This window comes from Peromyscus eremicus, unplaced genomic scaffold (assembly GCF_949786415.1).
Source record: "Peromyscus eremicus unplaced genomic scaffold, PerEre_H2_v1 PerEre#2#chrX_unloc_2, whole genome shotgun sequence".
NCBI classification, from domain to species: Eukaryota; Metazoa; Chordata; class Mammalia; order Rodentia; family Cricetidae; genus Peromyscus; species Peromyscus eremicus.
Genome location: NW_026734289.1, coordinates 22131 through 94219, shown reverse-complemented (window position 1 = coordinate 94219; position 72089 = coordinate 22131). Strand labels below are relative to the sequence as shown.

At 39.9% G+C, this 72089-nt stretch overlaps 1 long non-coding RNA gene across 1 annotated transcript; it reads left to right on the top strand.

Moving 5' to 3' along the window:
- The first annotated feature begins 44118 nt into the window (after nt 1-44118).
- On the top strand, nt 44119-53346 carry LOC131901087 (uncharacterized). Its single transcript, XR_009376346.1, has 3 exons — nt 44119-44172; nt 49805-49989; nt 52968-53346. It is a non-coding gene; the product is annotated as an uncharacterized LOC131901087 (long non-coding RNA).
- The last annotated feature ends 18743 nt before the right edge of the window (nt 53347-72089 follow it).

The following is a 72089-nucleotide window of genomic DNA, read 5'->3' as shown; positions in this document are numbered from 1 at the left end:
AGCATGACAGCACATGTGGCAAGCAAAATCTGTGCCAGACTGGCTTCTCTTCTGACATTAACCACCACTTGATTCATGTTGTTATTTAAGGTATTTTTGTTCATTAAACTTTTAGGTGTGTGGAAAAATTTATCCCTGGGACGGCATATTCTCTAAGAGCAGCACCTCCAGCCTTGTAGAAAAATAAATTCTGAGACAAACTTTCTTATGTTGGATCAGACAGCCATGAGCACAATCTATTTCACTGTGTTGTCCTTGTGATTGAACCACCTACAATTTTAGATTGAAGAACTCAGTTACCACAGAGCTTTTAAATTAAAAATTTTGGGTTATGTAGTCAACTGCCCATTTGAGTAACAGGAAAAGGATTTTTGTGTGCTTGGATAGTAGAATAGAAAGAATAATTTATTGTGTACTCTGCTGTGGGAAACAGGGTAGGCAAACAGCTGCAGAAGTCACCATTATGAAATGTACCTGATAGTGGCAGGATCAGTGATTTTGTAATTCCCCAGCATGTATTTGTCCATGTCATGTTAGTGAATGCAGGCTAGATTTTGGGTGAACAATTTAGGAAGGTTAGCTTGAGCCCATGAATATTGAATTTTGAACAAAAAATTATCCTATGTAGATATTTTCAATCCTGCTTGTCACGGTTGTTTCCATTAGCTGTAGCTGTGTGTGTCAGGTCACAGGTCTCAGCAGCTAACTTTGCACATAGGGGAATGGTGATCTTATTAATATCATTCCCTCTACCAGAGAATGGTGTTCTCTTTTTGAAAGTCAGTAGAGCCATGTGTTTTTTCAATTCTATTTATTTTTTTTAAAAAGAGAAATTTTGTTTCACTGTTAAGATTTAGTTTTGTTTAAATGCATCACTGCTTTAATCTCTTATTTGTTTCTATTCCACATTGTATTCAGATCATTAAGAATTTCTTTCCATTTTTCTCAAGTGAGTTGATTATTTACTTCTGTTTAGAGCAATGTCTCCTGTTGCTTAGGCTTGCCTCACACTATGCAGTTGAGAGTTGCTTTGAACACCTAATTCTTCTTCTGCTGCCCAGTAGGGGAAAGAAAGTTCTGCAAACTGCTACAAGACTGGACCTAAACTGGTCATTGTGAAGAAAATACAGAATGGTAAGTGAGTGTCCTCCAACTTCTCTTGATTTTATTGCAAACTTAGAAATGAAGAGGGACCTGTGTAAGAATTGAGTTCACTGACCAAATATAAGGCAGGTGTTCTCCCATTTCAGAAGTGGATTAGCAAGAAAGAACATAAAAGCTCTCTGCCTTTGACTGTAGTTCACATTAGAAATAAGTAGTGAGGTAATCAATTTTATGTATTTTAGATGATTATTAATTGTTCTGACTGGCCATTTGCATCCACACATCAGGGAACCAAGAATCTGGATAAAGAACTGAACTTATCACAAAACCAAACTACAGTAGTTACACTAGTTTGATCCAAATAGAACTGGATAATATGGTGTAACACTGCCTAAAAGAATTATTATTTTATGGGTTTAAGATGAACAACCTGAGAGAAAATGTGTGACTAATACTTGGTGTGTTCTAACACAAACCCCTAGTCTCTGAAGCACATGGCCATGTAGCCTGCTTCAATTTTTTTTTTTTTTTTTGGTTTTTGGAGACAGGGTTTCTCTGTGTAGCTTTGCGCCTTTCCTAGGACTCACTTGGTAGCCCAGGCTGGCCTCGAACTCACAGAGATCCACCTGGCTCTGGGATTAAAGGCGAGCGCCATCACTGCCCGGCCTGTTTCAATTTTTAAAAATAATTTTTGGGGATTATATTACATCATTTGCATTGTTGCTATTCTACTTCTAAGCCTTTCCATAGACACTTCAATGTTTTTTTTTTTTAATTCATGGTCTCCTTTTCTTTTAACAGCACTTACTGTTTAATGTGACATAAGTTTGGCTGCAGGATTTCTCAGGTATGAAGGAAATGGTAGGCTGCACTGGCCAGTGACTGTGTAATGGAATACACACCTCTTGGAAGAGGAACAGAAAGTGCTCCGAGAGACTGGAATAGTTTCCACTAAAATATATATGTCCCAGACTAGAGCCCTGTCTCTCCCTAGGGTAGAATCCAGAGCTGTGAAGCCCTGTGCTGCCTTAGTCATTTGACCTCTGCTCATCTAGTAAAGGAGCTGCTACTGTCCTGAGACCCTGTTGGAGACAAGCTGTTGAGCAACTTGGGCAAGCCTAGCAATCAGGAGCACCAGTGGAAGGTAGTTTATGAGTTTTTTCAAGGGTTCTCCTCTAATTAAGATATAGGGAACCATGAGGTAGACCATAAACCATGCCATGGTGAGTGGGGGTGCATTGCCTTCCATGGAGGAGGAGCAGTATGGCTGAGCTGTCAGATCTGCTGGGAGTTCAATGGATCATGTGACAGACTGCTTCTGATGGAGAAGCAAAGAAAGAAAGGAACTGTCACCATGAGGCAGTCTCAAAAAAAATGGAGTGTTGGCTGAATGAGAGCTTTCCTAGCATGTGTGCATCCTATATTCAAATTTATCATGAAAAGGTACAAACAAAAATTTTGGCTAGTGATATGCTTCAGTATGTGGGTAAAGGTGCTTGGCCCCCAATCCTGGATCTGCAGGGCCAGTGTGGTGGAGGGTGAGAACCAATTTCCGTAAGTTGTCCTCTGACAGCTCTTAAAACCTGTCCCTAATAAAGTAAAAATGTCATGTGTTACAATGTCACCACATAACTCAATATTTGCACAATCAATGCTAATCAAAATGTTTCAGCCAGGTGATGGTGGCACATGCCTTTAATTCCAGCTCAGGAGACAGAGACAGACAGATCTCTGAGTTTGCGGCCTGGTCTACTGTCCAAGTTCCAGGACAGTCAGGGATACTTACAGCTACTCTGTCTTAAAAAAAAAAAAAAAAAAAAAATTAAATAAATAAAAATAAATGTTTCCAAAGCATATCCTTAATAATTTCAGAGTGAAAATGCCATGTTTTGTAACCAGATAACTCCCTTAAATGTCATGCATGAAGCCTTGTAGGGAAATCGGAGAATAGCCACATGGTAAGGCAGGCCATGGTGTTCAGGGCCTTGATGACCCTCAACATCAGCACACCTTTGACACCAACTCATGATTCCACAAAGTCACTTTGAGCCGTCGACTCATGATTCCACAAAGTCACTTTGAGCCGTCACTCGGCAACCCTGAGGACCTGAGTCTGAATCCTCAGCACCTACATAAACACAAATCCTGGAATGTCATGAAAGCCTCTAAGCCCAGCAAGGGATGAAGGACATAAAAGTATCCTGAGAGCATGTAGCTCAGTGAAACCCTGTCACAAAATGAAGATACATGTTATTTCTCTCTGGTATCCATGTCTGCACATATGGTTGTACAATCTCATATGGTCACACCTGTCACACACACACACACACACACACACACACACACACACACATGACAAGCAATGGGTAGAGGGCAATTCCCACAATGCACTGATGTGGCGATTGAAATTAGAGGAGAAACTGGAGCACCTGACCAAGAGGACTGGCACAGTGTGCCTGAGAGAAATGGGAAATGGTGTGGCAGTTTGAATAACAACTGGGTTGGTTGTTATCCTTAAACTTCAGTTGGGCAACCAAGAAGTATTTGAAAGGCCTATGGAGTCAAAAAGGATCTGGAGATTGGCTTATAGACTAAAGAATCAGAAGACAACCTGGTGGCAGGAAAATCCTTAAAAACGGTGGGTGGATTTCTGTCTCACTTTTCCTGCATCAGATTCTCACCTATATGACCATGACAAGCTCTTCATACATTATTCCAACCACCCAGCTACTTCTAGCAACTATAGCAGCAACACTGTGACCTTCACATCTCTGGGTTTCATCATCAGCCTTGATTGACTCCTTGTCCAGCTAGATCCAGGGACAGGGGTTTCCAGGGAGTAGTTCCAGGGCTGCAAATGATCAGGCCAGGTGACACTCCATGATCACTTCCTTCAGCTCCACAGATATTTGAGATAGGCTAGAGAAGACCAGTGTTGGAGCACAAGGACTGTGAACTTTTGCAGCCCTGCATTCCTACTTCCCTGGGCCAAGCCCACAAATCACCTACTAAACACACCCTCTCCCTAAAGCAAACTCAACAGAAATTCCTCCAGTCCTCTCCTCACAAGCACTGCAATCTCCAGATGCATCCCCCAGGCAAGTCCCTCACAGACACACCCAAAAAATGTGCTCACAGACATTCCTCCTCCCTGGAAATAACCTTCCAGACACTATTTTTTGCCTGACTCAGAGGATATGGAAATCCTGAGGTGACATCAGTTTTTGGTAAGTAGCAGAATGGGGAGTGCTTGGCAGCTAAACTAGACAACTGCTCTAAGATCAAGGTCAGAGGAGACAGGAGAGCAGCCCATCCACTACAAACACAGGATTCTGGAAGAGGAGACCTACTCCATAGCTGCATTCATACAGGAGCTGGGAACCCAAAGCCACAGCTGACAAAGTAGACAGACCCTGAGCCCTGCAAAAAGATCTCATGTGGAAGAGAAAACTTGGCCAGTAGACATAGTAACATAGAAGGTTTGAAGGGATCTAATGAACCCTCTCCCTAGACTAAGAACTATGGGAAACTAATGACTATTGAGAGGCAGAATTGTTTTTCCCAGGGATGAGCCTCCTAGTTGGTTATCCAAAACAAAGTGGACTGTACTAAAATCATATAAATAGAAAAAATACCAAATGGACTCAGCAGCTTATATTTATTTATGTTCATAGACATATAAATATATATGCAATAGTAATATCAAAAGAGAAAACCCCTTTGAGACAGAGTGAGTGGGGGCATGTAGCAGGCTTTCATTTAGGCCACCAACCAGCTACCAAATCATGACACAAAGACCTCTTATTAGCTGTAAATGCTTCCTGGTCCCATGGATTATGGCACAAGATGTGGATTCTGCCCTATCCACCCACACAACACCGTGCACACCTGAGAAATTTCTGCTGATCAGAAACTGACTTTGTCCCCTGGAACTAAACTTTACCAAATCATACCACTATAGCTGGTTTTAGTAAAGTTAGAAGCATTCTAATGATATATTACTGAAAGATAATGCATAACACCATATTTCTATCAGTTTCTAAACTATTTGCAATATTTATAAGACAAACCTAAAAGTGGAGTGCAATGTTCAGAACTTCTAGACACCAGACTTTCAGTTTTCCAATCTGTCTTCTTGCTACACACCAAAAGTTTGGCCATGTGTGCACACTGGACAGTGATATTACAAGCATCATATCCTTCCATGCCAGGGTGGCAGGGTCTCCATATACCCAGGAAATCCGTACACAGGAAGGCTCAGAGGACAAGGACTACTGCCCAGGTAACCACATGGACCAACAAAACCACAGTCTGGATCATGGTCCATCCAAGTCACAGCAGAAATGATAGCTCAGCAGACCTTCTCTGAACATGCTACACTCACCACGGCATGGCTTGGACTTCCTTACAACTCCCTAGAGCAGAACAAGAGGAGAATCCTGGAAAGAACTTAGAAGCTCCCTCATCAGCTACATTAGCAGTTTCCCTACTGGGTGAGCAGAGTTCAAAGGACTCAGAGAGAAAAAAACCCTCTCAGGTGGGTCCTTCCACACTATGATTGGATAGGACACTAACCAGGAGATTTGGTAGTTTAGTAAAATTCTCCAATCTCCTAGAGCACTTAATGTGTTTTTCCAATGCACAGGGTCCTTTGCGTACACAGTTCTTTACATTCTTAATGTCCACTGCAACCAACCTCTTGCTTCATAGCTGAGAAATCCTGCAACCAAATAGAGGTCACATTCAAACAGTAACTGTTCTTAAACAAAAAGAAGCCATGGATTAGAACACAATGAAAGGTCTATGGGAGGGTACAAAATCAGGGAAAACATAGCGATAATATTGTAAATATAATTACAAAACATTCTGTTAAAAAGCTGAAACAGGCTTTATGGCCATGTGCTCCAGAACCAGCCATTTGTATTAGAGGACACCAAGTACTTCTCACACCATTTCTCCTGGGGTATACATCTTAAACCTGGAAAACACAGTCATGTTAGGCAGGGCCACACCATTCTATCCAGTTCTATTTCTTAGGTTCAAATGATGTAACTACTCTAATTTGGTTTCACAAAATATCAATTTTTATATCCAGATTTTTTGATTGCCTTGTCTGTGGACCCAAGAAATGGCCAGTCAGAACATTTATTGATCTTGTAACATTGATTACCTCACTACTCATTGCTAAGGTCAACTACTATCAATCACAGCAGGAAAGTTTTCACTCTCTTTCTTGCTCATCCCTCACTCTGCTGTGACCACACCTGCTTTATAGTTGGTCAGTGAACTCAATTCATACACAAGTACCACATCATTTGTAAATTCATGATAAAATCTAGAGAAGTTGGAGGATACTCCTTCACTGGTCTATTTTTCCTTCCCACAGACAAGTCAAGGCCCAGCCTGGAAGGAGTTGCAGGATTCTCTTTCCAGCACTGGAAGGTTCAAAGTAATTTTCAATTATATAGTGTGAGGCAAGCCTGGGTTACAAGAGACAATGACCTGAACCAATGGTTTACAACCTTCCTAATGCTGTGACTCTTTAATACAGGTTCTCATGATGTAGTCATACCCCAACTATAAAATTATTATCACTGCTACTTCATAACTGTAATTTTGTTCCTGCTATGAATTATAATATAAAATCTGCACTTTCTGACAGTCTTAGGTCAGTCCTGTGATAGGGTCATTTGATCCCCCAAAGGGAGCCATGATTTCTAAGGTTGAGAAGTGATGCTATAAACTGACATAAATAAATACTCAAGCAAACACCAGTTAAGAAAAAAAATGGAGAGCCGGGCAGTGTTGGTGCACACCTTTAATCCCAGCACTCGGGAGGCAGAGGCAGGTGGATCTCTGTGAGTTCAAGGCCAGCCTGGGCTACCAAGTGAGTTCCAGGAGAGGCACAAAGCTGCACAGAGAAACCCTGTCTCAAAAAACCAAAAAAAGAAAAAGAAAAAAAATGGAGTAAAATTCTTAAACTGCGAAAAATAAAAAAAATTATCAGTAGTGCATTAAAAAAATGAATATTAAAAAGGAAACCAATAATTGATGTTTTAAAGTGACAAAAACAATTGAAAGCATATGTAGCTATACTGACTTTGAATCAGATTAGGCACCTCCATGGTAGAGTGAATACCGTTAATAAAAGACTGTATGACTTTGTCCCACATAAAATGATAGCCACTGAGTGTTGTAAGCTAACACATGGAGTTACAGCCAGTGGCCTGTATCTCAAACCTCTCATCTGACTTCACTGTATCTATAAGGATTGCAAATATCTCCATAGGAGAATTCACTATTTGGAAACTGAATGCTTAGTAGTTCAAGCTATCCTCCATAAACTGTACACCACACAATAGTGTCAGTCTTCACTCACATAGGAGGAATTAATACATGCAGAAAAATTACAGAGAAAGTCACTCACCATGCCCCATCAGTCCTTCTTTGTAATGGAGACCCCTGCAGCTCACTGCACTCAACTTCAGTCTGTGATCAAGCTATTGCCTAGTCTAATGCCACCTGCAGTGTATGCAGTGGCCCATGCCCCTGTATGCAGGACCCAGCCCTGTCTGCATGTCAATTCCACTCTTCCTCCCCTTCTGGTCTGAAAGAAGAAGCCATTTTCCACACACATTTCCTTTCCCTGTTGTGCAATGGACAGTCTACTATGTGACTCAAAGTGGTAATTTTAGAACTCTGTGGAGGTGCAGACATGTAATACAGAATTTAGGGTGATTAGTTGGGGATAATAAAGGCAATGCTTTGTGGGGATACAGACAGGGTTCAAGTCCACCTCAACCAATGTAGGAGATCTTGACTTAAAACTGTTTTTCAAAAAGACTGGAGACTCCCTGTTCAAGAATTAATAAACCTCAATGGCATACCAGGACTTAATGTTAGTTGTGACCCTGTAACGGTCTCTTAAGCAGCATGTTAGAGGCCAGGATTTTAGTGGAAGGATGGGCCTTTCTACTGGTTGTAAATCAAGGTTGTCTCAATTGTTACGGAATGTAGCTTGTTAATCCTGGGGAACAAAGTTTTACATCTTATTATAGTAATTTCCAACCAGAATGGTTAGCATACTACTTATCTTTGGGGTATTTGGGATGCAGCCCTCTCTTACCTAAATTCTACTTTGTGAACTAATGTCTCCTAGAACTGGAAAGACCATGTACCATTAATTCTACTACCATCAATTCTACTCTTCTAAATCACAGTTTAGCAATGGAGTGCATCTTTACAGAGGAAATACTGTTTACAAGCTCCTAAAATTAATTCCAGTTAGATTTTAAATCTTAATGTTAAATGTTCAAAGTGTAGAACTTCTGGAAGATAAGGGAGGCACCAGGCCTCTTTGAGTTTGGAAATCTCTGTTCCAGAGAAACAACACACACATGGAGACGGAATTTCACAGTGATGTCAACAAGGACATTTCAAAGCACAGTCCTGCTCCCAATGTCTGCACAGGTGCAGCCAACAGAGTGAAGTTATTCGGAGGCTGCCAGTGGGCCCCAACAATTGCCGAGATTATGAGGGACCACATACTGGAGCATGCAGGATGAACAGGACCATGGTGGACAATACAGGACAAGGAAAGAACAAGCAGAACTCTGCTCCTGACCACTTTCTCCCACCCACCAAGGGGAGAAGCGGACACACTGACTCCCATGACTCAACTGAGCACTCCTCCCAGTCTGGGGACAGCAGCCCCGCACTCACCATATTGTAGTTTTCCAGCTGCGCCATGCTCTCTTCTCAGCTTGCAGCAACAACAGCAGCAACACTCACAGCATAGCACACAAAATGACAGGGACAGATTTTCGTCTTAGCCAATTCTGAAGCAGGAGGCCGGAAAGGCCCTGTAGAATTTCTGACTGTCAGGTCACCTGGAGTGCCTGATTGGCTCCTGAGGCCTGAGTGACAGGAGAAGCTCCCATAGGGTTACACTGGACTTAAAGACACAGCACAATGATTCTTGACCCTGCCTTTCACCCCAGACCCAGACCTTTTCTGAACCAGCACAAATTTGCAATTCAATAGCACTTGCCCCTGATTCTAGTAGCAGACAATGTGATCTTCCTGCTCTCCATAGGCACTCCCCTTCTTCCTCCTGGACACAATGTGGCTAACTAGCTTGTACAGCCCACTATACTATGTGGGGTGGAGATTCCCTGTCACACAGGTGAAAGAATACCCAGAATATTAACAACTAAAAGAGGTTTAAGAGACAAAGTGAAGCCGGGCGGTGGTGGCGCACGCCTTTAATCCCAGCACTCAGGAGGCAGAGGCAGGTGGATCTCTGTGTGTTTGAGACCAGCCTGGGCTACCAAGTGAGTTCTAGGAGAGGCTCAAAGCTACACAGAGAAACCCTGTCTCAAAAGAGAGAGAGAGAGAGAGAGAGAGAGAGAGAGAGAGAGAGAGAGAGACAAAGTGAAATGCTTTTTTTAGGTAGCTTCACAGGGAGGTCAGGTGAATTCAATGTACTTTTTACCTGCTTGTCACAGGGACTTCAGACAATAAGGACAAAAAGCCGGAACTAGATTACTAACAGGATAAATAGGTCTTTCACCATCAGAAAGCTGGATCATGGCTCTATTGCTTAAGAAGATTTATTCCTGAAATTCAGGGCAAAGTGTTGGAAAATTATATAACAATAAAGAGTAGTTTCATGCAAAGTTGAATACTTAGAGGATAATGGACCTAGGAAGAATGCTTTTATGTCCACCATTGTTAGCCAGCACATCTTCCTCAGTGGGGAGATGAAAAAAAAATCTGTATTATTGGATCTCTCCATGTATGTAGAAAGTTGATATTTTAGAATGTTTTACAAGCTGTGGTCCAGGTAGTCCAACAATGGCTGCCTACCAATAGAAATTTGAAGAAGCCAGTAGTTGTTCATTCCATGAGGCTGCATATCTTATCTGGTCTCCAGTATACACAAAAATACCAAGGAAGAAGGATTTAATGCTGGAAAAGTAATTTACTTGGTAGCCAGTGCTAGGGCAAAGAAGCAAAGAGAGAGAGCTTCCTCCTTCAAGATGCTTCATATATGCAGGCTGCCACCAGAGATGCAATCCAGATTAAAGGTGGATCTTAAACTTCATTTGATTTTTACTTTTTTTGGTTTTTTTGAGACAGGGTTTATCGGTGTAGCCTGGGAACTCTTTCTGTAGGCCAGGCCAGCCTCAAACTTGGGTAAATCCAACTGTTTCTACCTCCTGAGTGCTTTTGGTTAAAGAGTACATAAACACCAAGCAGCTGAACGTGGATTTCACCTCAAATGATCCAGATGAAAGATGGATCTTTTTTCAAAACATTTAAAAAAATCCATCACAGGTATACCCAACTCTTAGGGTTTTAGTTAATTCCACAAGGAATAGGTGTGACTACCAAGAATAGCCCTCACAACACCCTAAAAAGAAGAAATGAGAAAAGTTCTTACCTGCAGGAGGCAGGGAAAGCATGCTTTTCCTAAACAAAGGAAGTATGTGGATTTTACTTAGGAAAGCTGGACATATTCACGTAGAATTCTCCCTTTTCCTAAGCAGGCAAGTAAACAAATCCATTTCTGAACATGATAACAATGTAAAAGCAGAGACATGTAGGGGTATTCTTACTCCCATGTCATGCAAAAATGTATGTAAATTATAAAAATGATTGGAAAACCTTGTCTCTGGCATGCTGAAAAATCAATAAATCACATGGTAAATAAATATTGCTTTGAAGCTTATGCAACCTGTCAATCTTGATGTTCAATCTAGAAGATAACTGTACCAATGCTATTCCCACCAATAGTAAAGATAGAGAACACAAATAAAGGAAACTTCAAGAAAAAGACACTTAAAAGCACTGTACACTCTGCTGTTAGATGAATGGTTATGATGAACTATATTATCCTCAGAACGAAGCTGCTTTTGCCTCTGAGCAGGCTGGATCAGTGGAAGGCCACAGCTCCTTCCATGCAAGACCTTAGGGAAGTCATTTAACTAGCCCTGGCTGCTGCCTGTCTCAGGTCTGTGACATCCCTGTAGAAAATTCCATTGTTCACTTTTTGTAACTTTTAAAAAAATGAAATTTTATGAGTATTGTCCATGCATGTGTCAGTGCACAGTACTTAGAGAGGTCAGAAGTAGGCAGCAGATGCCTGGGACTAGAGTTACAGCAAATTGTTAGCTACCATGTAGGTTCTAGGAATGGAACCTGAGTCCTCTGTAATGACAGCTAGTGCTCTTAATTACTGAGCCATGTCTCTAGCCCCTCTTTTTATTTAGAATTTATTTTCATAAATTGTTTCTCAGAAAATTGGCAGTCAAAACCCTCAGGATCCAGCTATACCACTCTTGGGAATATACCCAAGGAATGCTCAATCTTGCCACAAGGACAAATGGTCAACTATGCTCATAACAGTATTATTTATAATAGCCAGAACCTAGAAACAACCTAGATGACCGTCAACTGAAGAAAATATGGCACATATACACAATGGAGAACTACTCAGTAGTAAAAAAAAATATCATTAAATTAGCAGGCAAATAGATGGAACTAGCAACTATCATCCTGAGTGAGGTAACCCAGACTCAGAAGGATAAACATGGTATGTACTTACTCATAAGTGTATACTAGATGTAAAGCAAAGGATAACTAGAGTGCAACCCATAGTTCCTGGGAGGCTAGCTAACAAGGAGGACCCTAAGAGGGACATATAGATAGCCCAACAAAGGAAAAATAGATGAGATCTACATGAGCAAACTGGGAGTAAGGGGCATGGGTGGAGGGCAAAGAATGGGAGATGAGGATATAGGGAAAGAGGAGGTTTGAGCTGGAAAGGGACAGAGTGGGAGAGCAAAGAAAGAGATACCATGATAAAAGAAGACATCATGGGAATAGGAAAAAACAGGGTGCTAGGAAAGTTCTCAGGTACCCACAAGGATAACTTCACCTTAGAATACTAGCAATAATGAAGAGGGTGCCTGAACTGGCCTATTCCAGTGTTCAGATGACTCAATACCCAAAATGTAATCATAGAGCCCTCATCAAAAGACTGATGGAAGCAGATACAGAGATCCATGGCAGGGTGCCAGGATGATCTCTGGGAATTCAATCAATGAGAGAGAGGAAGGATTCTGTGGGCAGGGGACATTAAGGTCATGATGAGAAAAGACATAGAGATGACCAACGACACTATTGGAAACCCATGAACTTAGTACCAATAACTGTGGAGCTCCCATAGGACTGGACTGGACCCTCTGGATATGAGAGACAGTTGTTTAGTTTAAACCATTTGTGGGACCCACAGGCAGGGAAATTGCATTCCATCCCTGGTACATGGGTGGGCTTTTTGGAGCTCAGTGCCTAGGGTGTGACACCTTTGCAGTCTTGGTGCAGTGAGGAGGGCCTTGGACCTGCCTCAGCTGAGTGGGGCCAGGATCTACTGACTCCCCATGGGAGATGTTGACTTGGAGGAGGTGGGAATACAGGGTATGTTGGGGAGGAATGCTAGGGAGCAGGAAAAGGGAGGGTCTGTAGCTGGTATGTGAAATGAATAGAAACTTTCTTAGTAATAAAAAAGAAGAAATTTGTTAATTAATAACATAACATTCCTTTTCCCTTTTATCTTTTCCATCACTCCCTTCCAAAATCCCTTCTGAATTCTTCCTTTTTAAATGTGAGTGAACAAGTATGCTGAAATACATGAATACAATCTGCTGCATTCATTTTTGTTAGTTGTACATATATGGATGTTTGGCTGACCATGTTGTATTGGCCAAATAATTAGGGATCTCATCCTCGCCCTATTCTCACAAATATAGGATAATTCTACTTTGTAATCCACATCAAGTATTTAACCCTGACTAGGCTGCCTTGTACTTGAAATATAAAGAAGAATATAAAACTTATGGTAGAAAATGCCTTATCATTTAAGAGCATCAAAGTTTCCTTCATAGCACCCAGGTTCGATTCCCAGTACATATAAAAGCTTACTACTGTCTGTAACTCTAGCATCAGGGGCTCTGTCACTATCTCATGGTCTTGCTGGCCACCATAAGAAGAAGACACTTAGACCATTACAACTATTTTTCAAGCCGTGTGTGGTAGTACATTATTTTAGTACCAGCCATCTGCACACAGAGGCAGAAAGATCTCTCTGAGGTTCACAGCCTGTGTTACATAGTCTACAAATGCACACATGTCACACACACACACACTCACACACATATACACAGTAAAAGAACAAAACTAAAAAAAAAACAAGAACAGGAAAATTGGAAAATTGGAACAATACAATACCTATTAAAATCAATTCAAGTGTCTGCCACTGGTGTCCATAGAACCATTTTCAAAAATAATTATGACCACACATACAATTACAGGCCATCAATCCTAGCCACTGAGAGAAACTGAATACTTGGTAGGCCACCATCATACTATGCTACCTGAACTGCCCATGATGAGCTGGGTGTTATCAGACCAAGCAAGTCATGAAGTAAGACACACTGCAGCAATCTCTTATCAAATGGAAGTGGTATATAAGTGATTGGGCCCAAGCAGGTCCTGATGGAACAAGCAAGCTCCATGAAGAAGTTGCCAAAATGCCTACGGTTTCTGTTGTGGATATTGCTCTGTATGTTGTGACTATGTTGCTCTGACTGGTTAATAAATAAAGTGCTGATTGTCTAGTAGCCAGGCAGGAAGTCTACACAGGACAAAAAAAGATAAGAATTCTGGAAACAGGAAGGCTGAGTCAGGAGTTGCCAAAAGCTGTCGCCATTAAAAGCAAGATGTAAAGGTACTGATAAGATATGAGCTGTGTGGCAAGGTATAGATTTAAAGAAATGGGTTAATTTAAGATATAAGATCTAGAGCCCGGCGGCGGTGGTGGCGCACACCTTTAATCCCAGCACTCAGGAGGCAGAGCCAGGTGGATCTCTGTGAGTTCAAGGCCAGCCTGGGCTACCAAGTGAGTTCCAGGAGAGGTGCAAAGCTACACGGAGAAACCCTGTCTCAAAAAACCAAAAAAAAAAAGATGTAAGATCTAGTTAGCAAGAAGCTTGAGCCATTAGGCCATACAGTTCTAATTAATATAAGCCTCTGTGTGTTTATTTGGTTCTGAGCAGCTGTGGGACCAGAGAAAAATCCAGTTACAGGTTTTTACTCCTGTTACAAGGCCTTGTGCTGCCAAGCATACACCTACAGTCTCACAGGGTATTCCCTATGACTGGCTGAAGTAAAAGAAGACTAGGGTCAGTTGATTGTCCTGTGTGGGGTGTTTACCCAACCACCCCCACAGTTCCCCAGAGTTTTCTTGAGTGCGAGCAGCAGGAAATATTAGATAGAAGGATTTATTGCGGAGAATATCGCGGAGATAAACAGATAGAAAATAAAGGATAGCCTCCAGAGGGCCTGGAACCTATTCCAATGGGCCCCGACTGCCTCTGCCCCAGGGTTTTTATAGAGATGCCAAGGGGTGGAGCAAAAGACCTCCTCCCCCAGCACAGCCAAGTGCAGACCATCTCAGACACCTGCACTCAGGCCCGTGGTCTTATCATCCTCTATGTGGACCTGCTGGGTAAAGCCATGAGGAACCCGAGAACGGGCTACCACAGGTCCCCCTTTTTTAATATATAAAAAAATAACTATTAATGGCTTACAGCAATCTCCATAGCTGTTATACCTCCCAATATGGGAGTAGAGGATGGTAAAGATGGCATTTCTCTTTTGAATTAGGTCCAAGGTGACTACAGCAGTCTAAGCTGCCTCAAGCCCTTTCTAAGCCAAAAACTCTTAAGGCGACTACAAACTTAAAGAATCCCTTAGCTTCATCATTACCATTAACAGATTAACATAAACATTGCTATACATAGCCACAATTCTCTCAGTCTTACAACTCAAAGCAAACTCTTAACAGAACCATTTGAATTAGCATATATGGTGCTAAATATAGTTAACAATTTTCTCCGTCTTACAACTTTAACTCAATCATTTAAATTTTCTTGCTAACAAAACATAGGAAAAACTTCTATGTATTCACATCAAACTTAAATATTCCTTAACTCCACAAAACCAGGGTGCATTAATATCAATAGGGTAAATATAATTTCTGCAAACATAATTCAACCTCATAACTCCTCCTTTTCTTTATAATTTTTTAAACAAAATCTAAAACCTAGTTAGAAGAACCCAAACTCATACAATTCCTACAAACCCATATTGAAATACAATCTTCTTAATCTAACCATTAACACTTTGAAAACTTAGCAAAGCATCCAAAAGCAGTTTCTTAATAAAACTCTTTACACTTTAAAAGTAGTCTCTTAATATACCCCATTTGCATTTCTTACTAACAAAAACATGACATTAATCCCTCAAACAACTTTTGAAATTAGACTAAGGAATATTAGCTCTTCCCCCTTTCTTTATAATTTAAGCAAAATCTCAAGCCTAGTTAGAAAACCCAAACTTTTCAATTTAAACAGTTCCGTTTGTAACACAAAACCAGTTCTGTATGTAATTCCATTTTTACATAAACAGTTCCACAAAACAATTGCATTTTTAACACAGAATACATGAATCATGTATATGCATACACATCTTGACTCTAGGTAGAAATAATAAATTTCTTCATTTAAACAGTTCCATTTTTAACCCAATTCCAGAAAACAGTTCCTAGGTCATTACTATAAGTAAACTCAAAATTGTCCCATTGCAATGAAATCTCTACTATTCATTTCATTTCTTAAGTCCCAAAATTCAAATGATAAATTCTGGTACGAGCCTTCCAAATATGAAGAAATCCATAACCAAAATCTTTTTGTAGTTTTATCTCATTTTAAGTTCAAAAAGTTCAAACAAATAAATTCTGGTATTAGGCTTTCACTTCAAAATATGAAGAGACATTTTTCAACCAAAACTTTTTGCAGTTAACAATTTTTGTTCAAACAAGCGTCTCTGAACTTACTCTTTTTTAGGTACAGTAAGTAGTATTCTAAACCGCACCATTTTTTATGTTAGCTCAGGTTTTTCTGTGTTGCGTCCATTTACCACGGATTTCAGCTGCAGATGCCTTGTGCTGGTTCTGGCATCTGCCATTCTTAGCTTCTTAGCGGCTTCTGGAGCTTTTGAAACCATTCAGACTACCTACTTTGCAGTCTGCTGGGACACTAACCTCCTGTGTCTCGGGTTCTTTCACCATATACATTAGGAATAGATTCATACTTAACATTTACACTTTTTTACAGACTCATATATAACATTAACATCTACTTATTTATACTCTTTAAGGGAACTATAGAACTACTTTAGCAAATATATTTCTTATTACTTCTTATATGCTTATCATATTTCTTATTTAAACTTACATTTACAACTAGTATCTTCACTTCTTACAAGCTTATTATTACATGTCTTAAGACTACCTTAGATATTTCTTGCAAGCTTATATTCTTAAAATGAACTCTATAGATCTATTTTACAAACTTATATAGGGCTACCATTAGCATATATTTAACTTAGCAAACACCCAAAGATTTCTTAACACAGATCTAACAAGACAGAATTTTTACAAACTCACATATCTTATTTTCATCTTTTTCTATTTCTTACTCTTAATTATTATTACTATCTCTATTAGAAAGATTTTCTTAACTAGACAGGAAGTACATACATCATTGTTAAAGTTTAGAGTTTATAGTCATCTTTGCTATAAAGCACTGGGATTTAGTGAGTGTTGTTGTTATAGAATTGTGATAGTTGTTGCTAGGGGACTATAACCTTCCCAAGATGATGCCACACTCCAAAGTTGCCAGTTCTCTCAGCCGTTCCGGTCCGGCAGAGATGCACTGTCATCGGTAGATGGTTTTTAACTAGAGGCTGTCCCTTCACCTAAATTCATAATAGTCCCCCCTAAATGCTTCAATTCAGACAAACGTTTCTATTACAGCAGTACTCGTGGTTTGTTCTACCGAAAAACTTCACTTCACGTTGAGGGTGAAATTACCATATTTAGCTGCTGTAAGGTCTTTGCCAAATACCGCACAGCTATAAGGTGATATAAAGTATTTTTCCAAAGGAGCTAGTAAAGCCAAAAGCAGCACAGCTCCGAACTCTGTTTCCTCACTGCCTGCATCAACCAGCTATTCTAACCTGAGAATAAGGCTTCTTTTGCCTACAAGTAAGCTGGCTCAGAAGACCACAAATGCTTCTATGAAGGACCAGAACAAGTTCATTTTAACTAAGCCCTGACTGCTAAACAACTCAAGTCTGTGACATTACTGTACAGAATATCATTTTTCTTTTGGTTTTTCTGTAGCTCCAGTGGCCCTCCTGGAACTCAGTCTGTAGACCAGGTTGCCTTGAACTCAGATATTCATCTGCCTTTGCCTCTTGGGTGCTGGGATTAAGGGCAAGCACTACCAGAACCTGGCTTTTAAGAATTACATTTTTTATGTTTTTTAGTTTTTCAAAACAAGTTTCTCTTTGTAGCCCTGGCTGTCCTAGAACTCACTCTGTAGACCATGCTGGCCTTGATCTCACAGTGCTCTGCCTTCCTCTGCCTTCCAATTTCTGGGATTAAATGTGTGCATCACCACCTTCCAACAAGAATTTCATTTTTTAAACTTTATTTTAAGTATATGGGTATTTACCTGTCTGTGTCTGTGTGCTCTACCTGCCGAGACCAGAAGATGGAATCAGAGCCCTTGCAACTGGAGTTATGAGCAACCATGGTTTCCAGCATATGGAGGTAGCTCACTCCCACAGAGGAGTGATTATTGAGTACAATTCATGCCAGCTTGTCCTCAGGTACACCTCAAGCATTGCTCTGGCATTTGAACCTTGGGCTTTCACACCCAAAGGTCCATCCTTAAAAATTCTTCAAAATGCCACAGCTCTTGGTAGATGCGTGATTGCCTTAGCCTTAGACAGACTTCAGTTCAAGCCTCAGGATCTCCTCATAACCTGGAGTCTTCTAGAGTCACCACCATTCAGAGCTCCAAACTGAATGTTTTGCAGGCATCAGGGAAGCAGAAATTGATTCCATACTAACAAGTGAGACTTTATGCCTGCAAGTTCCTTTTCTCTCCTTACAGGAGGAATAAACTCAAGAAGGGGAACACCTGACATGTGAGTTTCTGTGCTCCAATTGCTGCCTATTTACCACATTGTAGATAATCTCACTCTTGTGGCTTGGATTAAATGGTCAACCATCTTTCAAAGACTTTTAGTGTCAGTTCCTCTCCTCTTTGTATTCTTTGTATTTTCCACTCATTTTGTGGAGATTTGGGTTTAGAAAACTCTTGGATCAGTTCTCCCACTGCCCCTGTAGTTCAAGGGGTGGCACCTAAGGCAGTGCAGCACCATGACAGGTTCAACATCACATGTTCCTCCTACCCAGTGACACCACAATCATTGCCCAAGAGAAGGAGTGGTGAAGTCAGAGCCCAAGTCATGCTCGGTGAGACTGTTATCCAAGCCTGCCTCTGTCAAGGTGGATGCAACACTGGAAAAGGCCATGGGAAAGGATAAATGATCACACAGAAGAGTGCAAAAGAAAGGGAAGAGGAAAATAAAGGCAACAGGCTAAAGTGGCTGACCAACAATTACAGATCTGCCAGCAGAAAATGAAGACACTGAAAAACAGAGTCAAGTCTCTGAAGTAAAAGAGAAAAAAGCCAAGTCCGACTAACCATCCATCATGTCTGTTGGTATCCCAGCCTCGCTACTTGTACAATCCAGAGGAAAGTTTTAACCAACTATTTGAAAATGTGAGGTTTTTAGTAGCTCTATAAACATTTTTAAATGATGGGTAAAAATCCTATTTCATTCTATATTTTAAGTGTAAATGATTTTTTAAGAGGTTAAATCACTTGAGAGTTTTTATTTTTTTAAAACAACCAGAAAATAGCAGGATACTGAATGAGAAGAGGTTGTGAGTGTCTCAGGGGTCAGCATAACATTCAGTACAGGGGGCTAGTTTTATATCCTACAACACAAAGCATTCTAAATCGTAATTTGTAGTCTCTTGGTCATCCATTTCTATCCAGAATATTCTTAGTTATATCTGGTCTCATATTTCTAGTAGAAATATTTCCAAAAAACAACTCCTTGGGCCTTGCCTTGTCAGAACTGTCTCTGGTTAAGCAGTCCATTTTCCTAACATTTGTGATAATGTGCTGTAAAAAATGGAAATTTTGAAGATGAACTGTATGTGACATAAAACTGTGAGTCAATGGAATTGATAATTGCAAGCATTTGATTGTTATGTGAGGGCTTAGGGAAAACTTGCCTAGTTTAGCATGGATCATCACTGGAATAAGTTCAAAGAGAAACAACACATGGCCCTTTTGGATACATGAACACAATGTATGACTCTTAGAGGTTGGGTACATGTTTCAAAAATCGAAATGACTGTGTACTCTGCTCCTCAACCAATAATTTCTCATTTGGGGAAGAGTAAAAACAAATTTTTAGAGCACCAAGTGTGAAGTAGTTTCGGGTTCTATCAATCTTATATTTCTTCTGGGTAACCTGGACTGAGGTAAGGATGAACTTAATTCAGCCATCCACACCTTACTACTATGAATGACATGTTCATAGGCTTGAATGTAAGTCTCAGCACTGAGAACACTATTTCTTTATATACAAGACCTGACTCTCATTCCCTGCACTCACAAGACAGCTCACAACTGAATGTGCCTCCAGTCACAGAGGATCAGACATCATATTCTGGTTACCATTGTTATCTAGCATGAACATAGTATAATAATTTGCAAAACTTACACACTTAAATTAAATTCCATTCTTTTCTAAGATAACAGACACATGAATAAAGCCTTTTTTTACAATATGGAATCACATACATATCTGTCTTTTTACCATTTGTATATCTGGTTTCCTAACACACAAGGTGAATGCACTCAAGGACATGGAAATACAGGTAGATGTGACAAATCTGATGTAGGTGCTGGGAATCCAACTTGGGTAACCAAGAGGACCAGTACTACTGAGCCAACTCCTCAGGTCCCAAATATGTCATTATAATTTTGATGATGAAGATGTCCTACTACTCTTCCTGTCTCCTGTGACTTGAAGGTGAAGAAAGTCCCCTCTAGATGGTTGTCAAAGAATTCAATGAAGTTCTATACCTCTGTGAATGGACTCGCTATATTGTTTTTTTAATCTTCATTGTTAACACATCTCTTGTGATGTGAGTGAAGATAACAAAAACTTTTGTTAAACCAGTCACAGTCCAGCCAGATTATACTATGAAAAATTCCATAATTTGAGATATGCTTTTTCTTTGGGAATTTTTTTGAGACAGGATGTGTCTAAACAGGCTGCCCTGGAATTCACTACGGGGACCAAGGTGGCCTCAAACTCTCAGAGATTGGCCCAACATATTCTGCCAAGGGCTAGAATTACATTTGTGCACCTGTAAGTTCAGAAATATGGGTTTCTAAGTGACCTACAATGGAATCAGAAAATGAAAGGATAATACAATATTTAAAAAGAAACCATGTTTTAAAGAACAGAATTATTTCTTGAAATTCTATAATTTAACTGGGCAAATCATTTTATATATTCTCAATAATTGGGTTATTTTCTTTGCTGGTATTTTTATCCACTTAAAAAGATTGAACTGCATTTGTGTGTCTACACCAGTGCCAGGAAGTGTATATATCACTGAGAGGACAACTTACATTTGTCTTTTATCTACTTCCTCTATGTGAGATCTAATGATGAACCTTATGGAGTCATTAAGTTGCAAATGAACTCAATGGCACTTATACAGTTCTAAAAATAATTTATATATTTGCTGATGTAGGAGTGTGCATATGTCAATGCCCAAGTGTAGAAATAAAAAAAAAATGTAGGAATAGTATGGATCACACAAAGATAGAACTCAGGTCCTCAAGCTTAGCAGAAACAACTTTAGAGAATAAGGCAATTCTCTGGAATTCAATTGTGGTTCTGAGACAATGTTATAAACAAATGCTTAGCCCTCATAATCAATTTGAAAAATATACGATTGTATAAATATTTTAATATGCGAAGAAAATTTACTATTCAATTTGTCCTTTGTTCTAATATCCTGCTATGAAATTAAGTTTACAATCTGAAAATAAGACAATAATTTAATGTTGTAGTATTTCTACAAATCTTATTTGAGCACCTGTGAGATGGCTTATTGGTAGTCTTTCTGTGCAAAGCTGGTAACCAGACAATGACCACCCTATTAAGAGAACCACAAAGCTATCTTCTGGTCTTCACATATCTGCCAATAGCCTACAATCTATAATCATATCACATGCCTCATAAATTTTTCTTACAAGAGAAATCTTAGTGATATTACATTACCTGGCATCTCTGGATAATTCTCTTGGAAGGAAGTACTTGAAGATGAAATCCAAATATTTAACTCATGTGGATGGGACAAGAATGGAAGATCAAATTTATATATATATATATATATATGTATATACATATATAAACATAATATATATATATATATAACATAAATATATATATGTATATACATATATAAACATATATATATATATATATATACATATATAAACATAACAAGCTATGTTATGAGGTTCATGGTGGACTGCTGATTATCCTACTTTATTACAACTTTATCAGATAAATGAAAATACTGCTTTAAATAAACACATTAGGTATTTCATGTTTCTTATATTCTCTTCCATTAAGCATTATAACGTTAACATTGTTAAATTTGGTTGAAAAAAGTACACATGATGGGAGTAATCATCTACCTTTGGACTTGTGCTCAGGTGGTGGCTACATGAGGATCATGAGTTCAAATGTATCACTGAATCATTGCTAACATCCAAGCCAAAAAGGATTATAAGCACATATCTAAAGGGAATTAGTGAAAATATGAAAAACAAAGCCAGCATAAAAAATCCACTACCATTTTACAGACAACCTTACTTGAAAAGTATAATCACACACTGCCTGATATTTAAGTAAACAGTGGACCACTTAGTTGGTGGATATAACATTCTATACATTACAGCAGAAAAATACCTATCACTAAGAAAAGTACAATAGAAAATGAACAAAAGGCATAGGAGAAATATAAAGGCAACAAAATAAATATCACTAAATGTATTTTTCACACATATTGCACACTTAATATCTACCTCAAAAGTTTCAAGATAGAAATCACAATGCAGTGATCTCCACCATTAGTCCTAAGTGAACATGGTAAGTAATTTACTTCCTTCAAGTGTGTGAAGAAAAGCAAATGAAACATGATTTCTTTTTCTTGAACCTGAAGAAAACTGTGATATCTAAAGTCTTTACCAAATTGTTTACATGAATGGGGTTTTTCTCTTGTATGAGTTTGTCCTCATTACCACACTTCAAAATGATATAAATAGACTTTAAAAATTACAGCACTGGAGATATGACTGGGCAGTTGAGAAATGTTCATTCCCAGGACTAAGGTCTGATTTTTGACAGCTTCCTGTCATTCATCTCCAAGTTCCAATGGTGTAACATTTTCAGCAGATTGCATGATCACATAGCCACACAAACACAGAGACATCACATAATTACAGTTACAACAACTGTTTAAAGAAACAATTTTACATGAAAGTTTTTCTTCTTTTAAGCATTAATTACTGTAACAGATGTTGAGACATTTAACTGCTTTCAAAATTTTTCTTTATCATGAATTGGTTCATGTAACAGAAAACTAGCATGTAGGCTTGAAGCCAGGGTAGTCAATCCTTCTAAGTTGGTGGTATCCTTTTGGAATTTTTAGGAAATGCTGCCCTGCTGGAGTAAATATGTGACTGAAGGGAAGGCTTTAAGAAATTACATCCAAACACCATTTTCTGGTCCCATTCTCTGCTTCAGGCTGCAATCTAAAGATGTGAGTTCATAGCCTCCTGCTTTAGCTGCTATATCTCACACTTACTGTCATGCCACTTTCATGCTAATATTATATCCCTCTGGAACCAAGGGCCAAATTATACTCATTTATAAGTTGATCTGGACATTATATCTCAACAGAAAAGGAAAATAATACAAATACATAAAATTTTATACCTGAATTAGATATTTCATGTAATTTAAGAGAAGTAGAAAATCTAATACTGTTACATTACCATTTAAACCAGTAGTGCAAGTTCCAAAATTACACAAAGAAACCTTGTCCCAACAAATCAAAATAAATAAATAAATGAATAAACAATTGTGCAAGTTTTTACAGTTCTGGAGGGAAAGATACCCCAAATGACAGAAGTCAGCTTTTACCTAGAGCTATGAAGGGAAGATATCCTGGATGCCTATTACTGTGAGGGAAAAGGTAACCTGAATATTGAGAAGTCAGGCTACACCTGATGCTGTACTTCAGTGGGAAACAGTCTCCCTGCAAAAGGTATTAATCCTGCTCCTCTCCAAAAGTGAACCCTTACAGTTGGACTCTGCTCCACACTGCTAAGAGAGTTTTTCAAGAGAGATGTCCATTGCTGCTGTCTTCCACTCACCCTGAGGATGTTTCTCAGCATAGCTGTCAATTCATTTTCTGTTCTGCTCTATTAGAGTTTGTAGATGTCCATTTCTTCTCATCTAGAGCTCTAATTCTTAATTCTATGCTTCACTCAAAAAGGGGTGAAATGCTGCAGAAATGTAGCAGTCTCTGGTGAAAAGTTGTTATTTCTGCTCTGACGTTTTCAGGACGTTTGCCAGCAAAAGGGTCTGCTGCTTCTATAATCCAATCCTATAGTCAGATTCTCATCTACTCCAGTGAAAAGTCTTTACCTAAAATGCATTAAAGATATATATTTGGTAGGAAGTAATCTAGGAGTGTTACAGAATCTCCCAGGGAGGAAAAAGGCAGCTGCCAAAGGTACAGGCACAGGGCTTGAAAAAGCTGAAATATTGGGTGGATTTCATGCTCAAGAATTGGTTGATTTCAGGCTCAGGGAATCTTTGGATTTCTGCTTAGTTGGTCAAAGTTAGAGTGTATTTCTTTGTCTCTGGTTTCAGGTCCAAAGTGTGTTTGTTTTACTGTCTGCTTTTAAAATTTTGATCCTGGTTTCAGGATCAGGGTGTTTCTATAACTGGTTCTGGATTCAGGAAGAAAGTGTGTTTCTTTGACTCTGGTTTCAGGGTCAGGATGTTTTTCACTCTGATTTCAGGGCCAAAGGGTTGTCTTTCACTGGCCCTATGTTCAGGGTCAGTGTTTGTTTATGTGGCTTCCTCATTTACCCTATACAAAAGGTTCATAAATGCATAAATGTTTTTTCCATGAATGTGTTGCTGTAAACAAATAAAAGCAGACACCATAATGCTTCACCAATTTTGACGCTGTCAAATACTTTTCTATTAAAGACATACTCTTCTGTAACTGATTATGTGCGTATTGCCTAAAGATCTTACCAAACACTTTATAATCAGATGCCCACCGTAACTTTTTCATATAATTGCATATTGAAGTTTCATACTGAAGACAATTGAGTTGTGCAGAGGCTCTACAACACTGATTACATTCATATAGTTTCTCTACAGTATGTGTTCTTTTATGTGTTTGAAGATGTACTGGCATGCCAAGGCTTTACCACACTTATTACATTAATAGGGTTTGTCTCCAGTATGTGTTCTTTTATGCCTTTGAAGAGTACTATTATGTGCAAAGGCTTTACCACACTGATTACATTCATAGGGTTTCTCTCCAGTATGTGTTCTTTTATGCATTTGAAGATTACTATGACATGCAAAGGCTTTACCACAGTGATTACATTCATAGGGTTTCTCTCCAGTATGTGTTCTTTTATGCCTGTGAGGAGTACTATGACAGTCAAAGGCTTTACCACACTGACTACATTCATAGGGTTTCTCTTCAGTATGTCTTCTTTTATGCCTTTGAAGAGTACCATGATATGCAAAGGCTTTACAACACTGATTACATTCATAGGGTTTCTGTACAGTATGTGTTCTTGTATGTATTTGAAGACGACTGTGACTTACAAAGGCTTTACTACACTGATTACATTCATAGGGTTTCTCTCCAGTATGTGTTCTTTTATGCATTTGAAGATTACTATGACATGCAAAGGCTTTATCACACTGACTACATTCATAGGGTTTCTCTCCAGTATGTATCCTTTTATGTCTATTAAGATTGTTATGACTTGCAAAGGCTTTACCACACTGATTACATTCATAGGGTTTCTCTCCAGTATGTGTTCTTTTATGCATTCGAAGACTGTTTTGACATGAAAAGGCTTTACCACATTCTTTACGTTCATAGGGTTTCTCTCCAGAGTGGGTTCCTGTATGCCTTTGAAGATAACTGAATTGTGCACAAACTTTACCACACAAATTACATTGATAGGATTTCTTTCCAGTATGTGTTCTTTTATGCATTTGAAGACTACTGTGCCATGTAAAGGCTCTAACACAGTGGTTACATTCATAGAGTTTCTCTCCAGAATGGGTTCTTGTACGCCTTTGAAGACTACTCAATTGTATAAAGGCTTTATCACACAGGTTACATTCATAGGGTTTCTCTCCAGTATGTGTTCTTTTGTGCATTTGAAGACTACATTGACATGAAAAGGCTTTCCCACACTGATTAACTTTGCAGGGTTTCTCTCTGGTATGCTTTGTTTTAGGTTCTTGAAGACGGCTTTGAAATTAAAAGGCTTTACCACATTGATTATATTCATAGGGTTTCTCTCCAGTATGCGCTTTTTCATACATTTGAAGTGTACTGAGATATGCAAGATCTTTAACCCATTGAGTGTATATAATATGCTTCCTTCCAGTTTGATTTTGTTCATGACTTCAAATTAATGGGACATATAAAAGCATTATTACATTTAATACACTGTTTAATCTTTATATGTGTATGAATTAATTTTACAATTTGGCTCAATTGTAAAGAAGAACCAGATCTTAAAGTTTTATCATTGTTTACCCTCATGTTATTCCACTTTATTAAGAGTTGGTGTGCATCTGTGAAGACAATTGTGAAGGTAAGGTCCTTTATTAAATGGTTCACATATACAGAATATTTTTATATATGAGATTATTCATATATTTGAAGAGAACTGGAAAATGTCAGAGCTTTAATGTCTTCATTGCATTAATAAATTTTTCTATACAGTAAGTCATCGTACATTTACTAAATGAACTAGGACAAAAAGAACATTTTTCAAGTCCTAGTACTGATAGAAATTTTCTGCACAGTGATTTTGTTGATGCATCAAAAATATACTTGGAAAACTAATTATTTGTATACTTGAATCAAATTCAACAAGCATATTAAATATGAGGACTGCTATATATCTTCTAATGCTTCTAAGAAATGAGTATGTTATGTCTTTCCATATCCCTATTCTCATATGACTTGTATCCAGAGAGACATATGACATATCTAGTAAAGGAAGCTTAACCAATAAAAGTTTTTTACCATTCAATTCACAGTTTGACTTTCTGTACTCATGGACTTGTGGTATATAGATTAAGGTTTCTTCACAATAAGTGCCATTTGACTCTTGACTCTAACTGCGCCCTCTGTTAGCAGCACAGTCACAACAAGTATACAAAGTACACTGCCATTACTATTCACTATTTGCTTATTAGCAAGATTAAAAATATAATTATCACCTCTTCATTATGTATACTTTTGTAATATGAGTAGGATAAAATGAATTAATTGGCAGTTCTATAACATATTTCCCATGGTGCTATGATTCAAATGGTAATATCTGCTAAGTCACTGTTCCCTTGTCTTTTTTAAAAAGAATGCTTTGCAAATTTAACAATCATTGATGTACTTTAATCTGTGTTATTTACACTGTTGCTTTTGTTTAAAACTTCCAGGACACATTTTAATTTCTTCAGAGGCACATTTGTATCAACTAGCACAAGAAAATTACCTTTTATCTCCTCTAGAACTTTGAGGATGCTCTTCAGTATTATGGTTTTCCCAATTGTATCCTAAAACATAGTACCAGAAAATATATGTTATTTTCCTTAAAACTGTCCAAAATTTATGCTACTATCTTCAGTGAATCTTAGAATATGACTAATTTATTCATCTAATTTTATTTCTCAATCAAATGACAGAGCAGCATTCAAAACCTAAGGATAGTTGTCCTCTTATTTTAAAATGTGAAGGAAAATACACTATCTTACCTATAATAGTGAGGTTCCTGTAGGTCTCAATCATCACCTCTTTGTAGAGATTCTTCTGGGAAGGATCCAGTAAAGTCCACTCTTCTCAAGTGAAGTCAACATGCACATCATCATAGGTCACTGCATTCTAAAATATCCCATGCATGTGTACAAGAGAAAACATAATACTGACAACATTGTAAATATATACTTCTTTGAGAGTAGAGTCACATAATTCTGATGCTCCTCACATGTATTTCATGACATACAAATTTTAATGTAATCAACAAGTCACTTGAGAAAGAAACTGAATAGGAGGATCACTTCTGTCGTTCTGTACACTTTGAATAGAATAACACCTTGCAAGAGATATGCTTATTGACAAACATAGAAAGACAAATAAACAGATCAACAGTACAGAGTACACGTGAGAGAAATTGTATCAACAATTACTAACTATAGAGAAAAAAAGTAAGATGGATAAACTGGGTGTTTTGGGTCATGCCTTTAACTGTAGGACTCAGAAGAGAAAGGCAGGTATGTATATCTGCCTCTGAGTTGAATCCCAGCCTAGTGTATGCAATCAAGTCTAGGAAAGCCAATAGTACATGTTAAGACTCTGTCTACCAAGCAAAAGTCAGTAGAAAAAGAAAGAAAGAACTAAGAAGTTTTTACTGAAGTTACTACAAAGTGTTATGCATTTACTTTAGTTCTGTAGTCGTCAAGAATCCTGAAGTGCCCCAATTCAAACAAAGCATAAATATGAATTTACTAACAGGTACTGCATGTTTAAATAGTTATAAAAAAAAGATGAAAGCATCAGCCATATAAATGTTGATCACAAATAATCAACACATGACAAGAGAGATGGAAAGCTAGTAAAAAGCTCTTGCTGGTCTTGGATAGAGGTGGGCTCAATTTCCAGTACTTATATGAGGGAACAAAACTATCCATTATTCCAAGTTCAGGGTTACTGAGACCATCTTTTGATCACTATGAGGATCAGTACCCACATGATGCAAATCCATGCATTCAGATAAAATACTCATATTCATTTAAAAATTCAAAACAAATGTAACAGGCAGGAGGAAGTTCATGCACCTGCAATGCAATGATTCACATGGCTCAATCAATATTAATATCATGAATACATGCCAAATAGAGAAATGGAATGACAACCTGTGCCAAATTTTAAAATTCAAGGTATGTGTGAAGCTCAGTACAACAGCATATGCTTGACATGTACAAAAATCTACATCCCAGGACCATCACCCAATAATATAAGAACAAAACAGCAAGGAATGTTCACCCACTTTAATCCATTGAATTAGGAGCCAGAATCAGGGGAATTTCTGAATTCCATGCCAGCCTGGTGTACAGAACTCCTTTCAGGCCACAAAGCACTACACTGACAAACTTTGTATTCAAAAATAAGCAACATAATTAAAAGACCAGGTTAACAAACTCCCTTAGCACTGAATAGCAATTGCTTCTACTCTATCTTCTGTGATTTAGAGATAGATTCTCTAATGGTGAAGGCATGACAATATCAGGAAGCTGGCTGTTTAGTTTCAACCACAACTCAGTACACACAAAGAACAGGAAATCTGTTGAGGCTATAGAGATGCATATCACTCTCCTACTGAGGAGTTTGCTCCCAAAGGCTCCTCCTAGTAAAGAAGCAATCAAAAGAAAGTCACCAAGGAGAGACACATGTTCCCATATATAATTGTGTCTGGGAGGTTGCTACAGGCCACAGAAATATATCCTAAGAACTCAGCTGGTTAAAGCAAAGTCACTACCTGGAGGAATCAGGGAATTTCTCCAGAGGAAGCCAAATCCCAAGGAGTTTTTGGTGTTACTTGGCTTGTTATATATCAGCTGTATTCTGTTATGAAAATCATGTGTGCCTTCATAGTTTTCCCAATTGACTTTTCCCTAACAAGTGCTAACAATATGGAGTGATCACTCTCTGGACATACACATTCCAGGTATTTGGTGAACAGCCTCAGGAAAGGCTTTCTCTGGAATCAGATATCACCCTTGGCCCCTTTCAAGGACTAGCAGTAATTACAATCCACATGAAAGTCTCCTGATTTAAGGTAAATTCCACAAGGAGACACCACCAAGGTCAGGTGGACATTAAGTAATAGCTTTACACAATTCAGCTTGGACCCACCTTTCTTATGACCTTACTAACTTTATAGACCTTTAACTCCTATCCTAACCACTTCTAGGAATATTTAGATAACCTTCTGGGCTGACAGCTATGCTCAACCAGAACCTCACTTCAAGCCTCCCTGTAATTATCATCATTGGCAGCATCCGGCCAGGTCCATCCCCAGATGGAAGAAAGTACTTATTAGAGATACCTCTGTACTCTCTAAGAACAGACGTAAGCATCCCGACTACCTGTTTGAGAAGGCCTGGCAGATGTGCCAATTAAGCTTTACTTCCTCCTTTCCCAAATCTTACCTCTGGTTCCAGATCTCCCTTTATCACTAGAGGCATCTAGCTGTACACAGGTTGCCGAGCGACTAAGCACACTTTCCCCTACCCTGAAGAAAAAATGGCAGATAGCTTGGACAGATAGGAGCCAAAGGAAAAAAGAAGAGAGTTTTATTTTCTCCCATTGACCTAGCAACTTATAGATTCTTAGTATTTTCTACCAATCACATTTAAGATTATAGTTGAGCACATAAGATCCCTCTTCTTAAATATTACCTGAATTCATCCTTTAGTTAATTCATTTCCCCATTGGTCACTTCCCTTTGGGGTTGCAAATGATAATTAACAGTTATTGCCTCTCAATGTGATTCTTATCACCCCTCCATTTGACCCTGGAAGACTGGCTTTATAGACCAGGACTTCCAGGGCAAAGAGGAGAGAGAAGAGAAAAGAGAATGGAAGAACTAGATGGGTAAGAACTTGAGAGGAACAAACTGAGATGGGGAAGAAATAAATTGAAGGGCTAGAAGAGAGTACTAGAGGAACGAGATGGAAGATGAGGAAGAGCCAGATGGTGAAGAAGAAGATGGGAAAGAACAAGATGAGGAGAGAGAAGGAGATGGGAGAGGAGATGATATGGGAGGGAACAAGATGGATGAGAACCTAGAAGGGGCAGAACTAGATGAAGGAATTAAGATAGAACCTAGAGGGGAATGCAGACAAGTGTAGAGAGATATCAGACTAGAAATGAGCTAAATATGAGAGCAGAATATAAGCTTATAACTGACACAGAATAATAAAGTATATGGATAAAAAAGTTTTGTGTACATAGATTCATTTCTTCTCATCAAAGATTACTTATCAGCTGGTTGTAGATTCTTCCCGGACCCTGGGAGGGGACTATCGAGGGGCTGGGCCCCTTTAGTCCCCGGTAAGAGGTTTTTCATTCAATAAACTATGTTCTAAACCAGGTATCTCTAAGCTCATGATCATCTATGAATCTGGTTCCAGATCTCCCTTTAACTATCACCAGAGGCATCTAGCTGTACACAGGTTGCCTAGCAACTGAGCACACTTTCCCCCACCCTGCAGAAAAATGGCAGATAGCTTGGACAGATAGGAGCCACAGCACTGAATAGCAATTGCTTCTACTCTATCTTAGGGGATTTAGAGATAGAGTCTCTAATGGTGGTGAAGACATGACAATACAAAGAAGCTGGTTGATTAGTTTCAACCACAACTCAGTACACACAAAGAACAGGTAGTCAGTTGAGGCTATAGAGATGCATATCACACACCTAGTGAGGAGTTTGCTCCCAAAAGGTTTCTCATACTGAAGAAGCAATCAAAAGAAAGTCACCAAGGAGAGACACATGTTCCCATATATCATTGAGTCTGAGAGGTTTTTCATTCAATCAACTCTGTTCTAAACTAGGTACCCATAGGCTCATGATCATCTATGAAGAAAATGCACTTAGTCACTTCAATGATCCTCATAGTCTGCAACAGCCCCTACACTGTTTCACATGTTCGAGTCTCTTCTAACACTCAAGACGGTCTCTTGATGGTGACATTTGTAAAATCCGAAAATGGATTATAACTTTCCAACATAGAGTGGCAAAGAATACTATTCAAATTCTAAAATAGAGAAATGGAGACATAGCAAGGGAAGATTAGGCAAAGGCAAGACTGAAGTAGAGTAGGACAGACATCAATTCTCTTTCTCTGTCTCAGATGCATGAGGATTCAATATCAGCAGCCTCAGATGGCTCTATCAATGCAATTTCTCATACATTTCTTTATTTACTTCATCTCAGCCAGGGCTCTGTGGGAGATGTCTCATACTTTAGATATCCCAACATAATGTGGTCACAAAATGCAATCCAGGCTGTTGTGGAATATTATTGTAAGATGTGTTATATTTGTCTATTCTGTGGGAAAATTGTTTTAAAGATGCAAAGATATGTTGTATTCTTTTATGTTGTATATGTTTAACTCTGTGAGGCTGTGATACTTTGTCTGCCTAAAATTCCAATTGGTCTAATAAAGAATTGAACAGCCAATACCTTGGCAGAAAAAGTTAGACAGGGCTGGGAGTCAGAGAAAACAAATGGGAGGAGAAAACTGAAAAAAAAGAAAGGAGCAAGAAAAGGAGAGTACTCCAGGGGCCAGCAACACAGCTACACAGCAAAACATGGAATCAAAAGTGAAGAGAGGTACACAGAATAGAGAAAGATAAAAGCTCAGACATAAGAAAGATAAGATAAATTAAGTTAGGAAAAGATGGCTAGATAAAATCCAAACTAAATCCAGGCACTTATAAGAAAGAGTAAGCCTCCTAGTGTGTGATTTAGTTGCGAGCTGGGTGGCAGGCCCCAAAAGAGTAAAGAGTTAATAAACAAAAACCAGCAACACCAGGCTTCATCCTCACAGCTTCATGCAATGGACTCTCACAGTCTCCTAATTGGGTTTCTGACTATCAAACATGTAAGTCTACAACAATGCTGAACTGAACCGCCAGACTAAGAATCCATGACCTTAAATATTGATTCTTTCTTGTTTCCAGGACCAGTAGATGATGGGTGATCCTGCAAAGTTTGACTTCTTAATTCAGATGGACACTGACGTGCTGGACCACAGGTGCAGCAGGTTTTGTATGAAGTTGCTTTCTAGAGTAGGAATTACCTTGTTTAATCCTTCCATGACCTAAAGCCAAATAAAATTTTGTAGTCAAAATATCATACAAATGACCTCTAGCTTAATTTTTTTTTTGGTTTTTCAGGACAGGGTTTCTCTGTGTAGCTTTATGCCTTTCCTGCAGCTCACTTGGTAGCACAGGCTGGTCTAAAACTCACAGAGATCCACCTGACTCTGCCTCCTGAATGCTGAGATTAAAAGTGTGCACCTCCACAGCCTGGCTTAATAATTTATGGGTTTTATTTTTTGGTTTTTTGAGACAGTGTTTCTCTGTGTAGCTTTGGAGACTATCTTAGAACTCACTTTGTAGCTTAGGCTGGCCTCAAACTCAAAAAGACCCACTTGCCTCTGCATCCCAAGTGCTGTGCTTAAAGGTATATGCCACTACTGCCTGACTGCTTAATTTTTGATGAGTCTATTTCCTACTGAAATCCTATACTCTCAGTCTTTACTTTCTGCTATTACTTTTAACATTCCTATCTTCCTGGTCATACAAGACAGGTCAGTAAAGCTCTCTGTGAAACTTTCTATGATTTTTGCCACCTAAAGTCTTGACATCTTCCACATTCTTTCAAAAGACAACATTCTTAGGTTCTACCTACCAACAAAATTACCTTTGGTGCTCCATTATTTTGTCTAACTTGCTTTTATCCTGGTGTGATTAAATTTTGCATTCCACACATTCTATCAACCTTGGGACATTTAGGTTTAGGCTCCAGGTTGCACATTGAACAACTTAAACAGGGACAGAAGAATCCAAGTCTACCCCCTTGGACAGATGGAAAACTTACACAGTAAAGATCTTTCCAAAATTATTACTTAAGTACCTCAGTGATGTGAGACATCAGGACCTTCTGAGATGTCATGTCCCTGAGGTGAAGCTCACAAGAAATTAGGAAGAGAGGAAAAGTGTAAGGTAGAAAAGATAAAAGCTTTGATGGGGAGATCTTGCACAAGGTATGCCTCATGTCAACTATGCATCTTAAGAAGAAAACAGTATTATAATACTTATAGAGGCAAAATGAAAGGAAATGGGAAACTTTTATGAAGTCAGAAGAAAGTATCATACAATAGGACAGACTCAGAGAGAAGACTATGCTTCAAACCATGCTGCACATGGAAAAATAGGGTATCTCAAGCATATTACTGACTAAGCCCACAGTGATCTGTGGATGGATAACCATAGCCATATTTGGTGAAAGAGTTGGATTCTTGGAACCTGAAGCAACCCCACCACAAAGGCCCTGATTCACGACCATTGCCAGCTCTTCAAAGCATATTCTTAGATTTAGGGAAGGAGCTCTGTTTTATTGTCAATATGTTATGCCTTTAGAGAAAGCTCCCAAGGTCTAGGCCCCAGGCTGTTACTAGCTCTCCCAAGAAATTTCCTAATCCCTGCCTGAGGGCCTAAAGGAAAGCATTACTTGATCAGTACAGAACTTAATATAAGAGTGTTCTACTTTTCTTTTATTTCTTTCTTTTTTTTTTCATTGAGACAGGTTTTCACTCTGTAGCTTTGGATCCTTTCCTGGACATAACTCTTCAGACCAGGCTGGCCCCAAACTCACAGAGATAAACCTGACTCTGCCTCTTGAGTGAGTGCTGGGCAAAGTCATGCACCACCACTGAACTGCTAGTGTTTTACTTTTCAAATATTTGTCACCTGGTGTCATATTGCCAATATGGCAGACCTTGGTTTTTCCTTAAGAAGAAAAGTGGAATTTTTTGGCATACGAGGACTTAAAGTTAGTTATGACCCTGTAATTCCTCAATGAGCAGTTTGTTAGAGTCCCATTCTTTAATACAGTGTTAGGCCTGGTGGCTTGTTGTAAATCAGGGGTGGCTCCTTTGTAATTGTTTGGCTGCAGCCAAAATTCTGGACAATCCTGGTGAACAAATGTGTATCCCGTTGTCCTAATCTCTAACAGGCCTGGCTACAATACTCTTAACTTTGAGTGGTTTTCTTTTCTTTCTTTCTTTTCTTTAACACAGGGTTTCTCCATGTAGTTTTGGTGCCTATCCTGGATCTTGCTATGCAGACCAGGCTGGTCTAAAACTCACAGAGATCTGCCTGGCTCTGCCTTCTGAGTCCTGGCATTTAAAGTGTGCATAACCACTGCCTGGCAGGGTTTTTTTTTTTCCAGTCAGTACTCCCTCAGTTAAATTCTATTTGGTGAGACTTACTGTCTCCTAAGAATTAATAAATCGTTTATATCACCATTTCAAATCTTCTCTCTCACACCTTAGTTGTAGAGTGCAACACAACACATGAGATGCCTTTTACAACCTCCACAAAATTAACTATAAATGGATCTTACACATGAAAGTTAAATACAAAGTGCTGAACCTGTAGAAGGTACTGGACAAAGTAGGTCTGCTTTCAATGAGTGCACCAAAAGCATGTTAAAGTTGACTAAAAAGATGTTTCTATACACACCTCCCTACTCCCAATTATGTGATCAGATTCGGCCCACAGAGCAAAGTTATCCAGAGGCCTGCCCTGGGAATAGGAAGTTTTAAGGACCATAAGGGACATCACAGGACAGGGATTCTGGCTGAAGTTTCCCCCCAGATCTGAGAAGGACCCACCACTCTGACTCCTGAACTTTACTCACAATGCTGTGGTTTTCACACTCACCCAGGTTCTCTGCTCAGCTCTCTGCACCAGCACACACAGCACAGCACACAACACAAAACTGCTGCTGCCAGTTTTTCTTCAAAGTCAAGCTTGAAGCTAACAGCTGGAAGAACCCTGTACCACTTCTGACTGGCAGGTAACCTGGAGGGCCTGATTGGCTAGTGAGGCCTGAGTGACAAGAGCACATCCCATAGAGTTACACTGTGCTTAAAGTCACAGCACAATGGTTCCTGATCCTGCCTTTCACCACAGACCCAGACCTTTTCTAAACATTTGCATTTCAATAGCACCTGCCCCTGGTTCCAATTGCAGACTCTGCTATCTTTCTGCTCTTGATAGGCACTTCCCCTTCTTCATCCTGGACACAGTGTGGCTAGCATGTACAGCCCACTATATTATGTGGGGTGGAATGATTCCATGTCCCACAGGTGTAAGGGTGCTCAGAATATTAACAACTAAAGAGAAATTAAAAGACAAAAAAGGAGATGTTTGTTTTGTGACTTCTAGTTGAGGTCAGGTGAACTGAACCCACTTTTTACCTAGTTGTCACAGGGACTTCATAGAACCAGGAAAGAAATGCAGGAAGTGGATCACAAACAAGATAATAGGTCTTTCTCCCATCAGAAATGGCTTCATTGCTTTAGGATTTTTATTCCTGAAAATCAGAGCACACTGTTGGCAAATGAATAATAATAAAGGGTAGACTTCAAAGAAAGTTGAATATTTAAAGCATAATGAAGCTAGTAAGAATATGCTTGCAAGCACTATTATTAGTCAGCATATCTTACTCCTAGGGCAGTTGAAAAAACAAAACAAAAAAACCACTGCATTATTCAAGCTTCTGTACATTAACCGTGTTATGAATTGTTTAAAGAAGGCTCTGGCAGGTAGAGAGCCAAGGTGCCCTGCTGCTGGTGACAGACAAAGAGGACATTCAGACAGCACTGAGTGAAGAGGTCTATTTAGTGGAGTAAGAGAGAAGGGGAAGAGAAAGAGGGAAAAAGGGTGGGGGGAGAAAGAGAGGGAGGAGTGCAAGGGTCCGCACACTTCCTGGGAGGAAAGCAGGAGAGAGAGAGGGGGGGAAATGGGTGGAAATTTCCCTTAAGAATAAGCTTTTATGTCAGGACATTGAATGCCGACAAGGGGCAGGATCAGAATATTAACAAACAGGACTGGTAGAATGAATCTCTCCATGTGTGTACAAAGTGGATTTATTAGAATGTCTCATAAGCTGTGGTAGAGCTAGTCTAACAATGGCTGTCTACCAATGGAAAATTGAAAAGTCCAGTAGTGGTTCAGTACATGAGGCTGGACATCTCAGCTGGGCTGGTCTTGAGTATACACCACAATTTTAAGGAAGTAAGCTCTACTGCTAGTAAAGTAAAAAAAATGGTAACCAGAGCTAGGGCAAGCAGGTGAAGAGAGAACTTCCTTCTTCAATATCCTTTATATATGTAGGCTGACACCAAGAGTTGCTACCCAGATTAAAGTTGGATCTTATTCTTTGTTGATTGGTTTTTTGGTGATTTCAAGAAAGGTTTTATCGTTGTATCCCTGAAACTCATTCTGTTGAGCAGGCTGGCCTCAAACTCAGAAAATCCAAATGCTTCTGCTTCCTGGGGTTAAAAGTGTACACTGCCATCAATCAGCTAAAAGTGGATCTTATCACCTAAAATGATCCAAATTAAAGAAGTGTCTTTAACTTCAAAACCTTTAAGAAAAATCCCTCACATGTTTACACAAATATTTTGGGTTTTAGTTAATTAAAGAGGTAGTCAGCTTGACTATTAAGAATAGTGATCACTCCAGACAAGACAGATAAAATGAAAAAGATTTCTTAACTTCAGGAGGCAAAGAGAGCATGGGAGTTATTTCCAAAACAATGCTTTTCCTTAACAAAGGAAGCATGTGGATTTTGATTAGGAAGTCTGGACACATTCCTGTAGCACTCTGCATATTCTTAAGCTTGCTAAGTTAACAAATCCACTTCTGATCATGATCACAATATAAAAGCAGAGATATGTATGGATATTCCTACCTCAAAGTTGTGCAGGAACATATATAAATGATGGAAAGAAATGTCTCTGGCATGTTCATCTTGTACCACAAGGTCTTAGATGAAAATGAAGGAAATGACCCAGTAAAAAGTAGATTGCTTTGGGGCCTATGTGACCTGTCAATCTTGATGTTTCATGTAAAAGATAACTGTACCATTGCCACAATTCTCACAGATACAAAAGATAGAGAAAACAAATACAGATATCTTCAAGGAAAAGTCACCTAAGAGCACTGTTTACTTTGCTCCTAGATAGACAATTATAATGATCTCTATCAACCTTAGATCAAAACTGTTTTTCCCTCTGAGCAGGCTGACATAGCAGGGGGTCACAGCAGCTTCCATGCTACACCAGCAGGAGTTCATTTTAATGAGCCCTGGCTTATTTTATGGCTAAGGGCTATGACATCACTGTAAAAAATTTTATTCTTTCCTTTTTCTATCTTTTTAAAAAATTATGTATAAAATGTTTTGCCTGCATGTGTCTGTGTGTAGTGTCTAACAAGACCAGAAGAAGGAAGGATTTACCTGGGACTAAAATTATAATAAATGGTTAGCTACCAAGTGGTTTCTGGGAATGGAACCTGGGTCCTCTATAAAAACACTCAGTTCTCTCAATTGGTGAGTGGTCAATCTAGCCCCTTTTTAATTTAAAATTTATTTCTGTAAATTGATGCACAAGAGCAATTATATCACTTTCTCCTTTTATCTCTTCATTCTATCACTTCCCAAATCCTTTCCAACTTCTCACTTATTAAGTTAGGTGAATTAGTAGGCTGAAATACATTAATACAACCTGCTGCATCCATTTTGTTGGATATATATATATATATATATATATATATATATATATATATATATATATATATATACATGAGAGAGAGAGAGAGAGAGAGAGAGAGAGAGAGAGAGAGAGAGAGAGAATGGTCTGACTATGTTGTACTGAATAAACAATTAGGGATCTCATCTTTGCCTGAGGTTAATTCTCTCTGGAGAATTCCACACTTTCATCAGCATCTGGTATCTAACCCTGACTGGGTTACCTTGGATAGGAAACATAATCAAGAATAGAAAACATAGGTAGGAAAATGAATCACCAGTTAAGAGCACTGAAGATTCTTTCAGAGCATCCAGCTTCCATTCCTAGTACATTTAGATGGTCACTAATATCTGCAATGCCAGTATCAGGGGTCCTGACACCATCTCCTTGCCTCCCTGTCCACCATAAGAAAAGGAGACTTAGATCATAAAAATTATTTTTTGAGCTGGAAGTGGCATTGCATTCTTATAATTCCAGCAAACTGGACTCAGAGGCAGGAAGATCACTGTGAATTTTAAAGCCTATGCCACAGTCTGCACAAACACATGCACACACACACATATACACACATACACACACACTCACACATACATACACAAAAAGAAGAAAACTGAATTACATACAAGAAAAGGAACGGGGCTGGAGAGGTGGCTCAGAGGTTAAGAGCACTGGCTGTTCTTCCAGAGGTTCTGAGTTCAGTTCCCAGCAACCACATGGTGGTTCACAACCATCTGTAATGAGATCTGGTGCCCTCTTCTGGCCATGTAGACAGAACACTGTATATATAATAAATAAAATAATAATTTAAAAAAAAAGAAAAGAAAAAGAGCACTGGAGAATTAGAACTATACAATAACTCTTAAAGTCATTTCAAGTGTCTGCCACTGGTCCCATAGAATCATTTTCAAAAATAAATATGTCTAAGATCAAAAACACTGAAGACAGATTATGTTGGAGAGGATGTGGAACAAGGGGGACACTCCTATACTGTTGGTGGGAGTGCAAACTTGTAGAGCCGCTTTGGAAATCAGTATGGTGCTTTCTCAGAAAATTGGAAATCAATCTCTCTAAAGACCCAGCTATACAACTCTTGGGCATATATCCAAGGAATGCTCAATCATACCACAAGAACACATGTTTGAACAGAGCAGCGTTATTTGTAATAGCCAGAATCTGGAAAAAGCTTAGATGCCCTTCAACTGAAGAATGGATGAAGAAAATGTGGTACATATACATAATGCAGTACTATTCATCAGAGAAAAACAATGACATCATGAAGTTTACAGGCAAATGGATGGAACTAGAAAATATTATCCTGAGTGAGGTAACCCAGACTCAGAAAGACAAACATGGTATGTTATAATGATATTTTATTTGTGCTGAAATGTGATTTGTATGTTAATAAAGTTGCCCCGGGGTCAGAGGTATTAGCAAGCCTAATAGAACCCAAAGGCACATGCCTTTAATTCCAGCACTTGGTAGGCAGAGCTAGGAAGATCTCTGTGTGTTCAAAAATACAGCCAGTATTGGAGACACATGCCTTTAATCTCAATACCAACCATAGAAGACCTGGAGGTCTGCATAGACAGGCAGTGACTAGGCGGTCATGTGGTTGGGTTTACAACCAATGAGAAGGCAGAACAGAAACTCTATAAAAAAGACAGACACAGGAAGTAGGTCTCTTTTTCAGAGAGGTACAACAGCAACAGTGAAGGGTAAGGTTTTTAGCTCTTAGCTATTGCTCTGACCTCTTGGCTTCATCTCTGTATTGGCTCTGTGTTTCTTATTTAATAAGATGGTTGGTTAATCTACAGTATGTCCTCACTCATAGGTGGATACTAGATGTAAAGCAAAGGATAACCAGATTGCAACTCAACTCCAGAGAGGCTAACTAGTAAAGAGGACCTAGGCAAGAATTTGATTTCCAGCATACACATAAAAGCTCACAGTCATCTTTAATTCTAGTTGCAGAGAAAGAGAGACTGAGTGAGAGTGGGAGAACTCTATCAATTGGATGCTGAACAAATGCTTGCAGGTGTGTTCTCTCAGAGGGGAACAAAAGGAGCAGGGATCAGTCTGAGTCCCTGTATGGACACATTTAGATGTGTGACCAGGCCTCTCCAACTGCTGCTTGGAGAATCAAACGTAAAAGGCCTTTTAAAGCAAGTAACAAAAAAATTAACTCAAACTCACAGCAACTAACAACTCACACTAGAAAGCACTTGATAGAATCTCTTCAAAGTCATGCTGGGATTTCATACTACTGCCTCAGTCCGTGAGTACTATGACTCATGCCACAGGCTCTGTTTTTGTTTCTTTTTTAGAGGAAGCAGAAGAGTCTTTGTCCTCATGTCATTCCTGTCCATATTTGAGGTTCTGCCTTTGGGAGAAGTTCAGAGACATGATTTTGGCATACCCTGAAGGCATACCCTGAAGATGCAGCCTACCAGAAACACAGACCTTATATAAAATGAAGTAATGATGACAGAGTGGACCTGAGATTGAAACCACAGCGTTTGAAAGAATGAATACCTATTCTTCATGCTCTCTTCTGTGATAAAGATCAGGCGATCTCACTGTTACTTTCTTTCAATGGTCATTTCCTGTAGCTGAGTGGTCAGTCTGTACCTTCTGCTTCACCTGCACCTTGGTGAGGAAGGTTTGGTGGGATGGTGGCTCTCTGGTGCTCCTTGTGGGTAGATGAACATAAATGAACTTGCAGTATCACAAGGCAAAGATAATGAACAGACCACCCTGAGTCCTAATCAAATGTTTGAGAAAGCTTGTTTACCAGTGACTCAGTGCCACCGCAAATTATTTTGTCCTGTGCTTCAGATGCCCCCTCTGGAGAACTCGGCTGTCTCCTCTATTTGAAGGGAAGTGGTTATCCCAGCTATCTGGTTTTCTCTGCCCTCATAGCACATGCTCCAAGTAACCAAGGAGATAGCCTCTTCAGGCTCATTCACAGCTGCAAACTCAGAATTCAACTTGGCTGCAGAGTCCACAAGCCTGTGGGTTAACAAGTCAGGAAAAAATTGCCATCGTTCATAATCACCCCAGTCATTTAGAGGTTCCCCAAATATCTTGACAGGTCACTCTAACCATATAACTATTGATGGAGAAGACATATAAGGGCAGAACATGGTCACCAGATTCAACAAGTCTCCTCACTGACAATTGAGGAACACAGAGGAGCTGGGAAGTAACTAAAGTTAGCCACTGTGGTTGAAGTAGAGTGATGTCCTGCCTTGAAAGGGGCACATATCATTAATCCCTCTTGCTTTAATGTTGGTCTCATGTTCACACATCAATGCCTATCTACCAAAAGGAATGAAAGCCAAGAGTTCCCAGCATAAAGCATTGGCCTTACCAGTTCCCGACTTCTGAGCCAGAACAATTAATATCCTGGAATCCTTGAATTTCAAGAGGCATGACAAGCAGGGAAGTTCTGTTGGTTCCCTGAGACTCCAGCTTTCTGTTCCACATTACTGGAAGATTCAGCGCAAGCCCACTTCCTCCAGGAAGATTCCCTTTTCTTGCACAGAACTCATTACATGATTCTCTTGACCATTTCTTTCTTGACGTTTTACATTGAGTCTGAAGGTCAGCTTTCTTCAGTCACTCTCTGGTTTCTCTAACCTCTCCTTTCTCTTTCTGAATTAGACTCTTCAGTATGCCATCATGTTCATCAGTAACTGGTGAAGGTACTGAATAAACTTCCCAAGGACAGTGGGTGTTGCCACAACATAGTGACATCACAGAGGATGCCAGGGCACTCCAGGATACAATAGAATGTCTAGGGAAGAGCTGCAGATGTCATGGGAACTGCGATTGCTAAGAGCTTTCCTTACACTAGATGTCAAGTTGTCCTTTGCAGGAGCCTCTGCTGGGATACAAGAGAAACCTTTCAGCATCCCCTTCATCCAAAGCCAGAGATCTCTCCCTGATTGATTGAACATCCTTCAGTTCTTTCCCTGTGTAGAACTGAATCTTTATCTCCTACTGAAATTTTATGTACACAAGGTAATAATATCATAGAAATTTATATATGCTGAAGTTCATCATAAGTACCTGCAACTGAGGTGACTGGCCACACTAGTGGAAACCCATGAACTGTGGACTGGTGGCTGTGGAGCCCCCATGAGACTGGACTAGGTCCTCTGGAAACAGAAGATGGTTGTTTGGCTGGAACTGTTTGGGAGGCACCCAGACAGGGGATAGGGATCTATCTGTGGTCAATGGGCAGGCTTCTGGAACCCAGTGCCTGTGGTGTGACCCCTTGAACTGCCTTGGTTTAGTGTGGAGGGGGTTGGACCTGCCTAGGCTCAGTGTTCTGGACTCTGCTGACTGCGCATGGGAGACCTCGATTTGGGGGATGTGGGGATGTGCAGTGGCTGGGGAGAGAGGGATGGGGGTGGGTAGAGGGAGGAAGGGGGCTCTGTGGACAGTATGTGGGGTGAGGAGAAAATTTCTTAATAATAAAAAATGAAAAAAAAACCAAAACAATACAAAAAAGATGTAAAATTTAAAAAAAGTACCTACATCTCCTTATCTCCTTAGTCACAAGACATTATAGACGTAATGCTGACTGAGAAGAACACTTTTTAAACAACTTCCTGGTAAAGAGTCTACAGGAAACAGGTAGGCCAAGTTATGCTAGAGGAAGAGGCTGATACAGTCTAGGAACAAGTACCCATAGGAGCGTGATATGGTCCTGGAGCCCAATGTGACTAAAATCTGTGTCATCAGCATGTGTGTAGTGGGTGTTGTACTCTCTGTTCAGTAGCTCAAAGTGGTCTGCTATTACTGGGTAGTAAATATGGCCAGATAGCTGGAGTCTTCCACACAGAACATGAGTTTCCCTTAGAGCAAAGGATATTCAGGAAAATCCTTTGCAAGCCCCTTCATAGTTAGCAACATAAACACCTGGGTTCCACTGGACACTCTAGATCAATGGTTTTTTTTCCAATTCTCCGACCCTTTAAATCTTTAAATAGCATGAAGAGTAGTTCCTCATGTTGTGATGAGCCCTAAACATAACTGTTTCATTGTTTCTTAACTTTAATTTTGCTACTTTTTTTTAAAGTTTTATTTATTTATTATGTATACAGTATTCTGTATGCACATATCCCTGTAGGCCAGAAGAGGGCACCAGATCCATTATAGATGGTTGTGAGCCACCATGTGGTTGCTGGGAATTGAACTCAGGATCTTTGGAAGAGCAAGCAGTGCTTTTAACCTCTGAGCCATCTCTCCAGCCCTAATTTTGCTACTGTTATGAATTGTAATTCAAATATTTGATGTGCAGTATATCTGACATGTAACTCCCCAATGGGGTGGTGACCCACACAGGTTGAGGCCCACAGCTCTGAATGCAGGCGGAAATCTTCTCAAATCCTGGCTGTGATGGTGGGGTGGTGTGACTCTTAGTTTTTATTATCAGACTGAATCAAACTAGTCTCCTGGGAAAGGGACCCTCAATGAGGAATTATATAGATCAGATTTTTCTTTGAACTTGTCTCTGGGATTTTATTAATTGTTGAATAAGATAAGACTCCCTAAAATGGGCAGAATCATTTCATTGTCTGCAACCTCTACTGTGTAAGTATGAAGAAGATAGAGCATAAGCATAAGCAAACAGGCAGAATGGGTACATTTGTTTATCTCTGCTCTTGGCTGTGGATGTGATATGATTAGCTGAGTTCCTATCCTGATTTTCCAAAAATGGAACTATTACCTGGAATTGTGGGCTATGATCAATTTTTCCCATTCTAAGTTGCTGTGCCTGATAATTCAGTGCAATAAAGATATTAAGAAAGCACTATATGACAGAGGGGTTTTCACAAGTCAGTGAGATGTGTGTTTCATGAAATGCTCAACAGAACCTTATCTGTCTCAGACGAAGAGATCCTACTTCCTCCTGAACGCAACCTGTGTTTCCCTGTCACAGTTTTACAAAGACCCAGAGACACCCAAAGACTCACAAACAACTTGACCCTGACAATAAGTGTCCCCTGATATTGTCTAGCCATAACAAGTACCATGCTAAATTCTTCTAATGTGTTATATACAAGCTTCCCTTCAACCAATGTATTTTTCCTTGAATTTCCTGACCATTGGAATTTTCAGATATGGGGAACTGGGTCTAAGTTCACTGCCTTGACAATGAATTTCAATCTTATGCTATGTCCTTCCTTGAAGGTCAGAAGAGGCTCCCTAAAGATGAGAGCAATGTAACACCATAAATTCCAGGTATGCTGGGGAATAAGTAATGACTGGCAATGTGTCCACTAGTTACCTTACGTTGGAGATTAACTCCAGGGCTGATGTACATAGATCCCTGTGAAAACTTGTCAGTATAACGCTAACTTCTGTGCCTATTCAACAAGGTTTCTGTAAATGGATCTTTGACAAATTTCCTCCTTTGAAAGTAAATAGATCTTATCAGAGGTGAAAAGTCACTTTGATTTTTGTCCTCCTCCTAAGACATGAAACAGGCCCTTTTGAGCTACAAGAAAGGTTATCCAAGGAGAATAAGGTCTGAAATAGCCACAGGTACAGGTTTAGAATGCAGGTCTGAGGAACAGAGTGCAAAACAAGGGCAGGACAGCAGGCACACCCAGGAAATTCTTAGTATGTCTTTGGCAGTTTAGCCTCTCTGCATGCCAGTTTCTTCTACCTAGAGAAAGATGGGTTGGGATACACCATGGAGATGGGTGCTGTCACAAGGCATGACTTAAAAAAATCACTTCCTTCATAAGTGGGACTTTGTTTTTTTTCATGTTTCTTTTTGTGTGTGGGGTTACAAGTTAGCATTTATATGAGCTAAGCTGCACATCTATTTGTGGAGAACATCTCTTTCTGGGAACAAAGGAATCAGATATTAAACTTACAAAAATGTTGAAAATGATGCTTTAGAGTAGAGTATCACTTCACTTGGTTGAAAAAAATAACACTTCTTTTCATGACCATTACCAAATATTGTGCGTGGCTCCTGTCCTTTGCCATTTGGAAAGACTCACCAGCCAGCTATTCTTTTTTTTTGTTTGTTTGTTTTTTTTTGTTTTTGTTTTGTTTTTCGAGACAGGGTTTCTCTGTGTAGCTTTGTGCCTTTTCCTGGGACTCACTTGGTAGCCCAGGCTGGCCTCGAACTCACAGAGATCCGCCTGGCTCTGCATCCCGAGTGCTGGGATTAAAGGCGTGCGCCACCACCGCCCGGCAGCTATTCTTTATTAATTAACCACTTTCAGATGCTAAAAGTAAAGACGATGGAGAGGGAAGGTAGAAATCAACATGTTTGATCCTAAATATAGAGTTGTGTTTGCCTGTTCAAATCTCAGAATTCTAATCCTTATCTGGCTAATCTAATAACAAATAAATGCCACCTGAGCCCAATGTTGTATTTTAATAAAAGCATATAAATGATTTTGGTGACTTACTATAACTCATGTAGTATGTATTGAGTCCAGCTATTAATATTTTCTTCTCTGTCTTGCTATTCTTATTTGGAACATCTGTTTGTTTGAGTGGAAGTGAACCACCCCAATTTAAATGGGAGAAAATATTTAAATAAACTACTGTAACAGAATATGTTTGGGAGTTGTAAAAGTGTTTCCCCTAGTTTGGCTATTTGTCCCTGTGCTTTTTCCAATGATGGTCTCACTATCTCTTGCTCATACATTCCCTCTTCTCTCTCGCTGATTGGACTCCTGGAGCTCCACCTGGGGTCTGGCCGTGGATCTCTGCATCCACTTCCATCAGTCATTGGAGGAGAGTTCTAGCATGACAGTTAGGGTGTTTAGCCATCTGATCAACACGGAAGGTCAGTTCGGGCTTTCTATTGACCATTGCCAGTAGTCTATTGTGGAGGTATCTTTCTTGATTTCTGGGGACTTCTCTAGCACTTTTCTTCTTCCTATTCCCATGGGGTCTTCATTTATCTTGGTCTCTTTTTCCTTGTTCTCCCTCTCTGTTCCTGATGCAGCTGGGACCTCCTGCTCCCCTAAGCTTTCTTTCTCCCGACACTTGCCCTTCATTAACTCCCCTCAGGTCCAGTTTGCTCCTGTAGACCTCATCCATTTCTCTGTTGTTGGGTGATCCCTGTGTCTTTCTTAGGGTCCTGTTTTCTAGGTAGCCTCCCTGAAGTTGTGAGTAGCACTCTAGTCATCCTTCATTTTACATCTGTTATTCTTCTATGAGTGATTACATACCATATTTGTCTTTCCGAGTATGGGTTACCTCACTCAGGATGATTTTTTTTGATAAATCCATCCATTTGCCTGCAAACCTCATGATGTCATTGTTTTTCTCTGTTGAGTAGTACTCCATTGTGTATATGTATCACATTTTATTTATCCATTCTTCAGTTGAAGGGCATCTAGGTTGTTTCCAGGTTCTGGCTATTACAAATAATACTGCTATGAACATAGCTGAGCATGTGCCCTTGTGGTATGATTGAGCATTCCTTGAGTATATGCCCAAGAGTGGTATAGCTGTGTTTGGGAGAGATTGAGTCCCAATTTTCTAAGAAATCACCATATTCATTTCCAAAGTGGAAAAGTACAAGCTTGCATTCCCACCAAGAATGTAGGAGTGTTTCCCTTGCTCCACATCCTCTCCAGTGTTTTTGATCTTAGCCATTCTGATGGGTGTAAGGTGGTATCTCACAGTCCTTTTGATTTGCATTTCCCTGCTGATTAGGGAGGTTGAGCAATTCCTTAAATACCTTTCATCCATTTGAGCTTTCTCTGTTGAGAATTCTCTGTTTAGCTCTATAGCCCATTTCTTAATTGGACTGTTGGGCATTTTGATGTCTAATTTCTTGAGTTCTTTATATTCTGCATATCAGCCCTCTGTCAGATGTGGCGTTAGTGAAGATCTTTTCCCATTTTGTAGGCTGTCACTTTGTCTTGTTGACTGTGTCCTTTTCTCTACAAAAGCTTCTCTGGTATAAGAGGTCCCATTGATTGATTGTTTCTCTCAGTGACTATGATACTGGTGTTATATTTAGGAAGTGATCTTCTATGCCAATGCATTCAAGACTACTTCCTATTTTCTCTTCTATCAGGTTCAGAGTAACTGGATTTATGTTGTTACAAATATATATATATATATAAATTTTGATATAAAACTCATACTTTAAGGAAAGTTTAAAGAATCAAAATAGCATCAAAGTATTATGAGAACAGTGGCAATAGAATTGTCCCTTAATTTTGGCTTTCTTCTGCCCCATATCAGTTGATTCTTCTGACATGATATAGAGATTATGCATTTTCTTTTTAATAACATGCTTGGCTTTAAAGAAGGAGAGAGTCATTATCCAACTCCAAAGCCAGCTTTAATTTTTAATTGATCTGGGACTGCATAAACACCATTTGTGATAAGTGTTTGCAGAGAAGAACAAAAACAAACATTTAGGAAGACTTATGAATTTTATGTGTGACGTAATAGGCCAAGTTACTTTAAATTGGATGTTCATGCCTGTTGAGGAACTATCACCTCTTCTAATTAAGAGGTCTGTCTTGTTCAAATTGAACTTTTATCAATTTTTTTTTTCTGGATCTGAGGATCAAACCCAGGGCCTTATGCATGCTAGGCAAGCACTCTACTACTGAGCTAAATCCCCAAGCCCATATATATATATTTTTTTTTGGTTTTTTTGAGACAGGGTTTCTCTGTGAAGCTTTGTGCCTTTCCTGGATCTCGCTCTGTACACCTGGCTGGCCTTGAACTCACAAAGATCCGCCTGGCTCTGCCTCTCGTGTGCTGGGATTAAAGGCATGCGCTGCCACCACCGCCTGGCCCTTTATCAATTTTGATGGTATTTATAGCTTACCTTCTCTGATAGAAACAAAAGCAAAACCTCATCCCCAACATAACATATATCCTGGTTTCCATTCTGAGGTCAGCACATCCTTAAAATATACAGGCTAATTTAACTCGGTAGTTTTTTTTTTTTCTATTATCCACTGTCTCTTCGCAGCTATTGTTCCTTTCTCATTATCATTGAGATAATACAAAGTTAATAAAGCATTATGTAATCTATTTCTGGGGGATTTTGTTGCTCCTTTTTGTTTATTTAGCATACCCTTTAGAGTTCAATTTGATGTTTCTCTGACTGTTTCTCTTGTAGCATTGCGTGGTATACCTGTAATATGTTTTATATTGTAATAAGCAAAAAACTGTTTCATTTTACCAGAGACATAGGCTAGATATTGTTAGGTTTAACATATATAGGTGTACCCATGATGGCCAAAACTTCTAGCAATTTCTGGATTACAGAATCAACCTCTTTGAAACTCAGAGCAGTTGCTCATGGAAATCCTGAGTAGGTATCAATGGTATGGTGCATATGTTTCAATTTTCCAAGTTCTACAAAATGAAATGCATCCATCTGCCAGATTTCATTCTTCTCAGTGCCCTTTGGATTACATCCTTTGGGTAGTAGAGTCTGATTGTAAAATGAACAAGTAGGATATTTCCATATAATTTCCTTAGCTTGTTTCCAGGTTATGGAAAAATCCTTTTTTAAAACCTCACAATTGACATGATTTTTTTTTTTATAAAACTCTGAGGCCTCCTGTACATTTCTTATTAATAGTTGATCAATCTCCTCATTTTCTTGTGCTAAAGGGCCTGACAGACTCATATGGTATTGGATGTGAGTTATATATAAAGGATATTTCCTGTTTCTGATTATGTCTTGTAAATGAATAAATAACAAATTTAATTCTGACTCATCAGGGATAAATTCTGCAGTTTCAATATGTAGGACCACTTTTTCTGCATACTGAGATTTAGTAACTATGTTGAGAGGTTCTGAAGAAAGGAAGTAATAAGGCAGGGTGCATAGAGGAGCTAACTCTCTCTTTTGGCACAGGATTTCATAGGGCTAAGATGTAGTAGCTTGCTCTCTACCTCTCTAATCTTCCAGCATTTACCCCAATATCTGGCTTGTGGTTTTTTATTAATAAGAACTTTTAAGATCTGTGCTGCAGGGAAGTGGATTAACTGCTCCTTGAACCCAAAGAACCTTCAGATAAAGAAGTCTGTAACAATGTAGTATGCTTTCAGATGCTCTCTTGTCTATTGCTCAGCTGTATATAAACACTGGGTAGAATGAACTGGATACAACAGTATTCAGTGATAGTCCTCCCAAATCTATCCTATGTCTTTTCCTTTCTTGTATGTCTCTGTTTTTTTTCTATTTGTCTCTTTTTAATCTACACTCCTCTATTCAGGTATTGTTTGACAGGTTGGATGGTCCTGAAAAGGGTCTGAGAAATATAAAGGTCTGATGACATAAAGGCTTGCATTATATGGGTCTAAAACTTCCAAATAAGGTCATAAATTTTTATTTCTGTTCCTAGTTTATATCTGTTTCCACAGGTTTGCACTTTGCTGACAGACCCATCCAAGCATCAATTGTTAATGACAACCTGCTCCATGTGACTATGAGCTCTGAACTTCATGAAAGCTGATATAAACTAATCCAACTGATGCAAAGGCTGTTTCTTCAGCTGGTCAATGAACCAGAGTTTTCTAAATTGCCTCCTTACCTTTGACTAACATTCTAGCTTTCCAAGGCCCTGACAATGTCAGGGACAAGGACAGAATCTCTAAGGACAGGCAACTAGATCATCTTACAGTCAGGTTGCCTAGCAAGAGGACATTGAGGCAGAGCCCTTGACCCTTTCACACTCTAAACATCCTATACAAACATTGTGTTAGCCTGCCCCACCTTATGCAAATAACAGCTTCTTGCTCCCCCCAACCTGCAGGAACTATATAAACCCTCTTGGAGAAAAATAAAGTGGCACCTTGATCAGAATCTAGACTTGGTGCATTTCTTTTGTATCTCCTGTCCCTATCATTCCATCCTTAGAGTGTTCGAGAACCCATTGAAGCCCTGCAGGTGGGGCAACTGGCACCCCATATGGATGAAACCACCTCTTGAGGATTCAGATCGTCGTCTCCCGGAGGAAGATCAAGGCCTTGGTGAAATTGTTGGATCCCCCTGAAATCGCCCGGTTCAGGACGGGATCCCGGAGGAGAGCGAAGACAACGCAGGTAAGAAAAGTGATGAGCCATGGGACAGGCAACTTCGTCACGAGGTTTATTTATTTCTGGCCTAAATGAGTCCCTCAAAATTCAAGGAACTAAGGTAAAGAAAAAAGACCTTAAAGCCTTTGTTGATTATTAATGACATTCTCAGGGTCTATAAATATTCCCCTGACATACAAAAGCTTATTAATAAAGGAGAAAAAAATCTTCAAAGAAGCCTTTTGCTCCCCCTCTACCTGCCCTAAGACACTCCCCCACCCCCCATCCACCCCCGAGCGCTTTCTGGTCTGCCTTCAGTCTGTCCCTTGGTTTATGACCTGAGTTCTATGGAAGAGGGGATGCTCACAACTTTTAAACCTAACAATCCCCAGGAGTCTGCTCCTGCCCATCCTCATCCCTCTGTTAATTTGACCTCTAAATCCCCTCTAGAACCCACCGAGGAGACTTCCCTATATAAAGGGTAGCCTGTTACCATAATCCAGACTGGCCCCCCTGCAAAAATCTCCCCTTAACACAGGAGTCCTTGGGCCCTTTTATACCACCTCAAAAATCTCCGGCAGTTCCCCCTTCCGCAATGCCCCCTGCCTATGTTCCTCCGTCTTCCCATTTTTGCTGGCCTATTCTTGATGAGTTGGCTCCCCTTGTCCCAGATCTCAGCTCACTGTGACGGGCCCTCCAGGCTCGTAGGGAACATGTTTTTGTTCCAAATCTTAGATAAGTGGGGGGTTGCCTTGGCAGGGTTTATGGGGACCTTGGATAATCACCTCCCAGATGACCTCTTGCTCCATTTTGCCCGGCTATATCCCTTCATCTTTCCAAAAATTACAAAAACTGGTCCCATTTCTCGTGCACTTACAGTCTTTACTGATGGTTCTGCTAATGGTGTTGCAGCCTTTGTGGCCCAAGGCCGCCCTACCTCCTTCCTAACGCCTTTCCCGTCAGTGCAGTTGGTTGAACTTTCAGCAATTTTAAAGGTTTTTCAGAATTATTCTGATCAACCTATTAATATCTATACAGATAGTGCCTATATTGCCTTTTCCATCCCCTTGTCAGAAACTTCTCCAGCCATAAGGCCTACCTCCAACACCACCCCACTTTCCTCCCAGATTCAACAGCCTATCCTGACTCGCCAACACCCAATTTTATAGGCCATATTAGAGCCCATAGTGATCTTCCTGGACCGTTAACCGATGGCAATGCACAGGCCGATGCCGCCACCAGGCTGACTTTCCCTGTCATGGTCGGCTCAGTCCTACAGGCACTAACTGCCCATAAGATCCACTATTTAAATTCCCAGGCCCTCTGACTTTTTTAAGATCTCTAAACAACAGGCCGGAGAAATTGTCAAACAACGTCCCTCTTGTGTTGTTTCTCACCCTGTCCCACACTTGGCAGTCAACCCTCGAGGCCTCCTTCCCAATCAAATCTGGCAGACAGATGTTACTCATTGCCCCATGTCTCTATAGATACCTTTAGTGGCTTTATCTTCACCTCTCCTCATGCTGGGGAAGCCACACAAGGATGTTTTTTCTCACCTGATTCTTGCCTTTTCTGCCTTGGGAAATCCAACTAAGATTAAGACAGACAACGGCCCTGCTTATACCAACACAGACTTCAAAATATTTTGTGATAGTCTACAAATTATTCATACCACAGGGATACCTTACAATTCCCAGGGACAGGGCATAATAAAACGAGCCCACCAGACCCTAAAGGTCTGGTTGGCTCGCTTCAAGTCTTCTAACCTTCATTTTACCTCCCCCAGAGATCAATTGAGCCATGCTCTGTTTGTTCTCAGCTTCCTCACCTTAGATGCTGCATGGCACTCTGCCGCTGACAGGCACTGGCACCCTTCTCCAGAAGCCACCCGGATGCTAGCCATGTGGCAAGATCCCCTCATTGGGCGTTGGAAGGGCCCCGACCTGGTCCATATATGGGGACGATTTTCGGCCTGCATTCTTGACTAGATATACTCTGCTCCCAGATGGTTACCAGAACGCCTGGTTAGAGCTGTAAATATACCTGATCTGCCCAGGAGAGATAGCCCCTCTCCTGAGGAAACTAATTCTGTTTCAAATGCTGTCCCTCAGGCAAGCCCTCCAGGCTGTTGTCCTCATCCACAGCAACACCCACCAGGCCTTTAGCTCTTTTATCACTCTGCTCAGAGTTCCTGTGGGGGGACATTGCGAACTTTACAGCAAACTGTGTTTGAGACCTTTCACACAGTATACAAGTCCCATTGTCAATCACGTTCTGGGCTGTGACACTGCTTGTCACAAATCCAGTCTGACAGCAGGGGTCATGTTTTCCAAGGGCAGTGTTGAATTTTCATCCAAGGTGTCAGAAAGACTTGTCGGACTTGCTGGCCTTGGTGTCACAGGTGGTCATAGCCATGTTGGGCCAGCTTGACACAGCCTGTGGCTGGTAGGTAGCACAGCAAACAGGGTAGCACCAGAGATGCCCCTCTGGGCACTTAGATCCCTTCCACCTTGACTAACCTATTATTCCTCAGATCAATTCCTAGATCTCTAGGAAGAGAAGCCACACTGAGACAACTGCCTTGATGGGAGCCTGTTACTGCCATCACCTTAGCAGTCCTTTTGGGGGTTGGAGCAACGGAAACAGGCACAGGAATTGCCTCTCTGGTCCTGTCCAACCAAAATTACTCTGAACTTCGACTGTCCATAGACGAGGATAATGCCCAATTTGAACAGGGAATGTCTGCCCTCAAGTCATCCCTTTCCTCCCTAGCTGAGGTAGTTTTACAGAACAGGAGAGGCCTGGATCTCCTCTTTCTACAACAGGGTGGTCTTTGTACTGCGCTCAAAGAGAAATGTTGCTTCTTTACAGACCACACTGGAGTAGTCAGGGACAGTATAGTAAAGATCAGAAAAGGACAAGAAAAAGAGAAAAAGAAAAGGAGAACAAGAGCTTGGGTGGTTCCAGAATTGGTTTTCCAACAACCCTTTTTTCCTCCCTCCTAGGACCTGTTGTAGGCCTGCTCCTGGTCCTTGCCTTTGGGCCATGGGCAATTTCCTGGCTCACTCAGTTCATCCGAAGCCAAATAACAGACCTGCTGGCCAGGCAGATCAAGGTTTATGACCACTGCTTTGATATGCAGGACTCCAGGGTTGAAATTTTGTCTGACGAGAGATGCCCCACACAGACCCCTTCACTCGGGGAAGACTGCAACTGTGTGTGGGAAAAAGGCTCGCTCAAGGCATGATTGGAGTGCAGCTGGGACTGCACAGGCTGGGGACCATGGTACACCAAAATCCCAAGAGCCTGGATTATATGACCTGTTGCATAGCGGTTGTGCAGTAGCAACCTTGCGCTTACCCATTTCTGCTCCCTCAAAAAACTGCACGGTCCATTGATTCCCGCACTATGAGGATGCCTGTGGTGCTTGAGTGTGGATGGACATTCCCTCTTGCACCCTTTTTTCTCAACCTTTAGAGGGATAGGCCCTCTGTAATCCTCCATGCAAAGCCTCTTTCAGAGCCCTCCTTTTAGACCATTCAAACCTGGTTTATGTTGGCCCTTAGATTTATTACTAAGAAAAGGGAGATGTCAAGGACAAGGACAGAATCTCTAAGGACAGGCAACTAGATCATCTTATAGTCAGGTTGCCTAGCAACAGGACATTGAGGCAGAGCACTTGACGCTTTCACCCTGAAAACATCCTATACAAACATTGTGTTAGCTTGCCCCACCTTATGCAAATAACAGCTTCTTGCTCCCCCCACCCTGCAGGAACTATATAAACCCTCTAGGAGAAAAATAAAGTTGCACCTTGAACAGAATCTAGACTTGGTGTATTTCTTTTGTATCTCCTGTCCCTATCATTCCATCCTTAGGGTGCTTGAGAACCTGTTGAAGCCCTGCAGGCAGGGCAATGAGAGAAACTGTATGAACTAACTACAAAGAAGAAATAAGATAGACAAGCTATTGGCTAACAACTTTTATCCCAACACTCCAAAGCCAGGTGTAGGTATATCTGCCTCTGAGTAGAATGCCAGAATAGTCTATGTAATCTGGTCCAAGACAGATAGAACCTAGATGAGCAATTGTCCTTGTGGTAAGATGGAAGAGTAACATTGGGTATATGCACAAAGTGGTATAACTGGATCTTGAGGTAGATTGATTCCCAATTATCTAAGGATATAATATTGATTTCCACAGTGCCTGTATAAATTTGAACCTGTGACAGCAATGAATTCCCTTGTTCCATATCCTTTCTAACATTTGCTGTCACTTGTGTTATTGATCTTAGCCATTCTTACAAGTATAAGACGAAAGCTCAGAGTCCTTTCAATATGCATTTGCCTGATGGCTAAGATGTTGAACATTTTTTCAAGTGTTTCTCAGCCACTTTATATTCTTCTACTGAGAATTCTATTTAGAGGTATACTCCATTATAATTGCATTATTTGGTTTGTTGTTTAGTTTTTAGAGTTCTTTATTATCTTTTGTGAGAAAACCCAGAAGCACATAGACAAACATGTTGTACTCACTGATACATGAAAATTAGCTGTTAAGTAAAGTACACTCACAATAAACATAGTTAATCACAATACAATCCACAGATGCATAGAGGCTAAGTAAGAAGAACAGCTCTAGGGTATATGCATGAATCTCACTGGGAGAAGTATATAGAATAGATTTTGTGGGTGCACTGGAGACAATTGGAGATGGGAACAGCATTGGTCAGGTGAGTAGGGAAGGGACAGAGGAGAAGACAGGGAGAGACAACTAGATTAGGGAAGATTTTTGCAGGAGACATGGACACAGTGCAGTGCAAACTTCATGGGACCTAATAGGGTAACCCTAGTGAAGAGTCCTAGTTATCAAGAATTCAGAGGCTGGCTGGGTAGTGATAGCACATACCTTTAATCCCAGTACTCAGAAGGCAGAGGCAGGCACATCTCTGTGATTTGGATTCCAGCTTTCTTTAAAAGTTGAGTTCCAGGACAGGCTCCAAAAGCTACACAGAGAAAAAATAAACAAACAAACAAAAAGAATACAGAGGCTGAACCAACCATCTTCTCTAACCACCCAACACTTCCAGGGGTAGTATCGGAACACCAAATATACACAAAACACTCCACTAACACTTGTCTTGCCTGCAAGATATGCTGGAGCAATGGTGGCTCAGAGTGTCTAACCAATGAATGACTAGTCTAAATTGATGCCCAAGCTATTAACGGAGGCTCATGCCTTACAAAGCCTAGATGGGTAGGAGCTGCAATAGGATGGTCCAGAAAACTAGGAAAGGACCAAGTACAACTGACCAAGGAAAATACAATGAGATGATCTATAACTATATTCTGTTATAATCAAAGATTTGTGCCTAGCCTAATTGTCAGCAGAGAGGCTTCTTTCAGTAGATGATGGGAACACATGCAGAGATCCCTACCCAAACATGAGGATGAGCTCTAAGAATCCTGTGGAAGGAGAGAATGAATATTGTCAGATACAGAACGGTTGTGAAAACAAGGAAATCTTGGCCCATAGAATCAATAAAACAGGGTGCATAGGGGTTCAGAGAAATTGAAGTGGCAGTCATGAAGCCTGTATGGTTCTGTGCCAGGTCATCTGCATACATTCTATAGTTGTTTACCTTGGTGTGTTTGTGAGACTTATAACTGTAGGAGTCCTGGTGTCTGGCTCTTTTGCTTGCTCTTGGGGCCTCTTTCCTCCTATTGGGTTACCTTGTCCACCCTTGATATGAGGGTTTGTTCCTAGCCTTACTTCACCTTGTTATGATGTGTTTGGTTGATATCCCTGGGAGGCCTACTATTTCCTGAAGGAAAACTGGGTAGCAGTGGATTTGGAGGAATGAGGATTTCAGGGTGGTGACTAGAAGGAGTGGAGAAAGGGGAAGGAACCTGCAAGTTAGGATGTATTGTATGAGAGAATAAATACCAAGAGAAAAAGAAAAAGGGAAATGCATTTAATCTTAGTACAATGGTCCTCATAGTCTGTAACAGCCCCAAACAGCTCAAATGTCCAGTTTCTTTTGACACTCAAAATAATTTCTTGCCTGTCACATCTTGTACAAATCAAGAGACAAGGATTTCTAACAAATAATGGCACACTATATATTCCCATTAAGAGAAAAAGGAATGTTACTGTGTTCCTGGACCCAACACATGCAGACATCCCCGGCTCATGTGCATGTCACACCAGCCAGAAGATTAGGTATCCAGGCCACCAGCCCATGAAACTTCCACCATCCCTACACACCCACAGACACAATCCTCCACCAAACATACAGCTGCCACTCCCAAATCCATGTCCCCACACCAAATTGGATGGATATCCTCTGCTCGAAGGCAAGCGACACCAGCCAGAACAGGTAGACTATCTGAGGTGGAGATTCCCTGTTGGACCAGAGGCAATGCCAGCCACCAGAAATCCATGTAACCTGCTCACCTTTGGACATCCTGAAGTCTTTCAATACTCCCCTAACAATATCCTCAATCCCACTTCTCTCTTCATCTCTGTGTTGTTGCCTCAAAATTGGGTTGAATCCTTTCTCTAACAAAGGACACACAATTTTCCAGATGTCTATGCAGGCCACCTGCCCATAGAACTCCCCTACTTTCTCAATGCCCCCTCAACCCTATCCCCAAACTTCCTCTTCTGCTCCGTTTGGTCATCCTGAAACTTGGGCAGATACTCTCTGCTGGAACAAAGGTAACATTGCAAGATTTCAAGGCCCCAACTTGGGATGAGAACCCCTGTTCAATCATAGACCACAAAGAAGAGAAGAACAAAGAACAAATAGAAACCAGGGAATAAAAAACCCATCCAAAAAAGACAAACTGAGAAATCAGCACCCAGAGCCACAATCACTTCAAATCCAGATACCTGGACACCAGAATAAGAACATAATCAACAACAGCTGGAGCAATATTTCACTACCAGATTCCTGATATCCTACTACAGCAAGCCCTGGATATTCCATCACAGTTGAAGGACAATTAAGACAAAGTTTATAAGGAGTTTTTAAGGAGGAAATTAATGAATATGTTTAAAGAAAGCAGAGAAAGGATAAATTTAATATTGGAAAAAAATTAACAAATCCCTTAAAGAAAACCAAAGACAAACAGTTGATGGTAATGAATGATCTCTTCAAAAACTGATAATGGAAATAGAAGCAATTAAAAAATGCAAACTGAAGAAATTCTATAAATGAAAATCTAGGTATGCAAGCAGGAACTACAGAGGCAAGCTTCACCAAAGGAATACAAGACATAGAATAGAGAATTATAGGCTTTAAAATTATGACAGAAAATATGGCTATATTGATGAACGAAAATGTTAAATTGAAAGATTTCCTGAAACATAAGATCCAGGAAATCTGCAACACTATTAAAAGACCTAACCTAAGAATAATAGGAATAGAAGGAGAAAAATCTCAAGTCAAATCCCAGAAAGGATTTTTAAAAAAAATTCTTAAATAAAAGAACATAAGAGAACATAGCCCAGATAATCTACTAAGCAGAGCTCACAGGGGCTCACAGGGCCTCACGGGGGCTCACAGAGACTGAAACAGCATTTACTACCTACATGGGTTGACACCAGTTCCTCTACATATGTGTTACCCTTGTAAATCTTGATGTTTTTGTGCAACTCCTCACAGTAGGTGTGGGTGGTGTGTCTCTGACATCTTTGCCTGCTCTTGAAATCCTTTAACTCCTACTAGATTGTTTCATCCAGCTTTGATAGGAGGGTTCCTGCCTAGTCTTTTTGTCACTTGATCTGCAGGGATTGATTGATAACCCTGGGATATCTGCTCTATTCTGAAGGGAAAAGGAGGAGTGGATCCGGTGAAAAAGGAAGAAGTGGAGAGGATGCAGAGGAGTAGAGGGAGGGAAAACTGCAGTTGGGGTGTATTGAATGACAAAAGAATAAAAAAAAATAAAAAATAAAGATTGAAATGTGGACACAGTGTGGTAAAACAACAAATCCTGTAGCTCTGTTTCAGACAGATGTGGCTTCATTCTCAAAGGGCTTAGATAGTTCTGTCTATGAAATGTTTCTTACATGTCTCTGGCTTGCTACTTCTACTCCTTTTGGTATTAAAAAAAGAAGAGACAGAGACAGAGAGGCAGAGAGACACAGAGAAGAGAGAGAAACACAGAAAAAGAGAGGAGCTCCCAAAAAACTCACTGAACTGAAACTTACAATGTCCCCAAAATTGTAACAGGGCTCTGTGTTAATTAAGTGTAGCTCTCTCTCACAAAATGACACTTTCCCAAAGTCCATACTTCCTACCAATATCTGTGTTAAATACATTTTAAAAGGTCTCTTTTTTTCCAAGACTGGACACATGAAGCAGAAACTGGTGAATCTCTTCAAGTTCCAGGCCTAGCCTATCTACTACTTAGTGAGTTCAAGGCAAGACAGGGTTAGAACGTCAGACCATGTCTCAAAACACACGCATTCAAAAATTTCTACTCAATAAACTTCAGGGCTGTTAAAAAGGTTTGACAAATAAAGTACTCACCTTGCAACTATTCCTTTACTTCTGTCTTATAAAAACAGTTGCCACAATGCATGCTTCTAATCCAGTAATTTTAAGGCAAGATAAAAGGTAGACAGAAGAAATCTTGCAAGTTTACTTACATGTGATAGTAAACTAGGGACCCTGTCTCAAACATGCTGAAGGGAAAAGACCAACAAGCAAAATGTTCTCTATTATAACTAAACCACAAAACACATGAATACCTATCCCCATATAAATTAGGACACAGATAAAAACAGTCATAAGCAAATAAATAACAAAATTACAATTGGATGATGTGGCACATGACTTTTATTCCAATACTTGGGCAGCAGAGGTAGGCAGAGTTATGAGAGTTTGGTGCCAATCTCAACTATATTCTGAGGTCACGGACAGCTAGAGATACATGTAGAAACCCTGTCTCAAAATAAAATTTCAATTCTGATTTGTATTGTCTCATTCTGAAATCATTTTCCAAAATGAATTGAAATGTCCCATTTTAGCCTCTGCAGAGGTCTCATGGTTCAGGACAATATCTCTTAAAATCCTTTCAGGTGTCAGCCACTGGTCCCTGTCAAATCATTCTCAGAAATAAATATAGCTTAGTATGGTAGCAGAGCCAAACAGTTCTCCTTGAATTCAAGACATTTTGGTCTGTGAAGGGAATATGATAATAAGACATTCCTCAATAAACACAGACACAGACACACATACACTCAGACACACACACACACACACACACACACACACACACACACACACACAATATAGTTGAATATATTTTGCTTTGTTATTTGTGACAAGGTCTCATTAGAAAGCTCCAACTAGAATAATCCTCACACTGTATAGTTTAATGGATAATATCTATTGAATATTTTTAAACAAATCCCAGAAAACATTTCATTCTATACCATTGGCCCATTATTCAAAGAATGACAGTTTTCTGAACAGGAGGGATCATTCAAACAATGGTCTTTATATTTCCTTAAACTTCAGAAAATCTGTAAGTGGTAGAAAATTTATACTGTTTACATTCCTAGGTTGTTTCCCCTCCATCCAATCATTCTATGAAATTAATATCCATCTTTCCTTGAACTTCTTCTAATTTAGAAACATTTTAAGTAATTTATTTGTAAATTGAGGTATTTCCAGATTTTGTTTTAATGCTAAGACTCCAACTGTGGAAGCTGAAACAATACCTATAAAAGTAAATATTCCAGCTACCAGTAACCCAATGAATTCTTAAGAATATTTTTCTAAAATAGCTGGAAATTTTCCAAGTATTGTATTGAAATTTTTGGAATATCCCTCTATTTTTAATTTTACTAGAATCAAAATAGAAGGAGATTGTTGATAAACAATTTTACTATTATTTAGTAGGCTATCAACACTTTGAGTTAAATACCTATTGTTATATGCAAGGTGAAATGAAGAATGACTATAGTGGATTACTAGGATTTATATTAATAAAACATGAAGAGAAATCACATAAGCCTATAGATAATTTGATTCTATCAAAAAAGAAAAATTAGCAGTGTTTCTCAAAAGTATTTCCTCCCTAAAGACTAATGAATCAAGTACTGCCTAAGTTAGGGTTTCTATTGTTGTGAAGAGACACCATGAACATGGTAACTCTTACAAAGGAAAAATATTTAATTGGCATGGCTTATATTTTTAGAGGTTTAGTCCATTATCATCATGGTGAACATAGCAGCATGTAGGCAGACAATGTGCTGGAAAAGGAGCTGGGCATTTACACCATGACCTACAGGTAATCTGGGAGACTGGACATAGTTTAAACATATATGAGATCTCAAAGCCTACCTCCACAGTGACACACTTCCTCCAATAAAGCCGCACCTTCTATAGTGCCAACCCCTATGAGCTTATGGAGGAAAATTTCATCCAGACTACCACAGGTACTAAATATTAAAGTTCACAAAGTAATAAATTTTAGCCACCAACCAGTAAATTCAAAGGTTACATATCCTCACCCAATTAAAAGAGAACGGAGATAAAAATAAACCAATCCGAGTTGCACCCGTGCAAAACTCCCCCAACCCCCCTGAAAAGCTTGTGGATTTTGCCTTTAAAAAGCTAGCCACACAAAGAAAAAGCAAGTTCCTCCTGGCCTCACGACTACAAGTGAGTGCTTTGGATCGAGCTTCCCTGCCCACGGCTTGTAAACAAACAGAAATAAAGCATGCTATTGCATTCTGTACCTAAGGTCTGTGGTGAAGTCTTTGGGGTCCCAATCTGGGCACAACATTTGGTGAATTGGCTGGGAAACCCCAGAGACCCCACCAGGACCCTCAAGTGTCCAGAGGTTTATTGTCATCTACCAGTAAGAGCGCTCTCTGTCTTGTCTGTGTCTGTCATGTTACTTTTGTTTTGTACCAGTCCATCGATTTGTACTTTGCAGGCTCGATTTGTACTTTGCAGGCTCTCACTGGGACAGACGTGTCCAGACAGTGATCCTGGGAGGGAAAGAGAGACGTCTCATTCCCTGATTTGGGCAAGAGACCTCTTGGTCCCGAGCCATTTGAGGCTACCTCAGAGGTGACCATTTGGTTTAGGAGCATCTTTGGGTATCTTCCCCCACGGTGGGAGGAAGTGCCACTTTGTATTTTGTCCTGGGAATTTGTCAGAGCCATTTTGTGGGGTTTTTTTGAATATTTTGTTGTGATCATTGTTACTGTACTCTCTCCTTCTCTTCCAAGAAAAAAAGGTGCATGTCTGACAGGGATGTGGAAGCCCCTGATGTCTGTTTGATCAAGGACAGAGATCCTGGAGTCTGGATTGCTTTTGGTGTGATTGAGCCTGGAGGGTTACCCCCCCCCCCCCGCAGAGCACATCAGGCTGTCATTGTTCTTGGAGCTTTGTTGGTTGTCTCGTTGGGGCAAATTTTTTTGTGTGTGTGTGCCCTTGGTCTTTTGTGTAATATGTTTACTGTTCTCATTGTTGTCTTGACTGTGATGGATGCTATGGGACAGTTCCCTTCTTCTCCACTAGACCTTTGCCTAGCCCACTGAAAGGATGTGCGAGCGACAATAGAGGGAACTGGGTCCCCCACCCCCACTCTCTGACTGAACTGAGATAAACAGGTAGCTCCTGCCAGGTGAGGCTTGCATACTGCAAGAGGGGCTCACTAGCTGTGAATGAGGCCATCATCTCAGTGCTGATGTACGGGTACTTGGATTGTCTGTGTAAATGTTATTTGTTTCTGTCTACTAACCTCCCTTATTTTCCTAGAGAAAGAGGAGGAGAGAGAGGCATAGCAAAGGCCACTTCTCTCCCTCTGTAGCTCTCTTGCTATCAGGACTGCAGCCAGCTGGCTGCTCTCAGGAAGGTGGGGGTGCGTGCTCTTGGTACAGGCGTGCAAAGATGGGAGCTTTGGACAGGGCAATGGGGACTGCCTGCAATTGACAAAAACTGTGTGAACATTGAGCAGAGAATCTGACTTTAGTCAGAGGAGTTAACAAAACCTTTTTTTTTCAGGAACACTGGCAGCCAAGGACAGGCTCTATGCCCACTGCTCCCCCTCCCTTCCTTTACTGTGATAACTTCAAGGTCTCTTCTGCCGGCCAGCCACTTCTCTTGTTAACTCTTCTCTGTCCTGGTATTGCTTGAAAAGAAATGTTAAATTACCAGTTCAAGATACTGGGAAAATTATGCTTTTGTTTCCACAGGAAAAATAAAAATTTACATGGGTTTTGGTCATTTGAGTTCAGTGGGTTACAAATACTTGCCATCATTTAAGAAAATTGGTTTCAAATTATTGTTGGTTAAGATAAAAAAAAGTTTTAGAATATAATGTTTTTATGAAAATACAAAAGCTTGAGATATGAGGATAAATGTTTAAATAAATGATTTTTTGGTTTGAGAAAGCAGTTTAAGATATAAAAATTTAAAGGCTTAAGCATGTCATGAGGGTTTAAATATATGATATTTTGGGTCTAAATAAATAGTTTGAGATATAAAAACATAAAACTTTAAAGTTTAACTTTAAAGTTTAAATAAATTATGAGATTTAAATAAAATTTATATAGGATATAAGATATAAAGGTTTTAGATATAAAAATAAAAAAATGTTTTAAAAAATATGTAAAATGCAAGTTATTAAAATACGTAAAAGCAAGGTATAAAGGTCTGAGGATAAAAAGGCTTAAATAATGATTTAAAAAAATGACTTGAGATATACAAAAAAATGAAACATGTTTCAGATTTCTTTGTCTTGCTATTCTGCTGTTACATTGAGACTCCAAAGGGTCATAGTTGTAAAAATGTCTGTCTACTCTACCGGTATGAATGAAAAATGTGGCCACATGTATTTTTGGTTTTGAATGTCTGAGTTTGCATGTCCTTTGTGTTAAGGAATACAAGTTAATACTAGTCATCTGGCTATTCAGATACTAGTTTAAAGCATAAACTGTTCTATTTAAATAAAAAAACTGAAAGGTATATTTGACTAATATATCTATAGGAGAACAAATTGGCCTGAATATTGTTACCAAACTTAGAGATATTTCCAAGATTAGGCCTAGATTTGTTTGGCTCAGATAATGGTCCTCAAACCTGTCAAAGATCTGATGAATATGGCATTTACATTATTTGATAAAAAGCTTACTATAGCAAATAGAGACTCCAAGCTCCCCAGTTCCTAGCAATGACTCCCAAGGTCTCCAAAGAAGATATGGAACAACAACAAGAAGATGCCACCTGAATTGCGGACAACACCGAACACTGGGCAAGACGCTGTGACTCAACACCTGTTGCCAAGGGATCCGGCATAGAAGAATGGACAAATGAGACACTGAGCATGGAGGGCCCATCGCAGTGAGCTGAGATCTAGGACAGGGGGAGCCAACCCATCAAGAATGGGCCCACAAAAATGGGAAGACAGAGAAACATAGGCAGGGGGAATTGCGGAAGGGGGAACTGCCAGAGACTTTTGAGGTAGTAAAAAAGGGCCCAAGGACTCCTGTGTTAAGGGGAGATTTTTGCAGGGGTCAGTCTGGATTATGGTAACGGGGCACCCATTTCTCTAGGGAATCCTGCTTTGTGGGTTCTAGAGGGGAGATAGAGGTCAAATTAACAGAGGGATGAGGATGGGCAGGAGCAGACTTCTGGGGATTGTTAGGATTAAAAGTCGTGATCCTGCTTTGTGGGTTCTAGAGGGGAGATAGAGGTCAAATTAACAGAGGGATGAGGATGGGCAGGAGCGGACTTCTGGGGATTGTTAGGATTAAAAGTCGTGAGCATCCCCTCTTTCATAGAGCTCATGTCATGAACAGAGGGACAGACTGAAGGCAGACCAGAAAGTGCTGGGGGGGTTTTGTCTTAGGGCAGGTAGAGGGGGAGCAAAAGGCTTCTTTGAAGATTTTTTCTCCTATATTAATAAGCTTTTGTATGTCAGGGGAATATTTATAGACCCTGAGAATGTCATTAATAATCAACAAAGGCTTTAAGGTCTTTTTTCTTTACCCTAGTTCCTTGTATCTTGAGGGGCTCATTTAGGCCACAAAGAAATAAAACTTGTGACAAAATTGCCTGTCCCATGACTCATCACTTTCTTACCTGCGTCGTCTCTGCTCTCCTCCGGAATCCCGTCCTGAACCGGGCGATTTCAGGGCGATCCAACAACTTCACTAATGCATTGATCTTCCTCCGGGAGATGAGGATCCAAATCCTCAAGTGGTGGTTTCATCCATGTGGGGTGCCAGTTGCCCCACCTGCAGGGCTTCAATGGGTTCTCGACCACCCTAAGGACGGAATGATAGGGACATGAGATACAAAGGAAATACACCAAGTCTAGATTCTGATCAAGGTGCCACTTTATTTTTCTCCAAGAGGGTTTATATAGTTCCTGCCGGGTGGGGGGAGCAAGAAGCTGTTATTTGCATAAGGTGGGGCAAGCTAACAGGATGTTTGAATAGGTTGTTTACAGGGTGAAAGGGTCAAGGGCTCTGCCTCAATGTCCTCTTGCTAGGCAACCTGACTGTAAGATGATCTAGTTGCCTGTCCTTAGAGATTCTGACTTTGTCCCAGACATTGTCAGGGCCTTGGAAAGCTAGAATGTTAGTCAAAGGTAAGGAGGCAATTTAGAAACTTCTGGTTCATTGACCAGTTGAAGAAACAGACTTTGCATCAGTTGGATTAGTTTATATCAGCTTTCATGAAGTTCAGAGCTCATAGTCACCTGGAGCAGGTTGTCATTAACAATTGATGCTTGGATGGGTCTGTCAGCAAAGTGCAAACCTATGGAGACAGATATAAACTAGGAACACAAACAAAAATTTATGACCTTATTTGGAACATTTAGACCCATATAATGCAAGCCTTTATGTCATCAGACTTTTATATTTCTCAGACCCTTTTCAGGACCATCCAGCCTGTCAAACAATACCTGAATAGGGAAGTGTAGATCAAGAAAAGACAGAAAAAACAGAGACATACAAGAAACACAGAGACATAGGATAGATTTGGGAGGACTATCACTGAATACTGTTGTATCCAGTTTATTCTACCCAGTGCTCATATACAGCTGAGCAATAGACAAGAGAGCATCTGCAAAGCATACTACATTGTTACAGACTTCTTTATATGAAGATTCTTTGGGTTCAATGAGCAGTTAATCCACTTCCCTGCAGCACAGACCTTAAAAGGTCTTATTAATAAAAAAACCACAAGCTAGATATTGGGGTAAAAGCTGGAAGATTAGAGAGGTAGAGAGCAAGCTACTACATCTTAGCCCTATGAAATCCTGTGCCAAAAGAGAGAGTTAGCTCCTCTATGCACCCTGCCTTATTACTTCCTCTCTTCAGAACCTCTCAACATAGTTACTGAATCTCAGTATGCAGAAAAAGTGGTCCTACATATTGAAACTGCAGAATTTATCCCTGATGAGTCAGAATTAAATTTGTTATTTATTCATTTACAAGACATAATCAGAAACAGGAAGTATCCCTTATATATAACTCACATCCAATACCATATGAGTCTGTCAGGCCCTTTAGCACAAGAAAATGAGGAGATTGATCAACTACTGATAAGAAATGTACAGGAGGCCTCAGAGTTTTATAAAAAAAATCATGTCAATTGTGAGGTTTTAAAAAAGAATTTTTCCATAACCTGGAAACAAGCTAAGGAAATTATATGGAAATATCCTACTTGTTCATTTTACAATCAGACTCCACTACCCAAAGGATGTAACCGAAAGGGCATTCAGAGGAATGAAATCTGGTAGATGGATGCATTTCATTTTGTAGAATTTGGAAAATTGAAACATGTGCACCACACCATTGATACCTACTCAGGATTTCCATGAACAACTGCTCTGAGTTTCAAAAAGGCTGATTCTGTAATCCAGAAATTGCTAGAAGTTATGGCCACCATGGGTACACCTATATATGTTAAACTTAACATTATCTAGCCTATGTCTCTGGTAAAATGATACAGTTTTTTGCTTATTACAATATAAAACATATTACAGGTATACCACACAATGCTACAGGAGAAACAGTCAGAGAAACATCAAATTGAACTCTAAAGCGTATGCTAAATAAACAAAAAGTAGCAACAAAATCCCCCAGAAATACATTACATAATTCTTTATTAACTTTGTATTTTCTCAATGATAATGAGAAAGGAACAATAGCTGCGGAGAGACAGTGGATAATAGAAAAAAAAAAACAAACTACAGAGTTAAATCAGCCTGAATATTTTAATAATGTGCTGACCTCAGAATGGAAACCAGGATATATGTTATGTTGGGGATGAGGTTTTGCTTTTTTTTCTGTCAGAGAAGGTAAGCTATAAATACCATCAAAATTGATAAAGGTCCGGGCGGTGGTGGCGGTGCATGCCTTCAATCCCAGCATTCGGGAGGCAGAGCCAGGCGGATCTTTGTGAGTTCAAGAACAGCCAGGTCTACAGAGCGAGATCCAGGAAAGGCACAAAGCTACACAGAGAAACCCTGTCTCGAAAAAACCCAAAAAAAAAATTATGGGCTTGGGGATTTAGCTCAGTGGTAGAGTGCTTGCCTAGCATGCACAAGGCCCTGGGTTTGATCCTCAGCTACAGAAAAAAAAATTGATAAAAGTTTGATTTGAACAAGACAGACCTCTTAATTAGAAGAGGTGATAGTTCCTCAACCAGCATGAACATCTAAGTTGGCCTATTGGTATTACATCACACGTAAAATACATAAGTCTTCCTAATGTTTGTTTTTGTTCTTCTCTGCAAACACTTATCACAAATGGTGTTTATGCAGTCCCAGATCAATTAAAAATTAAAGCTGGCTTTGGAGTTGGATAATGACTCTCTAATTCTTTAAAGCCAAGCATGTTATTAAAAAGAAAATGCATAATCTCTGTATCATGTCAGAAGAATCAACTGATATGGGGCAGAAGAAAGCCAAAATTAAGGGACGATTCTATTGCCACTGTTCTCATAATACTTTGATGCTATTTTGATTCTTTAAACTTTCCTTAAAGTATGAATTTTATATCAAAATTTATATATATATATTTGTAACTCAACAGAAATCCAGTTACTCTGATCCTGATAGAAGAGAAAGTAGGAAATAATCTTGAACGCATTGGCATAGGAGATCACTTGCTAAATATAACACCAGTATCACAGTCACTGAGAAAAACAATCAATCAATGGGACCTCTTATACCAGAGAAGCTTTTGTAGAGAAAAGGACTCGGTCAACAAGACAAAGTGACAGCCTACAGAATGGGAAAAGATCTTCACCAACCCCACATCTGACAGAGGGCTGATATCCAGAATATATAAAGAACTCAAGAAATTAAACATCAAAATATCCAACAGTCTAATTAAGAAATGGGCTATAGAGCTAAACAGAGAATTCTCAACAGAGGAAGCTCAAATGGCTAAAAGACATTTAAGAAATTGCTCAACCTCCCTAATCAGCAGGGAAATGCAAATCAAAAGGACTGTGAGATACCACCTTACACCCATCAGAATGGCTAAGATCAAAAACACTGGAGAGGATGTGGAGCAAGGGAAACACTCCTACATTCTTGGTGGGAATGCAAGATTGTACTTTTCCACTTTGGAAATGAATATGGCAATTTCTTAGAAAATTGGGAATCAATCTCCCTCTAACACAGCTATACCACTCTTGGGCATATACCCAAGGAATGCTCAATCATACCACAAGGCACATGCTCAGCTATGTTTATAGCAGTATTATTTGTAATAGCCAGAACCTGGAAACAACCTAGATGCCCTTCAACTGAAGAATGGATAAATAAAATGTGGTACATATACACAATGGAGTACTACTCAACAGAGAAAAACAATGACATTATGAGGTTTGCAGGCAAATGGATGGATTTATCAAAAAAATCATCCTGAGTGAGGTAACCCATACTCAGAAAGACAAACATGGTATGTACTCACTCATATAAAAATAACAGATGTAAAATGAAGGATGACTAGAGTGCAACTCACAACTCCAGGGAGGCTACCTAGAAAACAGGACCCTAAGAAAAACACAGGGATCACTCAACAACAGAGAAATGAATGAGGTCTACATGAGCAAAGTAGACATGAGGGGAGTTAATGAACCGCAAGTGTCAGGAGAAAGAAAGCTTAGGGGAGCAGGAGGTCCCAGCTGCATCAGGAACAGAGAGGGAGAACAAGGAAAAAGAGACCAAGATAAATGAAGACCCCATGGGAATAGGAAGAAGAAAAGTGCTAGAGAAGTCCCCAGAAAAGAACAAAGATACCTCCACAATAGTCTACTGGCAATGGTCAAGAGAAAGCCCGAACTGACCTTCTCTGGTGATCAGATGGCTAAACACCCTAACTGTTGTGCTAGAACTCTCCTCCAATGACTGATGGATGTGGATGCAGAGATCCACGGCCAGACCCCAGGTGGATCTCTAGGAGTCCAATCAGTGAGAGAGAAGAGGGATTGTATGAGTAAGAGTTATTGAGACCATCATTGGAAAAAGCACAGGGACAAATAGCCAAACTAGTGGAAACACAGGAACTATGAACCAATAGCTGAGGAGCCCCCAACTGGATGAGACCCTCTGGATAAGTGAGACAGTCGATTAGCTTGAACTATTTAGGAGGCCCCCAGGCAGTGGGACCAGAACCTGTCCTTAGTGCATGAGCTGGGTTTTTTGGAGCCCAGAGAATATGCTTGGACTCTTTGCTCAGCCTGGGTGAAGGGAGGAGGGGACTGGACCTGCCTCCACTGAATCAACCAGGCTGAGCTGAATCCTTAGGGGAGTCCTTGCACTGGAGCAGATGGGAATGGGGGGTGGATTGGAGGGAGAGCGAGGGGGGGGGGGACCCGTAGTGGGGAGGATAGGGGAATACATGGCTGATACATAAAATTAAATTAATTATAAAATTAAAGAAAATGAAGTCCTTCTTCCATCAAAGTGCTAAAAGAAAAAAATCAGTTTTTGCAAGCTTTGCTGACTCTGATGTCTGCCCCCAGCGTGTAACAGGATTCTCGTAAATTCTGATTTTTTTTCAGTGGAAAAACTTTTACAACTCCCAAACATATTCTGTTACAGCAGTTTATTTAAAATTTTTTCTCCCATTTAAATTGGGGCAGTTCACTTCCACTCAAACAAACAAATGTTCCAAATAAGAATAGCAAGACAGAGAAGAAAATATTAATAGCTGGACACAATACATACTACATGAGTTATAGTAAGTCACCAAAATCATTTATGTGCTTTTATTAAAATACAACAATGGGCACAGGTGGCATTTATTTGTTATTAGATTAGCCAGATAAGGATTAGAATTCTGAGATTGGAACAGGCAAACACAAGTCTATATTTAGGATCAAACATGTTGATTTCTACCTTCCCTCTCCATCTTCTTTACTTTTAGCATCTGAAAGTGGCTAATCAATAAAGAATAGCTAGCTGGTGAGTCTTTCCAAATGGCAAAGGACAGGAGCCAAGCACAATATTTGCTAATGGTCATGAAGAGAAGTGTCAATTTTTTTTTTCAACCAAGTGAAGTGATTCTTTGCTCTAAAGTATCATTTTCAGCATTTTTGCAAGTTTAATATCTGATTCCTTTGTTCCCAGAAAGGGATGTTCTCCAGAAATAGATGTGCAGCTTAGGTCATATAAATGCTAGCTTGTAACTCCACACACAAAAAGAAACATGAAAAAATACAAAGTCCCACTTATGAAGGAAGTGATTTTGTAAGTCATGCCTTGTGACAGCACCCATCTCCATGGTGTATCCCAACCCATCTTTCTCTAGGTAGAAGAAACTGACATGCAGAGAGGCTAAACTGCCAAAGACATAACCAAGGATTTCCTGGGTGTGCCTGCTGTCCTGACCTTGTTTTGCACTCTGTTCCTCAGACCTGCATTCTAAAGCTTTACCTGTGCCTATTTCAGACCTTATTCTCCTTGGATAACCTTTCATGTAGCTCAAAAGGGCCTGTTTCATTTCCTAGGAGGAGAAGGACAAAAATCAAAGTGACTTTCCACATCTGATAAGGTCTATTTACTTTCAAAGGAAGAAATTTGTCAAAGATCCATTTACAGAAACCTTGTTGAAGAGGCACAGAAGTTAGAGTGATACAGACAAGTTTTTACAGGTATCTATGTACATCAGCCCTGGAGTTAATCTCCAACATAAGGTAACTAGTGGACACATTGCCAGTCATTACTTACACCCCCACTTACCTGGAATTTATGGTGCTACATTGCTCTCAGCTTTAAGGAGCCTCTTCTGACCTTCAAGGAAGGACATAGCATAAGATTAAAATTCATTGTCAATGCATTGAATTCAGACCCAGTTCCCTATATCTGAAAATTCTAATGGTCAAGAAATTCAAGGAAAAATACATTCCTTGAAGTGAAGCTTGTATATAAACCATTAGAAGAATTTAGCATGGTACTTGTTATGGCAAGACAATTTCTGGGGACACTTATTGACAGGGTGAAGTGGTTTGTGAGTCTTTGGGTATCTCTGGGTCTTTGTAAAACTTTGACAGGGAAACACAGGTTGGGTTCAGGAGGAAGTAGAATCTCTTCTTCTGAGACAGATAAGGTGCTGTTGAGCATTTCATGAAACACACATCTCACTGACTTGTGAAAACCCCTCTGTCATATAGTGCTTTCTTAATATCTTTATTGCACTGAATTATCAGGCACAGCACCTTAGAATGGGAAAAATTGATCATAGCCCACAATTCCAGGTAATAGTTCCACTTTTGGAAAATCAGGATAGGAACTCAGCTAATCATGTCACATCCACAGCCAAGAGCAGAGATAAACAAATGTACTCATGCTACCTGTTTTCTTATGCTTATGCTCTAGCTTCTTCATACTTACACAGTAGAGGTTGCAGACAATGAAATGATTATGCCCATTTTAGGGAGTCTTATCTCAATTAACAATTAATAAAATCCCACAGAAACAAGTTCAAAGAAAAATCTCATCTATATAATTCCTCATTGAGGGTCCCTCTTCCCAGGTGACTAGTTTGATTCAGTCTGATAATCAAAACTAAGAATCACACTGCCCCACCATCACTGCCAGGATTTGAGGAGATTGCTGCCTGCATTCAGAGCTGTGGTCCTCAACCTGTGTGGGTCACCACCCCATTGGGGGTCGCATATCAGATATAGTGCACATCAAATATCTGAATTACAATTCATAACAGTTGCAAAATTAGGCCTAGAGAGATGGCTCAGAGGTTAAAAGCACTGCTTGCTCTTCCAAAGATCCTGAGTTCAATTCCCAGCAACGACATGGTGGCTCACAACCATCTGTAATGAGATCTGGTGCCCATTTCTGGCCTGCAGGGATATGTGCATACAGAATACTGTATACATAATAAATAAATAAAACTTTAAAAAAAAACAGTAGCAAAATTAAAGTTAAGAAACAACGAAACAGTTATGTTTAGGGCTCACCATAATGCGAGGAACTACTGTTCATGATATTTAAAGATTTAAAGGGTCAAAGAATTGGAAAAAAAAATAACCATTGATCTAGAGTGTCCAGTGAAACCCGAGTGTCTATGTTGATTACTGTGAGGGGGCTTGCAAAGGATTTTCCTGAATATCCTTTGCTCTAAGGGAAACTCATGTTCTGTGTGGAAGATTCCAGCTATCTGGCCATCTTTACTACCCAGTAATAGCAGACCACTTTGAGCTACTGAACAGAGAGTACAACACCCACTACACACATGCTGATGACACAGATTTTAGTCACACTGGGCTCCATGACCATATCACGCTTCTATGAGTGCTTGTTCCTAGACTGTATCAGACTCTTCCTCTAGCATAACTCTGCCTAGCTGTTTCCTGTAGACTCTTTACAAGGAAGTTGTTTAACGAGTGTCCTTCTCAGTCATCATTAAGTCTATAATGTCTTGTGGCTAAGGAGATAAGGAGATGTAGGTACTTTTTTTTTAATTTCCATTTTTTGTATTGTTTTGGTTTTTTTTCATTTTTCTTTATTAAGAAATTTTCTCCTCACCCCACATACTGTCCACAAAGCCCCCTTCCTCCCTCTACCCACCCCCATCCCTCTCTCCCAAGCCACTGCACATCCCCACATCCCCCA